This window comes from Gymnogyps californianus, chromosome 1 (assembly GCF_018139145.2).
Source record: "Gymnogyps californianus isolate 813 chromosome 1, ASM1813914v2, whole genome shotgun sequence".
Lineage (NCBI taxonomy): Eukaryota > Metazoa > Chordata > Aves > Accipitriformes > Cathartidae > Gymnogyps > Gymnogyps californianus.
In genome coordinates, this window is record NC_059471.1 from 201,426,635 (window position 1) to 201,498,723 (window position 72,089).

The 72,089-nt window shown below is 39.9% G+C and overlaps 1 protein-coding gene across 2 annotated transcripts; it reads left to right on the forward strand.

Annotated features, from left to right (window-relative positions):
* The first annotated feature begins 8,476 nt into the window (after positions 1 to 8,476).
* On the forward strand, positions 8,477 to 53,094 carry CERK (ceramide kinase). Of its 2 annotated transcripts, none has more exons than XM_050900273.1 (13): positions 8,477 to 8,638; positions 18,001 to 18,114; positions 19,316 to 19,438; positions 21,452 to 21,577; positions 22,058 to 22,121; positions 25,954 to 26,099; positions 35,858 to 35,932; positions 37,673 to 37,825; positions 38,833 to 38,938; positions 41,578 to 41,648; positions 46,724 to 46,929; positions 49,192 to 49,400; positions 50,353 to 53,094. In XM_050900273.1, exons 1-13 carry the CDS (start codon positions 8,497 to 8,499, stop codon positions 50,450 to 50,452), a joined length of 1,635 nt encoding a protein of 544 aa, XP_050756230.1. In that variant the 5' UTR covers positions 8,477 to 8,496; the 3' UTR covers positions 50,453 to 53,094. The 2 variants fall into 2 exon arrangements, with proteins under 2 accessions (XP_050756230.1, XP_050756237.1); XM_050900280.1 differs by having other exon boundaries at positions 46,727 to 46,929.
* Positions 53,095 to 72,089: the final 18,995 nt, after the last annotated feature.

The following is a 72,089-nucleotide window of genomic DNA, read 5'->3' on the forward strand; positions in this document are numbered from 1 at the left end:
CAGGAAAGTCAAATCTGTAATCTTATGCTACTTGACCTCAAAATGACAGTATTCACAAGAAAGAGAGAGTTTAATGCGTCAATTTTTTTTAGTTTAGCCAAATGTCTTTGCCCTCCAGAGCATCCTTCTTCCTCATATAGTAACTCTGCTATCTTGTAAATAGTGGCTATGTCTTAGAACATCTCTTGCTCTTGTAAGAAGATGGACCTGAAGATCTACCTTTAACTGCAATTATTCGTAGTCTTGCAGAGGTACTGAAAAAAGCATGAGCTTGTGAATATCAGGTCAAAAGCAGATGTCTTCCAAGAAGACTGGTGTGAATGTTTCTGTTTCAGGGCACATTTGACAGGTGATAAGTTCCCAAGGACAAAAATTGATTAAAGCATTGAAGAACCTTCCAAATGTCAAGAAAGGAGCAGGAGGAATTTTTGGTAACTGGTGATTAGACATTTCACTAGCTTCTGAGTGAGCTCAGTCTACCTGTGATCACAGGCACAATTATCTTTTCAGTCAGAAATGACACATCAGTGTAATTTCCTCAGTGATAAGAAAAAAAAATAATTGAAAATTATTTAGAAGAATAATACAAATGAGGTTCATGTTTCATCTGATTCAGTGTGTATCAGCTAGAGTTTTAATCCTGGCAGCTATACAGAGTCAAAAACTTTTTTAAAGAATGTAGATTCTTCACAGATACATTCTGATTTCTGTGTTGTTTATGGTTTTTCAAGTTATTGACATTGGGAGGCTACAGATATCTGATTTTTGGAAATGAAGAAGTGATTTAAGTTTCTTGGATGACATTGCTGTTCAGATAATTTCTATTTTATTTTATTTTATTTTATTTTATTTTATTTTATTTTATGTAAGATGATAAACACCATAGTTGGTGCTTACAGAGATGCTTCCATGGTTGTCTAAGTACTTTGTCTGTTTTTGTGTGCTAGGTTAATTAGTCTAACTAAGCATATCCTAGGTAATAGTTGGTCTGGAGTGTCATGATAAATAATGGGGCTGTGCTTCTCATATGTGCTTATTTGCTTGTGTTGGTAATCTGATCATTTCTATTTTTATTTAGTTCCTGTGTTGTCAGTAAGGATATCCAGAACTGAAGGAAGTAAATCATATTTTCCAGTGTAATGGTTTCTATATGGAGATTGTTTTATTTTCAGATTATTTCATTAGTCAATTACTTTAACTCTGATAAATATACTCTCCAGACTTTCCTCTTCTATTTCAGAGAATCTTGCTTCTGGTTTGGTTTATGTTCTCTTTGCAAAGGAACTGTTTCTACTGCCTCCATAGTCTGTGTGATTTTTTTCCCTATTTTTCCTATTCTTTTACCTGGAGTGTTAATTAGTAGTTTTACAGTGTGTTCTGCTAGAAGTAGCATAAAAATATGTCTCTCCATCTTAAATGGAGGAATAATCTTACTTTATTCTTTAGTTTATGAAGGCCACACTTTCTGGTATAAGTTAGAAGAGCCCTGATACGTATTAGAGCCCTGCCTGCTGAAGCAGAGCATCAGAGAAGCACTCTAGGAATAAAAAGGTCCAGTTAAAATCTCTCAACTTAGAGGTCTAAAAATGAGTTAGGAGAAAAAGTGTTGCTTTGGTGATGGTAGGAATTTTTATGTTAACAATTCTTTCATCCTGAAGCTCTTTTATTGCACAGAGTGGAGCCCACACTTGAAATTTGTCAGTAGTGTCATGCTGGTAGCACACACGTGCCCTGTAATTGTGTAAAAACCCCTCCAGGCAGAGTTATAAACCTTCAAAAAATCTTACTGTTCTTACACACAGTAAGTATAAGAGTTAGTATATATGATGGAGGTTACTATTGAACATGATACGTAGTTTGATAATAGTTTGATACCTGAACTATAAAAAATTGTCTGCCTACCCAGAGTTACCATCCTTAGAGCTCTTCTTGAGAACTGGTCCATATGCATGGTTTTACAAAAAAGCACGTGGGCGTGCTGCAGGCAAGGTCTGCATGGGCCTGGTAAAGAGCAATTTTTCTGCAGCTTTGAGGGACTGGGAATATCAGCAAAGCATAGCTTGCAGAGAGAAATATACTCTTTTGTTAGAACAACTGACATAGTTGAGGGGTGGACAGAAAAGAGAAACTTTTGAATGTTACCAGCATTTTTCAGTTCTGCCTCTTCAGTTATCCTTGCCTACAAGCACTGCAGGGAAAGACCTACTTTACCTGTTCAAGCATTCTTACCAGAGCAGAGCAAACATTTCTTATACACCCCCCTACACACTCTGTACCGCGCAAGGCCATCAAGAAGATAACAAAACTCAGATTCCTGTATTGGTCTCTTAAACTAGAAGAATAAAGGGCTGCAATCATCCTTTTTGACAAGCCTTTAAAACTGCTTTTTTCCAGATCATTTCCAATAATAACTGTAATTTAAACTTTTATGATAAAAGCATAGAAGTGCTTTAAAATAGCTCAGGTATTTTTCTAGAGAAGGTGATGTCATTCTTTCCATCAGCAGCAAGAATATTCCACTCATGCTTTAGTCTTTGTTTCCTGATAAGTAGAAAAGGAATTAGATCCTTAGTCAGTATTTTGATATTTAAAATGAATTATTTTCCTCTGTTCTGTTATCTTTGTTGGTTAGTTTCCATTTTCCAAAAGTATTTCAATTGCCAAATTTGGCCTTTGGGTTTATTTACACTAATGGGACTTGCATGTGTGTACTTGAGAACAGAATTTGACTCATTTCTAAGTACTTCAATTTGCCTGAGATGCACTGAGATAAATTTTTTTTATAATTCCCAAGCAGCTGTGTACAAACTTTCTTGGGGCATTCTCTCTGTGCAAGAAAAGAAATATTTTATAGTTATCAATGGGCAGCAAAAAATATGCAAAAAAGTAAAAACCTTTTCTTGATTTTGGTTCCAGTTTTAAATTCCTGAGCAATGAGTTTAAAGTTTCAGTTCTGCACTAGCTGTCATTTGGACAAGACCATGGCTGGCTCTCACATACGTGTTCAAGGGACATATTAGGAACATCTTCACTGATCTTGAACTTTCTTCTCTTCCCTCAGTGGGACTGAGCACCATTGCAGATGTTCCTTGGGACATGGAGGAGTCCTTGAGCCTGGAGCCATTTCCCTGGGAGCACAGGGCATAGCAGCTGAAGGGCTCCATCACATGTCTGTGACTAGCTGTGTTTTCCAGAGTTCTTGGCAAAAATCTGTGATTCCCTCCAAACTTCCAACACAGAACTGAGTAGAGTGACAAAAATATGGTGGAATATGATTCTTCTTTGGTCTCCGGTGCAATTATGTGGGTATTACCCAGCTTTCACTTTGGTTAAGATATTTTACATTTTTTCACTTTAGACTCACTCAGATAAGGTTGGATACACAGTACTTTCTACTTCTGCTAAGGTACTACAAGGGCATGCTTGATTTTCACTGTGGAAAAAATTAGTTGCAGGATCCTAATGAAGAAGTACACCTCCAAAAGATTTGGAGGAGAAATAGCTCAAGTTTGTAACGATTTAAATCAATATTTTGGTAATGCAGGTCATGCTGAAGAATACCTGTCTGCTCCTGTTGATTAAAAAGATGTACCTGCTTAGAAGTGTTCCTTAATTGATTGCTTACATTCTCATGTAATGATCCTGTTCAGTACAACATAAAGTTGCTAGGAGTAAGTACTTTTTATGGAGATCATAAACTCATAGAATGGTTTGGGTTGGAAGGGACCTTAAAGATCATTGTATTGGGTTTGCGTGGCAAGGTTTTGGTAGCAGGGGGGGTACAGAGGTGGCTTCTGTGAGAAGCTGCTAGAAGCTTCCCCTATGTCCAATAAAGTTAATGCCAGCAGGTTCCAGGACGGACCTGCTGCTGGCCAAGGCCGAGCCCATCAGCAACAGTGGTAGCGCCTCTGGGATAACATATTTAAGAAAGGGAAAAGAATTTACAGGGGAGTAGCAGTTGCAGCGAGAGAGAGGAGTGAGAATATGTGAGAGGAACAACTCTGCAGACACCAAGGTCAGTGAAGAAGGAGGGGCAGGAGGTGCTCCAGGCGCCGGAGCAGAGATTCCCCTGCAGCCCGTGGGGAAGACCATGGTGAGGCAGGCTGTCCCCCTGCAGCCCATGGAGGTCCACGGTGGAGCAGATATCCACCTGCAGCCCATGGAGGACCCCACGCCAGAGCAGGTGGATGCCCAAAGGACACTGTGACCCCGTGGGAAGCCCATGCTGGAGCAGGCTCCTGGCAGGACCTGTGGCCCCATGGAGAGAGGAGCCCATGCTGGAGCAGGTTTGCTGGTAGGGCTTGTGACCCCATGGGGGACCCACGCTGGAGCAGTCTGTTCCTGAAGGACTGCACCCTGTGGAAGGGACCCATGCTGGAGCAGTTTGTGAAGAACTGCAGCCCATGGGAAGGACTCACATTGGAGAAGTTCGTGGAGGACTGTCTCTCCCATGGGAGGGACCCCACACTGGAGCAGGGGAAGAGTGTGAGGAGTCCTCCCCCTGAGGAGGAAGGAGCAGCAGAAACAACATGTGATGAACTGACCGCAACCCCCATTCCCCATCCCCCTGCGCCACTGAGGGGGGAGGAGGTAGAGGAAATCGGGAGTAAAGTTAAGCCCAGGAAGAAGGGAGGGGTGGAGGGAAGGTGTTTTTAAGATTTGGTTTTATTTCTCATTGCCCAACTCTGATTTGACTAGTAATAAATTAAACCAATTTTTCCCCAAGTCGAGCCTGTTTTGCGTGTGACGGTAATTGGTGAGTGATCTCCCTGTCCTTATCTCGACCCACGAGCCTTTCGTTTTATTTTGTCTCCCCTGTCCAGCTGAGGAGGGGGAGTGATAGAGCGGCTTTGGTGGGCACCTGGCATCCAGCCAGGGTCAACCCACTACAATCATCTAGTTCCAACCCTCCTGCCATGGGCAGGGACACCTTCCACTAGACCAGGTTGCTCAAAGCCCCATCCAACCTGGCGTTGAACACTTCCAGGGATGGGGCATCCACAGCCTCTCTGGGCAACCTGTTCCAGTGCCTCACCACCCTCACTGTAAAAAATTTCTTCCTTATGTCCAATCTAAATCTACTCTCTTTTAGTTTGAAACCATCACCCCTTCTCCTATCGCAGCAGGCCCCACTAAAAAGTCTGTCCCCATCTTTCTTATAAGCCCCCTTTAAGTATTGAAAGGCTGCAATAAGGTCTCCCTGGAGCCTTCTCTTCTCCAGGCTGAACAACCCCAGCTCTCTCAGCCTGTCCTCATAGGAGAGGTGTTCCATCCCTCTGATCATTTTCATGGCCCTCCTCTGGACCCACTCCAACAGGTCCATGTATTTCTTGTACTGGGGGCCCCAGAGCTGGATGCAGTGCTCCAGGTGGAGTCTCACAAGAGCAGAGTAGAGAGGGAGAACTGTCTCTCTCGACCTGCTGGCCACCCTTCTTTTGACGCAGCCCAGGATATGGTTGGCTTTCTGGGCTGTGTGCACACATTGCTGGCTCATGTCCAGCTTTTCATCCACCAGTAGCCCCAAGTCCTCCTCCACAGGGCCGCTCTCAATCCATTCATCCCCCAGCCTGTAGTGATGCTGGTGATTGCCCTGACCCAGGTGTGGGACCTTGCACTTGGCCTTGTTGGACTTCATGAGGTTTGCATGGGCCCACTCCCCAAGCCTGTCAAGGTCCCTCTGGATGGCATCCCATCCCTCAAGAGTATCAACTGCACCACTTGGCTTGGTGCCAGTCAAGACGAATGACCTATTATAAAATCAGAGACTGAAGAGAGAAAGTTGGCTTTAAAAGTTATGTTGTTTGCTAGATAGGTAGCAAATGGGTCATAGAGATGAACGTAAGTTGTGTTACCTTCCTGCATTCTTCCCATTTGGCATTGTGAATTGTACTTGTTACACAACGTATTATTGTTCCCAAGTTAACTACAATTGCAACCCTTCCTGTGGCCTCTGTGGACCTGTGAGCAAAGTGAGGTGCTTTTACAACCATGCCATTTCTCAGGGTGGAGCCCTGTGATTAGCTGTCTTTAGCACCAAGATTTTAGGCTATAAATCCTGCAGTTTACTGGCATTGCTGCATCTGCAGTTCTGTCCCCTCAGTGGTAATTAAAGGCTTATGTAAGAAGCAGTAAAACAATAATTGACATGTGTGTGCTTTAGCCTACCAAGTCAGTCATCGTTTAGCAATTCTTTCTCTGTTAGAGTCAGGGAAGAAGATCATAAAGTACTAAAACTGATTGAAAAAAATATTGTCTTGGCTCAAATTTGACCTTCACTTTCTAGGGACAGAAGCACAGGTTGGTATTCCGGGGACTACCAGAGAGTGCCAAAGCAGACCAAACGCAGCACTGGTAAGAATTCCTGCAAGACATTCCTGTAGTAGCATGGAGGGTCCCCAATCATGGACCAAAACACTGTTATGCTAAAATGGTGTGCAAGGAAGAAATAAGTGTTTTCTCCTTATCTAAACAAATAAGAAATGTGGATGGGGAATGCCATTCCTGCTAGTGGTGCTAGTACACCTTTGTAGGCTTCTAACAGACCAGAGAGTATTTTATCAATTCTGTATTTTACAGTTGAAGGCTTTAGCCTTAGCTAAGCCAAAAAGAGTTGTCAAATTAATAAGAATAAAAGGAAATAATCATAGGCAAGAGTGGTAAAAAGAATGAACTTTTTACTTCTTCAGCTAGCATGGATCACAATGTAAGAGTATTGATTCAGGTGACTGTAGATTATAAAAGATTAGATCTAATTTGCCCAGTGGAGAAATGATAAATAAGTACCCTTGTGTAATATTTTTAAGAATACAGCTTAATATCACTAATATAAGTGATCCATTAGCTCCTGGAGCATGTCTGAGGGGGTCAACAGCAAAAGTCCCTGTTGCGTTGTGAGTATCAGCTTTAGGCTGTGGTTTCCACACAGCTGTTCTGGCTTGCAGAAGTGGTTACAAATGATGGAAATGAAATGTGCTAGGTATGGTACAACCCGAAACACAAAGGACGTTCCTGGCCCAGAGATCTTATCACCCGAGTGTAAGAGGGATGATAACAGATGATGTAGCTGGCAAAATGCAAAGAACCAGTGAGACACTAATGACTGCTCAGCAGTGGATTTGGCAGACTAATGTTCACAACAGACTTTTGCAACAAACTTACTTTACTTTAAGCCTCAACATAAAGAGCTTTACAGGTGTTTGTGGAGGGAAGGATTCAAAAATGTAAAGGGCAATACAACTGACAGAAACAACGTGTTCCTTGGAAGTGTGGAAGTGTGGCATACCTAGGTATTTTCAACAACAAAGGTGGCAATATCATGTCTTTCAAGGCCAGAGGAAAGGATGCTGCAATAATTGAGACAGATAGAAGATGACAAGTATTCATGGCACAGGAAGACTATCTTGAACACATAACTTGGATGACAGTGCCTAGCTCATTTGTTTTCAGAAAATGAAATGTGAGTACCTTGCAAGGTTCAGAGCAGAGCTCAAGTGCAGAAGCTTTTTAGCCCTGCACTGGCTCTGAGCAAAGCCAGCTGGTGTGTCTGTATCATCCTCATGAGGCAGAGAACTGGCCCCGGGCTGGACCCACGTAAGAACAGACCAGTGACATTTTTCTCTAACCTCTACAGGAAATATTCAGAACCAGTAGGTTTGAAGTAAGGTCAGAGGTGGAGCAGCTGCTGCTCACTCTGGCCTGTATTTTGGGTAGGATGCCGATGGTTATAGTGATAAGGTTCAAGAACACCATGGAGGACCTGAAAGGCAGCAAAGAATTAAGAGTTTAATCATAGTGAATTATTGTCAGCATCTTTAGGGCAAACCCAAAATGATTTTTATGGAAAAGAAGGCAAGGTTAGATCGAGAGGTTTGTGGTACCAGATGTTTGTGGTAGATGTATTCATTACATTTTCACTGTCTTGATAAGGGGAAGAGTTTTTCGCCACTGTGATGGGTGCTTGATCCTCCCGCAAGAGCACGAAAACAATCCGCCCACGTTATGGTGTACACCCCGGTTTCTCTGCACTGAGCCATGCCCGTGGCGCGGGTGTTTCCCCCGTGCTGGCCGGTCCCGGGCGGCCTGGGCGAGCCTCCGCCGCGGGTCGCAGAGCACGTGGCTCTCGCCAGCGGGGTGAGGGGGGGAAGCGGGTGGCGGGGAAGCGGGCCCTCCGCCTCCTCTGCGCCTCGAAGCCCCGGGCACCCTGCCCGCGGCGGCCGGCAAGGGCGCTCGCCGCCCGTCCTCGCTGCCCCGGCCCGGGCCCTCGGCCGCGCCCCGCCCCGCGGAGCCGGGCGCCGTGCCGGGGAGCCGCGGCCCCCGCAGGCCCCGCCCCGGCGGCGCTGGCGTAGCCGGTGACGCCGCGCCCCGCCCCGCCCGGGGGACAGGCCGGCTAGCGGCGGGCGAGGGGCGCCGTTAGCTGCCGGGCTCGCCCCGCGGCGGCCGCCCGCTCCGCTGGGCCATGCGGTAGCGGGCTGCGGCGGGCCCGGGCTCTCGGCGGCCATGGAGCAGCTCCCGGGTGGCCGGCGGCCCCGCCGGCTGGTTTCCTCGCTGGGGCTGGGGCAGCGCTCCTGGGAGGTCACCTTAGACGAGGAGCGGGGGCGGCTGGCCTGGCGTGACCCCCGCCCGCCGCGCCGCGGCGGCGGTGAGTGGAGCGGCGGGGCGGGCTGTGGCGGGCGGGCCGGGCGGCCGTTAGCGCACCTGCCGCGGCCTCGCGGCGGGCCGGGGCCGCCTGAGGGGCCGCCTCTCCTCGGCGGGGGGGGAAGGGCGTTCGCGACGTCCCTGGCGGCGTGGGGCAGGGCGGCTTCGGGCGTGGGTGCCGGCGGGGACGGCCTGCAGCCCGGCCCTGCGCCCGCTGGGGCGCTGCTGGAGCCGGTCTCACGGCGGCGGCGTGCGGTTGTTGTCGGCTCGGAGTACGTTGAGCGTTCAGAGCGTTCTGTGGGCGCTGAGTGTTTCCTGTGCTTGGGCGCCTTTTCGCCCCAGAAGGGAAGGGCGGCAGTCGGCGTCACCCGGTGTCCGCAGCAGCAGCAGCCGCCGCGGGGGTTCAGAGTCCGACGGTGAAAGACGGAGGGGTGGTATAATCACGCCCGGGCCGGGCGGTGCGGGAGCGGGGGAAGATGAAGCCGGGGACAAAGCGGTGCCAGGACTGTGGCCGGCAGACAGCTCGCTGTGCTGAGCGTACCAGCCGGTTAATCGACTTGTGCGTTTTGAAACAAAGCTGAAAGCTGCTCACGGTGAGCCGCAGGCACGGCGTGCGAGTGCAGAAAGTTCCCCGTTTTACGGAGAAGGCAATTTAGGTATCTGTTCTGAGAGTGTGCGTCTGGTAACAAAGGGAGGAAACCTGTCCCTGCAGCTGGATGAGGAAAGCACAGATATGTTTAGCTGAACCCCGTCGTTTCTTGGCACTGTGAGTAGATAGCTGCATGTAGTTTGTAAAGTATTCACATTAATCGTAGCAGGACATAATAGACTTACAGAACTTCAAAACCAACTTTTTTATTTTTAGTTACATGACTTAGTTGTGGTTAAAAAAACTTTCATACTGAGACAGTGTTTCAGGCAATTATTGGGTGGTGTGGTTTTTTTTAAATGAGGGTTTTTTTTAAAGCCCTTTGCTTTCTGAAGGGCTCCATGGACATTTCCAAAGAAAGTTTAACTTTTGTGGGTTATTGTATTGGAAATATTTGATGTAGGCCAATAGTTTGTAATGGGGTAACAGAGCTGTTTATAGTTCCCCTTTTGTGCAATTAGAATAGTGCTGACTTAAGAAAGTACAAGTGGGAGAGGTTACTGCTGAAAATAGCTGACAAAATGTCAGGATAACTTCTGAAAACGTCTGTACATACAGTATATCAAGCTTTCTGCTACACTTTAGGTGGTATTTTATCAGAGTCTTTGACCTTGGGTTTTTTATGTAGTAATTATTCCTATTATTAGTATAGCCCTATTAGCATGGTATGTGAACATCTGAAAATGTGTAATGTCCTTCTTTTCACAGCAGCTGTTGTAGAGTGGAAGACTGCTGTCATCCTCATTTTAGATGTTGGAGGAACTGAGACAGAGAGAAACTAATAATAGAAAGGTTGACTAGAAGTTTATATGAGAAAGGTTTGAATAGAGATGTCTCCAGTCCCAGGCAAGTTCCCAAACTTAAATAGCTCAATAGTTCTTCCCTTCTTACCATATACCTTTCTTAAATATTTTCCTGATTTTATCATAATATCTTATTGGCCTGAGACCTTTTGAAAAAAGGTGAGGGAAAAGGGAGAAGGAGGACTCAGAAAGAATTGTAAGAATTTGATGTTGTAGTTTATATAACTGAGAGCTGGTTATGTTTGAAATATATCTCCTCTTATTCATGATGACATAGGAACAGAGTTTGTTATCCTTCCTCTGCTATTATGTGAATGCAATTTGACATAATCTAGTTTTTTATCAGCAGTACTGCTGAAAAAAGTATTTGAAAATTCCTGAACTTACTTCAGATGTGCAGCTAAATGAACTTAAGATTTTGAAGACAAATTAGTTCTTTAATTCTGCCAACTTAATATATTGGTGTGAAAAATAAGCTGTATACTTTTCAAAATGAAATAAAATGGGTCTAGAGAAAGGTAACCGGATCTTAAATTTAAAATACAAAGTTTCAAAGCCTTTTGGGACAGTTGCTCCCACTGGGTAAAGTAGCTCCTGCTTTGGAGAGAGTTTTGTTGAATTGTGTAAAATCCTTCTAAAAATGCCTTTGCAAAGTTACCAGTTGACTGATCTGTAGGCTAGAGCAGGTTCAATGGGAGCTCCATTCTACTGTGTGATGACTTCCTTCCGTGCAAGAGTGCCACAAAAATCACACTAGCTCTCTTATTAGCACTCTGAAGTTTACAACTACTTACAGTTGTAAGTTTTTACAGCTTTTTAAGTTGTAAGTTTTCTTGACTTACTCCTGGTGGGCCAAACAGAGTATGAACCTGTCCTGAAGCCTGTTCCAAAGTGGATGCCAGAATGCTGGGAATGGTGGAAGGAGGGTGGGATGTAGTAAACTAGACTCTTCTTGAGGCAGTTTCTGAAGCAGTACCCAGTTGGAGATTCCTTAGGAGGCAAGTCTGGTTACTGAGTATGGCCACTGTCCTGTAGCATAGCTATTTACAAGATTTTGGAAACTATTAGGTGGAATCAGAAGAGAAAAGGGAGGATGGGAGAAGAAAAAGAAATGCCTAAGTGTTCTGGAGGCACAGGTATAATTCATGTAGAGAGCAATACAATAGATGATGTACCTCCTCTTCTTAACACTCTGATGAATTCATGTGTTTCCTGCACTTGTGCTTTAATACCATCACAGTTTTATATTATTGCTGCCCTGTTGTCTTTAAGCTCTTTTAAGACCTGGGATGGCTCATTGTGTTCTCTACAATTATTTTGGAAATATGAGCAGCATACATGACAGTATATAAATAAACTTTATAATATGGAAGGTGGTTAGTTAGAAGCATATAATTTCAGAGGATTGCTTGACCAAGATTGGTATCTTTCTACCATTTAGCCTGTGACTACGTGACTACTGTGCATTATGCCTAAATACAGACTTAATTATGCAGTATGAAAATGCTATATTTTTTAATAGGTAGTTATTACAGTGAAACAGTTGTCTTCAAACTGAAAAAACTCAGCAAGGCTGCTTTTTCTCTGAGTATTTAGAATATTTTTCTTGGATTTAGCTACATAAGTAAAAATGGTTTGGTATGTATTTTGTCAAGGTTTTCAGACTTTGACAGATAAGGAAGTTAAGTGTATTGTAGAAGTGTTGAAATACATACCTCTCCCTGTTCCATCCAAATTCAGGAACAGATAGGAAACAACACCGACTTTGTCCTATTGTCCAGGAAAATATAGGTTTACAGAATATGGGGAGATTCTTGTCTTTTCTCATCTTTGTACAATGATATTAAAATACATATATATTTTTAAACCCCATTCTGTCAAAATGCATTTTGTGAAGAAAGAAGTATTAATTCAGGAGAATTATTTTTTAATACTATCATTGAGAAGATACCAACAATAACAAAAACATAAAATGTTTGTTCAAGTCATGGTATGTTTTTAAAACCTTAAATCTTAAATGCTGTTTACTTTCCTTCCTACTGTTAGACCTTGTTTAACAGCATCATATTTTCAAATTCTGTCTTCAGTGTCATGAGGTTCCAATTTCCCATTCTTTGGTTGGTTAGACTTGTTTGAACTTACAGGGAAAAGTTTTATCTGAAATTTTTCATGTGTTTCTCTGTTACTTTTAGCTATGCACCTTTTTTTCCTAGGCATGCCTTCATCTTCAAATGTTTTGAAGAACTTTATTTTTCAACTTTGTAACATTTCTCCATGAGATTTAGTTGTTAACCATAAATAGCGTATGCAAAGCTGGGCAGATCAATTGTTTTAGTATTTCCTCATGTTGATGGCACAATCAGGTTTTTCTCAAGTAACACATAATAAAACTTTTTGTACTAATTTTCATAGCAGATTATGTATTGTACATATGTACTTATAGGTATTTTAGAAGCATTGGCTAAGATTGTATCATGCCTGGTACTAAGGCATTACAAACACAGAATGAGATTCTCTTGTCTTTTTTCTGTTTTTTTTTTTAATTTGTAAAGTACAAGCGTGAAGGGGATGGTCAAACTAGACACTGAACTGTATGCTTTCACTTATTGTGTGCACTTTCTTTTAACCCTTCTATTTCTCCCTTCAGAATTCTCCTCCCTCAGTGTGTCTTTTCCAGCTTTCCCCCCAAAACAACCACTTGAGGAAGCCTCAGTACTAGTGTTCAGAAGACTGATGCCATTCTGATGTGGATTCTAAAGAATGCTCAGTTTGATAAACACCGTACCGAGACAGCAGAGGTGGGCCTGCTTGGAAACAAGGTCTGTCCAGCACCTGTAGTGTGTTGGCATATCCTTAGTCAAGGTCATTTTTCATCAGTCGTTCCCAGTTGTCAATGGGTATGTGTAGAAATCTGAACCATGTTTTTCTCTAGGCAGTTCCACTGACTACGTTGAACCGGTAGGATGTGGGGAATAATAGCTCTAGAAGGCATTGTTTTGTGGAATGTGTCATCTTCTGGAAGATACATTATTCAAATATAGATGTACACTACATTAAACAATACATGTTTTTCAGTATACGCCTCTGGTGGGTTTTTTTTTTCCCCCGTAAGGTGAAGAAGTGCATTTTATTTCTTGCTTTACCACTGAAATATTAATAGTTGAGTTGAAAAGATTTAATTTGGAAATTAAAAAAAAAATCAATGGGAAAACATGCAGCAGTACGATTTAAATATGCAAATTGATCCAAGTTCAAATGGCTGTGATTTGATTCAAATTCAGATACATGATGTGAAGTAGCAACTGTGTGTCTGATCATAGTAGGAACTGATCTATTGTCTATTGGTTTACAAAGTACTTGAAGATTTACTTTAAAAAAAAAAGCCAGTTTCCATATACATGGCTGTATATTGTGAGATCATGGCCTTCAAATGTTTCTGTGACTCTTCCACAGTTTTGAATTAAATCATTTAGTCATGATGCCTTGTTTCTTCCCCCTCCCCCAGGATGTGAATTCTCTCTAATTCTGCTCTATGTCCCTATCCACTATCTTCTCTTTCTGGTCTTTATTAGACACAGCTTTCTGTAGTGCGTGATCAATGTAATGCAGTGTACCTTCTGATAGACAATGTTCTTGTCTTCTTACTTCTAGGTGAAGGCAAAGCTTAAACTTAGGACAAGATAACTTACCGTTCATGTGGTCTGTAACAGTAAATTATTTTTCAAAGTGACTGAAAAAAACTTTTTCTTTAAATCTGCGCCCCAGATTTTTAGTCGTTAATATTTTTAAGTCACAAGAGTATACTAATAATTTAGATTAATTCTGAATGCCACTGCATCCATGGGCCTGAGCTGAATTTTAAGAATAAACCAAATGCTGTGATCAGTGACGTTTTTAGGCTTTTGGACATGTTCATGTTGCTTTGAGCCAACACATTTCTGAGGGAGGAATTTGGCCTGTAGGATACGTAGCTGGCAGTGATGAATGAAAAAATCTTGACTGAGATTCTGAGTGAGTTTGCTTATAAACTCAGGAAGTGTTCTGTGGGAGTGGCAGACAGTGATGATGCACCAAAAAGCCTTTCTTAACACAGAACAACACAGTTCACAACTGTCAGCTACATTTTTTGCAAAGAAAGCCCACTGTTAGTGTGCTTACCTTGGGTTTTTTTTTTTTCCTCCCACTTGCTTAATGTGGGGGAAAGTCGTATGCATCTAATGCAGTATTTTGCTGATTTGTCAGTTTGCACTTCAAGAAGAGTGTCTGTTAAGACTGTAAGAGCACTGTGACCCGGAGTGAGTGATGACTGGCAGAGCCAGTGTGCTGGGAAGACTGTCACCTGTCCATTGCGTGTTTTGTTTGGCTTTTTAATTTTTTTTTTTGCCATGCCCTTTCATCCAGCCGCTCTGGATGGACAACTCGTTGTCTTTAGTGTGTCATGTACGCTAGACATTGAACAAGGTGAGACATGAAAACATAAATATGTGAAGGTCTTTGAAATTAAGCTTAAGAAAATTGATATGTACTTCAGTATTTCTGAACTTGAAATTCAGTCTCTTGAGTCTAGATGTGTATGTTGAAAAAGTCACGGTATTTTGCCTGGAATTTTGTTTAGGAACTGTTGTGTGCTACTTGGTTGAGTATATTGTACTGAGCCAAGTGAAATTCTTTGTTTGGTATGGTCTGAGCCCATAGTTCAACTTTTTTCATTAATGTTGATCTAGTAGTGCTGGTGTAAGTATCCATTTTTTTTGTTAATGTGGCAGTAAGATTTTCCATATTTTGGGAGAAACTCATAAAGGTGAAGGCCTTTATGAGTGAACACCTTTATGCTAAATCAGTGAAAAAAAAGTCTCATGCTACTTGATAATAGGGTAAATGCTACAAAAGTAGGTGTGGGAAAGAACTATAATTAGTACATATGTGAACCTTGTTGACCTCTCAAAAGAGGGCAGGATAGACCTACTTATTTTTATGGGGCGGGTTTTGGTGATTAAAAGGCAGATGAGGGCATTGTGTTTATAGAACAGGATTGTGCTGCTTGTATTGAAGGTCTCCATTTGATTTATTTGCATTGGAAACTTCTCCCTTCTGGGGAAAAGCGGGGAGGGTGGGACTAAGTAGTTGATTTGCTTTCTGATTAAACAATATACTGTATAACACTAAGTTAAATAGTGATAGAGTCATATTTGGACTGATAGAAATTCTTGAGCTCTATTCAAACACAAATACTACTGCATTCAGATTTGTTTTTATAAGCTGTAGGGAATGTTCTGAATAACATGTTTGTATTTGGGACAGCTTTGCATCTTTCTGGCCCTCTGCAATTACTGCATTAGATAGTGTGTGGTTTTGACTGCCTTAAGATTGGAGTATACTATCAGGGCAGTGGAGTTGCTTGATGCTTGTACAGTGCCAAGTAGTACTGAGGGCCACAGTCGGCATAGCTGGTGTTCATAGAACAGAAGCTTCTCAGACTTTTACCAAACCCAGAGATTTACAGGGGGAAGGTGGGATCACTCTGTTCTTTGCTTTTGTTCCTTTTTTTTTCTTTTTTTTCTCCTTCAGGAATCTGTTTTTTCAGCTATGTAACTCTTGTGGCTTAAGATAAAAAAATGCACATACGTAGCTAAAACATTTACTCTTTGCTTTTTTGCCACATCTGGGAAGAGATTTGGTGGAAGAGCTGAACTTCAGTCATGTGACTGTCAGAGGGAGAACACATCTCAAGAATTAGGAGAGCTTAGGAGAAGTGGTTTCAAGGTCTAGGGCTGTTAATATAAGCTGTGTAATATGTGCTAAAATATATACTCCAAAGAAATGCTTTCAGTGATGCAGATTTGGAAGTGCTTTTTAATCTATTTGCTATCTGTACAGTTGGACAGCTTTTTCTGTTACATAGAAAATGCCTAATAAAACTGACCTCTTTTGTTGCTCCTAGTGTACATGCTAATAAGTGTCCAATATGTAGAACTATTTCTCAAAATGTTCATTAGCGCATTGTCATTTAAATTTTGATCTAAATGTAGTTTGTCGGGTTTGTAACATATCTGTGAGCAACAACAAAATGAGTTACCACTTAAGTGCAATCTTTATAAATGCAACAAGTTTTCTTTCATATTCTGACATATGGATAGGTGGCATAGCCAGTAGAAAAATGAGAACTAAAAGCAGTTCTGGGAAAGAAAGGTTAAAGAACATGCTCCCTTCCCTTAATTTATTGTTCCATCTCTGTTCTGTATTTTTTTCCTTGGATAAATGAACAGGTGGATAATCATATTGAGATCCCATAGGATATCTTTTCTCTGAATGTTAGGAAGACCAATTAACTGTTAGTATCCAATATTAAATACTTGATACAGTCTTACATGTGTATATGTATCATATCTATATCTGTATAAAAGTAAAGTGTTTTTAGTGAGTTCATCTCTGCTGTTGGATCTTTATAAAGACATTCTGACTGCTGCATTTCCCCATCATACCTTAAATATAGTAAATGCAATTATTATAAGCCAAAATTTGTTTTGTAAGTAGTTAAAACATTCTAATACAGCCAGATTCCTAGAAGACCTCAGTGTGAAGTTTGGAGGCTACATTTCTTTGGAATCAAGCTAAAAAACCTCTGGAAAGGGAAAATCCCTAAAGGAATATAAATCAAGTCAAATACTAAAACATCTGTAAAGGGAAAAAACCTTGTGTGTGTAGTCCACGACACATCAATACACATGACAATAGGTAACAACTCTGACTAAAATGAATAAATAGGACAGGGGAAAAAAAAATTAGTGGCAGATGAATTGTAATCACCACTGTGAAGAGCTCAGGAAAATATTTTGCTTATTTTACATTCCTCACCATGGTACTTCTGCAAAATGGTGAGGAAGATGAAATGTAGGCTAAAACCCAGTAACAACAGTACTAGTGTTTGTATTTTATGTGTTTAATATCTCTTTATATCTCTACATCTCTCTATATATCTATCTATATATGAGAGAAACAAGTATATTGTGCTTGTTATTATATAAGAGGTTGTATTATTACAATAATATAATCTTACATAATTAAATGTTTTGTATGTGTGTATATATACACAGAGTGCTTGCTTGTACATAAATACAAAGCATGCATTTTCAGTTCCGCTTTTTTTTTTGAGATAAGGTAAAAGCAGAGAAATCTTGAAATCAGTAATGAAAATGAGACAAAATCCTCAATTTGACAGGAGTTAAGAAGACTGAGAAGGTGTTGAAGGGACTATAAGATAAAAAAGAGTGAGGGTGGAGGAAATTCATAGTGTAAGAGCAAGAGGCCTTTAATTCTGAAAAACAATAGTTTTGAAGTTGATACAAGGGAAATATATTTAACAGTACATAAACATAAGATCTAGAATTTGCTTCTTAGGAGATCCTGAAATTTAAAAGCTTAGTGGGATTTAAAGTCTTAAGAATTCATATGAATGCCCTTCTTTCATAAGCTAACTACTTACTTGAGAATAACAAATAGCCTCTGTAGTCTCTCTGTACTAGATTTAGTTGCACATTCTTTGAAATAGCTTGTGCTATTCACTGTCAAATATCTGGACTAGGCGTCATTGAAGGGGCAGTTTCATTACTCTGAAATCAATGTTGCTGGATTTTGGCTTCGTGCAAAACTGTTTCTATATTCAGAATACCTAATTTTCTGAGAAATCATAGATATTTAAAATATTATTTGGAGTAGTTCATAGGTGGTTATGGATTATGTGCTTTCACTAAAGGCAAAAGGAAATTGAAAATATTCAGCAGATTTCTACTTATCCTCTTGGTTATGCTTATTGAGCAGCTACTCTAATTGTATGTCTGTATCACATTATGTGTAGGAATAATCATTCTGGTGCTGTTTTAAGATGTTAATGTGTATGATCTTGTGTTCATACAGAAAACTGTTTTGTACCAACCTCCGAGATCATTGCTGTAGAAGAAACGGAACTTAACAAGAAACAGCATAATACTGGCAAGTGGCAAAAAATGGCAAAGCCACATGCTTTCACAGGTAAGGCAAATACAGTCTCAGGATGCTTGTGCTAATTACTTTGTTGGAGGTACTTTAGAACAGATTCAAAAGGAATCTTCAGAATTTTTTTTAACAGAAATTGTGTTTAAAAAACCCAAAACAACCCTCCCTAAAAAAACCCCCCAAAACCAACAAAAAAAAAAACCCCAACCAAAAAACCCACAAAACCCAACCCCCACCAAAAATCTTCCAGTTTACATTTAAAGATCCTTATTTTGGAAAATAAACCCCTTCCTTTAAGAACACATGGTGTGTTTAGTTATTTAATGAAATCCTAACTAATGTCTTATGTTTCTGCTGCTGAGTGACTCTGCAGCAGGACACTTGCTTTCTACTGCTTGACTAGAAAATCAAGAGAGAGGCTGGAAAAATGAGTCCTAAATGTTTACGTTTTTTAAAATTATCCCTAACGATCAGAATGTGTGCACATAAAGGTTCTTCGTATTATTGATTGCATTCTTAAAACAAAGTGCCAGAAATAAATTTCTGTTTGTTTTGGGCAAAGAGTGGTGACTTCTGTGCTGCAAAGCTGGGCAAATGTGATTGCTCCAATGCCAAAACTTTATGTTGTGGAGTACTTTCCTCACATTTAGTGCTTCAGTAACAATGATTGGTGATACTGTAGACGGAAAGGTAAGGGTGCTTCTTGTCTCACCAGCCTGGTTCTTAATGCACAAGAAAATTCTAAATCTGTTTTCTCAAATTTCAGCTTTATGAAATTAAATTTGCCATGTTGGTTACGTGGGAGCTGATGTGAGGGTTTGGCTTATCCTCTTAAGCTTATGGCATTTTATATTATGTAGACATGGCAGACTTTAATACGGATAAAAAAAATACATAAGCTCAGTGAACTTTTGTATAAGTGTGTCTATAATCAGTTTATGGAAAATGGATTGTATTTGGTTTAAAAAGGAGTTTGTTTGGGTATCTGCTATAAGGTGATGACCTAGAGCAAGTGTTTTCATTTATGTTTTCATTTTGACTTTTTACAAATGTCCTGTTCACACTTTGAATGCTTCTGTCATTTGCAGAAATGTGTAGTGGGGGTTAATTACCACTTTTTTCCAAAGGTAGATATTTTGGAGATCTCTCTGAAATGCATTTGTCATTTCACAGAACTGTCTCATTGTGCCTCTTTTCTTTTTTTTCCTTTTTTTTTTTTTTTTTTAAATTTAAATAGTGTATTATGTGAAGAAAGCCCGAAATCACCGCTGGCGGTGCAGTGATGTGACGTTTTGGTGTGTTGATGAGCGCTTGTGTAATCAGTGGATACAGGCACTGAAAGAATTACTTGAAATGCAGAGTAAGTTTGACTAAACTACTGACACTTGCAGCATCGTTTTACAGGCTTGTACGTCAATATTATTTTGATGTATCTGCTTTTTTGAACTCTTGAGAGCAGCTTATGCTCAAAAGTTGAGGGAGCTGAGGGTTGAAGTGTCTCATTCTTATCACTACTTTTGTATCTCACATATTCGCTAAGTTGTACTGAGTGTTTTACTCAGGAATATAGGTGTCTTACAATTTTGCCCAGATGTAAATTATTTTCACAAAATAATTTAGAAGCTTAGCACACATTAGAAGCTTAGCAGAGGTTTTAAATGACTGTAGCTTTGGAGAAAGTAAGGGGCAGATGTAAGCTCGGAGATTTGAGATACCCTAGAGATCTGAGAACAAGGAGTGTAGCAAGTGGAAGATTTATGGGTGGCTTTTTGTGTGTCTGTCTCGCCTTTCTGGTCTCTCTCGTCAACAATGTGCCTTATGTAGTAAGAGTTCCCATTTATCATTTCTGGGACTCTTGGACATCTCCTTCTTGGAAGGCTAAAAGTAGTTTTGCAGGAGTTCTTCCTAAGAGAGATACCTTGATAGACGTCAGGGGGTGGCAGGAGCAGAGCAACTTCATGACAGAGGGGAGGTCAAGGATGACCATAGCACAGGCAGTGCCCTCACGGGCCAGGGTGCAGTCCTACTGTATCTGAGCAGGGTGGGCAGAGCAGGGATGGGGATAGCAGCAGGTCCCATTTACAGCCCAGATGAGATAAAGTAGTCAGGTCCGTCTAGGGAGGCCAGACAGGAGCAGCAGGAGATGGAGCTGGAGGCAGGACTGGAGATAAGCTACCTACAGCATAGGTCTGAGGTCCATCTGAGACACAGCTGGAGAAGGGACTGGATACAAATACACCTACGATGTGACTCAAGCAAGTACTTAAGGCTCACAGAATAAAAATGGATGTTTAACAAAAAACATTCTTCTGAACAGGCATTGGAAGCATGCATCTTACTAATGTTTTTGTTTTGCATACGTTACACGAAGTATCTGGTGTCCAATAAAATATTTCAAAAAAAGGGGTTTGTGCACCCATTCAGTACACCTGTGTGGGATGTGGCCTCTGTGATTTGGTAACAAACTATTTCAGAAAAGGTAACAGGTTCTTAGAGAGGGTGAATGGTGCTTTGGGTGTGTGGCAGCTTTTAACCATTCAAACAGTCTAGCTTGGGTGGATTTATTATGCAAGTGTGGCGATCTAATACCTCTGTTTATTCTTTCCTTTTAAAATAACAATTTAGAATGCCATCTGAGGAAGTGGAAATGTTGTAACAGGTCTTTGTTCTATACAAAAAAAGAAGGCTCTCTAGGTGCAGCAAGCATTACCGTTTTGTATATCTGTTAGTACAGAGGTGTAATAATTGTTTTCATTGCCATCACCAATGTAAATCCATAACTATTTGAACAAACTTGAGGTAGTAATATCAAAGGTGTTTTCTGGGGGGAAGGGGTTACACTATAGGGCAAGCACTTGCTGTGCGGCATGTAGTCTTGTGAGGTGGTATTCTTGTGTCTTTATCACAGAAAAGAAATGCATTTTAACTATGTTACCAAAGCAAGAACAGTGTTTAAATAAATTACTGTAGAAGTATTTCTATGTATGCTTCACTCACAAGTGCCTTTCCTATTGCTGCCCTTGGTTTGTCTTTTGTCTTGGATGCCTGTGATACTAATGTAATTTAGTGGGAAGGTACTGCAAGAATAATATGCATAAGAATGTGAGACATGGAGTCAGATGAAATGATTCTGAATTTCACCTGCTGTCTTATTACCAATTTGTTCAGTACTGTCAGTATCCTTAGCATAATAAAGAGGATAGATGAAGCAGGTTTTTATAGCTCTTTGATAAAGAGTTAGAGTTATAAGAGTTAATAAAGAGTTATAAAAGGCTTGTATGCTGTGTTCACTTTGATGTTTGCAGGTTTGTTTTTGTAGAATTTTTGTTTTGTGTACAAAAGCAGTATACTATGATATTTTTCCTTACTGCAGAGTCTAGACCAAAGCAGTTGCTTGTGTATATTAATCCCTATGGAGGAAAACGACAAGGGAAGAGGATTTATGAACAGAAAGTTGCTCCACTCTTCAGTCTGGCTTCTATCTCTACTGATGTTGTTAGTGAGTAATGAATATTTTAATTTCTGAATAAACACAGTATGAACTCTTTAAAACATCTCTGAGTAGCTTAAGTTCTTTCTGTTACTTACCTTTTCTTACTAAGGAAATGAAAGTGGTAGAGAGGGAGTGTTTTCTAATTAAAGCATAGGTAGCCAGATAAATGGTGACCGTATATCAATTTTCTGCTTACTAAACTAAAACCTCTAGTACTTCTGAGCTATTTGAGCTCTTCATTTATAAGATACTGCCATTCTTCTCTTTTTCAGTTTCACTGTTAAAGCCAATTGTTCATTTGCACAATTTTTTAGTGAAATATTTTTGCGTATGTACTGCAGTGCGTGTCTCTTTCAATTTTTTTCCTTGGCATAAAATCTTTTGAAACACATTTTATGGGCGGGCTGTTTTATAGTCACATTTTTATAATTGTATATTATATACCATTTTATAATAGTAATTTTTAATGTGTTTATTTCTTCATAGTAACTGAACATGCTAACCATGCTAAGGACAACTTATTTGAAGTTAATATTAATAAATATGATGGGTAAGTAACTTCACTTGCCTTTTTTTTTTTTCTTTTCTAGCTGATATATTCTGTAATCTGTCTGTTCTTGTCTCTAATTTAAAATAGTAGCCTTCATTGCTGATATGTTTATTGCAACAGCTGAAAGTTCTCGGGCATATTCCTTTCCACAGGAGATCCACATTTAGGAGTATCAAAGGAAAACTAAACTTTTTTGGTAAACCTGTTCAACACATGGTATATTCAAGTGTACTGTAACAATGTTTGCATGAGATTTGTGTTCAAAAGATGAACGTAAGATTAATTCTGCTTGTCCAGAAGTTGAGCATTCTGTGATAGCTCGAAGGCTACCCTGAAATGTTTTGTGTTATAGGTGATCTTGACATATACATGAGTCCAGAAACTGCATCAGTAGCATTCAGCCTGCGTGTAAAAACCATGAACTGTTTAAAAACGTTTCAGATAGTTCTTCTTGCTATATAGGACTGTTCAAATAATGGCTACATCATTTGGCTTTATTTCTGTTTGTTCTGTTGTGGAATTACTATTTTAAAAGAAGACCTAACTAAATGGTGAAATTGCATTCCATTATTAAATCTGCTGTAGAAGCAGAATATTTCAATAAATAAGCTAGTCATTCCAGTTTCCAGTTCATGACATGAAACAAGTTACATGACTGGAAAATCATGAAAATGTATGCAGAACCTATGCAGATAAACTCTCATAACTACAGTATTTTAAGATAGTATCTTGTTGTGCTTGTTGACTGGTACATTTAAACTGCTAAGTTGCAAAAATAAAACACAATCTTTTCAGAGTACTTTTTCTAGGGGAGCAGATCTGTATGCATTGTATAAATTGAGTGAGGGTATGATGTTGACAAATTGTGGTAGTAAGAAACTGCATTCACAGGTTGAGTTCCTAGACTTCACCCGCTTTAAAATGAGTTGACTTTAAGCAGTTTTGACTATACTGGGATTTTTCTTAATTTTGCAGAAGTGCAAGGAGGGAAACTGGGATCCTAGAAACACCTAGTTAGTTAAGATTTTTCCTTTTTGTTTGACTTCAGTGATTTGAAATAGATAATACTGACAGTTGGTGAAATTCCAGTACAGAGCAGAAAAGGGAAGCAAGTGAGCCCATGTCCACTCCTAGCAAATTGTTTTTTACAAGTGGCAGTGACCAATTGTAGTGGTACCTGAAGTGGTTTTGGCAGATTCAAACAGCCTCTTATTGTAGAAATTTTTTGTTTGTTTGTTTTGGTGGAGTTTTTTGGTTTTTTCTCTGTAACATGACTGAGCTAAACAATTGGCCAGAGAACTGCATCTTTTTAGAACCTCATGATTCTTCTATTCCCAGGCTGGGCCTTAATGGCAGTTAGCTTGGGAACTGCAACCTGTCTTTCCAAGCCTGATTTTTGTCCATCATGTACAAGTCTGTTTCTGTGGTGAACAGTGACGTTAGGAAGGAGTTCTTATATTAATACTACTTTTTAAATAACAGATCACATGCTTATATGGAAGATTTTAAAAATGGTTGAACCGCATAAATGCGTGTGTTTCTTCCAAGTTTGATTGACTCTTCTCACATACAGGAAAAGCTTCTTTGGATTTTGACATCTAATTGTTGTTCACCTGTCCTCTTAGATTGGTTCTAATAAGTGGCTTTCCCTTCATTCAGTGATGAGTTTCTTCGTTTAATCTCCAGATTCTCTATTTGGCAAGGCCATGCCTGTAATTTTGGAACTAGATACAGGATTCTTAATGATAACCACTTCACTGCTTTCCAAGTGTATTTACGTGAGACAGCTTATTTAAACCTCTTCTGCGTGTTTCCTGTTTGTTCTTCCTATTTCCCCTTATAAGAATTTCTTATGGTGAGTGTACTAATCTAATAGCTCAGTGATAGAACAGCTTCTCTTTAAAGACAGTTACTTAAAATATTCATTCAGTTACAATATAGCAGGTTTTTGTACATCATTGTGCAGAACAACTAGAGCGTGCTGTAATATTGTGCAGGTAATGACCATGTTTAGAATAAGTCTGACATGTATGAATCACTGTGCTTCCTTATCCATATGCCTGTTGCACAAGCCTTTGTAAAACTGTTTCAGGTTCGTTTTTTCCTAGTTCTTGAATTAGTTCACAGAATGGTTGAGATTAGAAGGGACCATAGTTCTTTTAAAACTTGTGTTGTGGACTTGCTTCTCCTGAAGTCCTTTAGCATATGTAGTTTACTGTTACCATCTGTCTAAAAAGTGAAATGCTAGTCCATTAGAAAAATAAACCCAAAATGTAAGAATCACTCTAAGATCTCTCTTACAGTAGTTCTTCACTAGGGACCTTCACATGTGTGACTCGCACACACATATGACTCGCACATTGGTCATCTGATGTTTGCAATGAATTTGCTCATGCTAATATTGTGTATGTGAACTTCTTTATATGTCAATATTTACCCTTGATAGGTATAGACTTTCATATAATTGTCATCTTTGAGCCTTGATATAATATTTGTTATAAATAGAACACTACTGAGACAACATTGACTTTGAACTGACGTGGAAATTTTTGTCCACTTAACCTCTTTCTTGGAGTCTGCGGAGAAAGATGAGACAGGCTAAGTTGAGGAATAATGTAATTAAGCTATGAGAAGAGAAATTAATTATAAAAATGGAAAACAAACATCCTTTTCTTCCTTCTCTCCTAGTCTCTTAGGTCTTGACTTAGAGTTGGACAGTATATTTTTAACACTGTCCTCTCCATTCATGAAAAAATGACTGGGTTTTTTGAGGCTTTCCTTCTGCTGAAAATACAATAAGTAAATTTAAATCATCAGTACTTAAAAATTGAATAAACTAACTTGTCTATGAAATAAGTGCTCATTCTGCAATATCTGTTGCTGACTATGTGGAAGAGTAAGTATTAGTTTATGCATTGGAAATGATTGCTATAGATAACAGTAAACTTTCCTAAACATGTATGCTGGGGACTACATGCATAACTTTGGATTTGTCATGTGTTCCTTTAAAATGTATTTAGTTTAGTTTTTCAGTTAAAGAATGTTTATGCTTTTAGAGTTCAGGGTGTGCATTTGATTATTGTGCATGAAATGTATACTGCTGTAAAATAGTCTTTTACTTCCTAGTATTTGCTTGGCTGTGGACTCTCTGCTGAGCTTTAACATATTGAGGATCTGTGTAGCTGCTGCACCAGCTCTGACCTGAATTAAGTTTGCAAAACAAAGTTTTGCATCTGGTAACATTTAGAACTCTGTGTTTCATTATGAATGGTTATGTAGATATACATGACTTCTGTCTGTTTGATGGAGTCTTGGCATGTTCAAAAGAGCATGCAAGCATGCACTTCTGTTTTTTGACTTTCATATAATGTATATCCCTATTAAATTAATAGTGTAAAATATACTTCTGTCTGAAGCCACAAAAGTTAACTTACTTTTCCCTTTTTAGTAAAGGTACCCCATTTCCATTTTGTTTACTTAGAAAGCTGTATGTACAGTCCTGTTCATTGTTTTCCTTGTATAGTGAGTTTCCACTGATATTTGTCTGTCTGCACACAGCAATAGAGGATAAAGGGGTTTTTTTAGGTTGCATTCCAGCATTTTTTTCTAACGTTACAGACATGTCTAGGTGCATTTGTAGTTGCGTAGCTTGAATTTTTTTTTTCTGCTTTTTGTTAGTTGCCAAGTTGACTGTGGGCTACTATATTCTGTAAAAATGGAGGAGGAGAATAGAACAACTGTTTTTGACGTGCCCAGTGCATGCCCTAAGTAGAACACTTGCTGTGTTGTTTATTGACTGTTAGTGTGCATTCTAATTTGTGTTTCCTGGCAGTGTTGTTTGTGTTGGTGGGGACGGCATGTTCAGTGAAGTGATGCATGGTCTCATTGGAAGAATGCAGAAGGACTCTGGCATAGACCAAAATAATCCCAAAGCACCGTTAGTCCAGTGCAATATAAGGATTGGCATAATTCCTGCTGGTAAGAAAGGGTTAACTTTCAGTTTACTTCATTTATTCTTGAAATTTCTTCTTACTCATAACTTCTTGAATTTAGGCCTAACTGTAAGATATGAGCAATGATATTCCATAAAGACACCTAGCTAAAGCTGTTTGTATCCCGGTATAATTATTGATCACATGCAATTTTATTTGGGAAGGGTACTTTGTAAAGGAAGTCAAATCTTAATGTGCAACTTTAGAATTTAATTACTTCTTTTTTTTTTTCTTTGTGGCTTCTTGTGTATTAATACAAGATAAGATATTGACAGTAATACCTTTGCCCATCTGAACACATTAATGAGTGGAATTTACTGAACAGAAACTTACCTGATAAATATTTTTCCAGTTCCAAATGCTCCACAAATTTAGTTAGAATTGTAACGAGAACCTCCCACTGGTCTGCCAAACTCCAAACAAATGCTAAGATTTCTTCTTTTCCCCTCCCACCCCCCAGTTGTCATCACAGAAAGCATAAGGCACCTACAGCTGAGGAACAGTCCTCAGGTTCCAAACCAAGCTGCAGTTTCTGCGCCTTTTTAGAGGTGCTATACCTTCACAGTTCTCGATGTCAGCCACTTTTCCAGGCAATCCTGACTACTGTCATTGAGAGGCATTTGAGAGAACTCATTCTTGGAATTCAGGTCTTTGGTGATAAACTTACTTTTTTATTGACCATAGGTACAATTTGGATCAATCTTGCTGTTAAATCTAGTGTCCCAGGTGTTACCTCACCCTGCCCAGTTGGTCCCCAAGATTTCTTCAAAAGTGGACTTGGAAGATGACTCTCTCTTCCAGTGTTGCAACTCTTTAATAGCATCTGCAATTTTGAGGACTCTGGAAAGACAAATGGACAGTTCAGTGTCTTTTCAATGCTGTTCTCTTTTTCTTGCCAGATGCTTGAATTTGAATTAAAGAATTGGGATATGAAATAAATATTATGAGCTTCTGACTAGAAATAAAACACAGAATTTATGAGAAAATTTAGCACAGGTTGTAAAAATACACCAACTGAAATAGCATATTTATACCTTCAGGCTTTAGGTGACTGATTTTGTACTCATTATATCTTTGTGAAGAATGTATCCAAACTCAAATGGTCTGAATTGTTGCTTGGAAGAAGCTTAACCCTTTCTGCTTGCAGTACAATAAGGGTTAGATATCTAAAAGTTGCAATGTGAATATCCCCTTATGGTTTTTCATACTCCTTGTTAACTAGCATATTAAGGGTTCTGTATAACAGAATTACTATATTTAAGTATATTCTGATTTTATTTGTTAAAGCTTTGTATTAAAATCATTTGTATAGTAAACTTAACAAGAATAGGATCTGAAGTGCTCTACCCTTTGTTTCCCTTATTTGGATAAATTTCTTGGACTAAAGGTTTTTGGTTACGTGGTTGGTTTCAGAAGATTTTGCCTACTGGTGATGTTAGTGGCCATAAGAAGATACAACTGAAAAAACAGAACCTCACTATTAAGAGCTGTTTCTTTGTCCTTAGGAAATTAACTGTAAGCATGTTAAAGTTGAAAGATGAACCTTGCTTTTTCAGCAGTTTCTTAATGCATTTTTTCCAATTGCAACCAAAATGTATGATCTTCACTGATATTAAAATATTGCTAACATGTATCAAGTCTCTTTCTTCTCTTAAATACTTTAGTGTTTTGTTTGTTGTGTTTTGTCCATTGTAGCTGTTTGCTGTTTGAATGTGTACTGCATGCTCTGTTCCTTGAACTAACATGAGGTACAGCCTTGTAGTCAGTGCTATGATTCAAATATTTTTTCCAAGTCATTTATTCAGATCCCTCAAAAATTATTTATAATGGCATATAAGGAAGCTGGCCTTGAAGTTCTATTAATTAAGTTTTTGGAAGTACAGAGGATAATACATGTCTTGATCTGTTTTTATATTGTACAATATTTAAAATGAGCCATTACTGAAAGTATGGGAAAAAGCTTATTTACTGAAAAATTGAGTCAAATGACTGAACAAAACTTAACCCTTTCTTAACACATCTAGCCATCACAGGGACCTTAAATTGTGTATGAAATAGCCAAACCCATGCATTGCAGTGTGGTCAGGAAGGCAGCAAGAGTTGAGGTTTGTTTGTTTGGTTTTTTTTTTCCCAGCCCTTGGTGAAGCTGTTCTCTGTTCATCTTTGCTTGATGTAATGGAGCTCCCACCATGTATTGACCCCAACAGATCCCCTAGTTCCCAGACTAGTGCAAGAAGTCTGTTCCAAAATAAGTGAGATCCTTAAAAAGACTTTTTTTTTAACTAAACTGACAGTCCTAAAATTCAGCAAGTCAAAAGGAATGATGAAATATAAATCATGCATCTAGAAAAACTTCATCCACGATGTTCTTTTTAGTTCTTTATAACCAACCTTTTTCTTAAAATCCTAAGAACTCATTAATAGGTATTGAAAACAAACACTACCCATAGTTTAGAGATTAAGTTCTAAAGCTCTGTGTATCTTCTGCTACATGGAGACAGTTTACACAATAAGGACAGGAGCCTGGGGTAAGGTGACACTGAATCAGTGTTTTTGCCTTTTTTATCATTGAGTTCCTAATGTCAGGCTGTGTTAACAGAAACATGGCAGGTTGTGGTTTGTGGTTGTGATTAAACAGTGTCTGTATTGAAACTAACACTCAATTCAGCAGACTTAATCTTTACTGAGAAACTGTCAATTTAATTGTACAAAGGTGTGAAATTACAAATGAAAGATTTAATGCTAAAACACTCATCTGTATGACCGTTTTTGAGTAATTAGCTTTATTTCATAGGCAGAATCCCATTGTGCAGGCTCATTTTTTTTAATGTTGGATGCTACTTGTAAATCATGTGTCTAACTCTCTGGAGCAAGCCCCTGCTTGGCCCCCCCCCCCCCCCCCCCTTTTTTTTTTTTTAACAGATGTGTCTGTTTCCAGACAGTCTATTTCCTTAGTGTGCCTTCTGGTTAAATACTATTTATTCTTATGCTTTACGGTACATTTTTATTAAATAAGTTGTGGTTTTATTGACATGAATAAAGGCTTCTACTCAAATGGCAGTTTTGACTTCTGAATTTCTCTTAGTTGAAGCCATTCTTCAAATCTGCCAGTGTAAATTGACTGGTTGCTGTTGTAAACAGATTTGCTGTTAAGAGTCCTTAGAGGTTGTAGCAACCTGACAAAGTTTTGCACTGTGATGTGGTAACTACGAGTCAACACACCTACGAAAACTTCTGTTTAGTTATTACTTCCTCGTAGTGCCATCTAGCCTTAAAAGCACATTCAGCCGTGGTTTATCAGTGCATTCAGAGTGGTAGTATGCCTCCATAGAACTTAAAAACAGAGAATCATTTCTCTTGGGACATGTGGCGCTGAGGTTTCATCCACATGTTTTAGTATTAAAATTATACCCTCTGGAGTAAGCCAAAGTAATTTGTTCTTCTTACTAAACCTGGCATAGAACAGGAGGACGAAGCTGTCAACTGCTGTCGGAGGACTCTTTAGTAAAAGAGAATTGATTAGATTAAATACTCTTATGATCTCAGCAGGTAGAAAAAAAATAATCCTACTTCTCTCTGTGCTGTGGCATAATATTAATGCATTAATTCTTCCAAAAACCAGGTCTGCCAGCCTGCCCTGGGGATAGGGGAAAATCTTCCAAGCACTAGGAAAGATTGAGTAAAGTGTAGATACAAAGTGTTAATTGCTATAGTGATTTAGGCTTTTAGTGTATCCAGATCCCTCTCACTTTTGTTGTGGTCAAGGTATGAACTCTGTGTCGTGGTTTAGCCCCAGCCGGCAGCTAAGCACCACGCAGCTGCTCGCTCACTGCCCCCCCACCCCTGGGATGGGGGAGAGAATCAGGAAAAAAAAAAACCTCCTGAGTTGAGATAAAGACAGTTTAATAGGACAGAAAGGAAGGAAAAACAATTATAATGATGATAATAATAATATGACAATAGCAATACTAAAAGAATTAAACTATACAAAGTAAGTGGTGCACAATGCAATTGCTCACCACTCGTTGACCGATGCCCAGTTAGTTCCCGAGCCGCGATCCCCCTCCCAGTTAACTCCCCCAGTTTATATACTGGGCATGATGTCATATGGTATGGAATAGCTCTTTGGCCAGTTTGGGTCAGCTGTCCTGATGGTGTCCCCTCCCAGCTTCTTGTGCCCCTCCAGCCTTCTTGCTGGCTGGGCATGAGAAGCTGAAAAACCCTTGACTTAGTATAAACACTACTTAGCGACAACTAAAAACATCAGTGTGTTATCAACATTCTTTTCCTACTAAATCCAAAACACAGCACTATACCAGCTACTAGGAAGAAAACTAACTCTGTCCTAGCTGAAACCAGGACATCTGTAATCTCTAGGATTGAAGCATGTAGTATGATTATAATCAGCATGTTGATGTGTAGCTGTAGAAGTTAAGACAGCACAGGCTTCTTACGTGAAGGTAGGATAGAAAAATGGTGGGGGATTCATTCACAAACTTAAACCAGATGCAAGTAAAATCATGAAGCATGACTGGACTCTTATACTACGGTCATCTAGGCTGTAAAATTTCTCTTTGAAAATGTGTTAAAGCATAGCATAAAAAGCTATCCAATTCTCTTTTTTAAATGACTCCAAGTGACGTGTCGACAGCCTTCTCTGTTACAACATTTGTAATATTTAATGATCTTTGCAGTTTAGTTAGCATCTCATTTCAAGGTTCAGTATGTCCAGTTTGAAATCTGAAGTGCAATGTTTTGTGTTCCTCCTTCAGCATTTTAAATCCATTACACTTCTGGAAATGACAGTCTTCGAGCTAAATACTGCATTTAATATGGTGGGGCTGCTATGAAGACAACTAAGTCAAGATTACCTTTCCCTGTGATGTTAATTTCATCTCTTAGATTTGCCATTATTGTATTAATCCATTTTTGTTGTACTGTGGTACTGAACTTCTGCTGAAGTGATTATCTACCAAAAAAACCCAGACCAAAGTCCTTCTGAACGGTTCCTTTTTAAGCCAGTCTGTCATTCTGCAGATGTTAAACTTGGTTTCTTGGTTTCTGGATGCAGAAAGGAAGGTGTATAAAACTTTGAGTAGGAATGTGACTGTATGCCCAGGCCGTTCATCTCTCCCTGTAACAGTAGCTTCTCCCCTTACTTTTGAATTTGTCAGATCCTTGTCATTTAAATCATTTCCCAGGAAAGTCACCATCTAAACTTTTTCAAAATACTAAATGCTGCTTGACCAAGAGTATGCAGTTACGCTGTCATTAGCATGACCCACCTGATATTTTGTCTGTGAGGTGAGTGCATGGATTGTGACTTCACAAAAATACTGCAAATGTAGGGGACCCCCACTGAAGTTGTTATTCTGCCTGTTTGCAGTACAGAATCCTGTTGCCATGCTAATTTGTTTCTGAGGATTCTGTGTGTGCTATGGGAGCTCCTGCCCCTGTCAAGGGTATCTCACATGGAGCAATGCTCATGGGCACTAAAAGCATTTCTATTTCTTTATTAAATTCACTCTTTTCTATAGGATCAACATCTAGCTGACTGTTGCTTCTGTCATCTGCTTAGTTTAGTACTTCCAGTTCTTTGGAATTTGTTTAGTTTTCCGTCAATAAAAGCACAAAAATGAATACTTATAGCCCACAGCATGTTTGTGTTTTGGTTTAAGAAAACTTAGTTGTAAATTAGTAGTCTAATAATCTTTCAGATGATTAATTCTAGCACTTTGATTTTTTTTTTTTTTTTTTTTTTTTGGTCCACAGACTCAATGGCATGAACTCTTCAATACAACCAGTAAATCATCTGGTTTTGCTTGTCACTTTGGTGGTTCTATGACCAATTTAAAGCTTGTGAGGTGGTGTCTGAGCACATGTCCACATGACTTGTCTACTTGCAAATATCTGGCAATATTTGCATGCAAAGGGGAAATCTGGTGATTTAGCTGTGCTGTATTCTATGTAGTGCAGTCCATCACTTTGGTTTCTTTAATCTTGCTTTAGCAAAAATGTTTTATGGGGAGTACATACTCTTTAAATACATATCTTGATCATTTCTCTTTGTGATTAATTAAAAGGAAGGATTTCCTTGATAATTTTTAGATCATTAGATTTATTTGTTTAAAAAATTACAGTGTTTAAATTTGTGGAGGGAAAGAACGTAGAAGAACTTGCCTATATAACAACTGTGTGGCTCTATGATACCTCCTAATAACAAACATACTTTGGGGAAAATGGGTAATGAAACAGGGCTCTAGTGTACATAATGTATGGTAAAGATTCAAAGTAATTATACTTATTTTAACAAAGACTAGTTGATGTGCTCTCTACACACTTCATATTTTTAGTAGACTCTAATATCAGGGTATCTGGGATGAGAGCTTTCTTTAGCTGGGAGATTTCAGACATTTAGTTTGGGATTCAGCTATCTACATATGGTGGTATGGTCCCACCATCGTTGAAATGTGCTAGCCCTATGCAAGACAACTGTTGTACTAGAGTAGCAGTTGGAAGCCAAGCAGAGTAATCTGCAGCACTTGAACACTGGTGGTTGGTGTCATTTTAGGTAATGGAGTTACTCGCCTTAGGGTGAGTTTCAATTTGAAATTGATACTCAAATTTTCATGCTTACATTTAGGTGTGTGCAGGTGAGATGGGCTTCTAAACTCATGTTATAGCCAGCAAGCATCCAGTCAATACAGTCACTAGAGCCTGTAGGTCTTGTGTTGCATCTGCCTGTCTTGTGCAGATGTCTTGCTTCCTAAGACCCTTCAAATGGGGCCTGTGTATGAGTACCTTGAATCAAGCTCAAGCTGCCATCAGCATTCCTGACAAGATCTCCTTGACCAGAATGGAAGCTTTGATGTTGTCTGCAGTGTTACATATACATGTGTAGCTACTTCTAAGTGTCTTAACCTGAAACTTAATCATTCCCTTGCATGCCAATTTTCTTCTCTTCTAGCACACCAATGCAAAAATTAGTTTCCACACTGAAGATCTTTCTTTTTTTTTAATGAATTAGGACTCAGTTAACAAGCAGTCCAACCACTTTCTTCACATTTGCATGTAGTTCTGTGCAACCCATAAAAACCTCTTTTATTTTCCTTCATTCAGTTGGGCTGTTGCCCTTAAAAATCCCCAAAGAAAATCTATGTAATTTTTCTGTTGGTTTAACCAGAACAAACAACATCTACCACCTAACAGTTGAGAGTCATGCTCTATGAAAGCTTCTTGCCCAAATTGAGTGCTCTGGCAATCCTAAGCTATTAATCAAGGGATATTAGTCAAGCTGTATTTACATTCTAATCCTGCTTTCCGTATCAGATTTATACTGATGAAATAAGCCAGATTTTGGTGGGGTTTGCGTGTGCATCCACTCAGAGTGCTGTTTCAGCAGCACAGTAGATTCCAAATCTATCCAAGACCCATGTAACGGTCTAGAATTCGTGTTTGGTTATGAAGTATTCAAAGAGGGTCAAATCCTTAGTCATCATGAACATTTTTGTGACCTTTAAACTAGTACTGTTAGGTTCATGCTTGGTGTGGTGTTATGACCAGTTTTATGCTCTTGGAATGTACGTAAGGAATGATACCGGTTTTGTTGCTCCATACTACCAGCTCTGAGAGAAAAAAACGACGACATTTTACTGTTTGTAGTTGGTACTCCACTGGCATGTCTGAGAGAGCAGTGATTTGGCAGTTGGTAAACACTGTTGTTGTCTTCCTCAGTTTCCCATTTTATAATCTCAGAATTGATTTCAGACTTCAGATCTAGTTTTAGCCCTCCCTTGCTAGTTAATGAATAGAAACAAAAATAAGTTCTATAAAATTGCCCAACAGATAAATCAGCTTTTAATTGACTACAGAAGAGTGTAGGGAGATAAACCTCTGGTGTTAAAATGTAGCTTGCATGAATTCCCCTCTTCTCCTCCCACCTATAGCATAAGACTACTTGGAAGCTCTGTTTACATCAAGATAAATGTGACTAAGGTAATTCTAGTAGCAGAATGCAAACAGATCTTGAAGAAATGAGAAAGGTTGGATGAAATGTTAGGCCTGTACATTCAGCAGTAGAAGTTCAGGTCAGATCTTTTAGAGGCTATTTTTAGTGGCTATTTTTTTGCTTGTTTGTTTTTCTTTTGAAAAGTAGTGAGAATTTTCTTTTCTGCCTAACTGAAATTCATGAGTGTAGGAGGCAAAATGAAACAAAAAATTGGCAGTAAAGTATAGCTTCAGTATCTGAACTCTACTTAATATTTTCTGCTATAAAATTCCAAATGTGGCGTGATAACTTCATCTGTGTACTTTGTCTGTTACGATACTGAAAGAAATTGAAGTCCCATTTCCTGTGCAACGGCATATACTTGTAATGGTACACTTGCACATCTTGAACCTCAACCTTGTAGAGAGAGATCTCTTTAGTCATACTGTTTCTTTTGTTCTGCAGTTCTGTTATATTCTCTTTAATTGGCTCCTAGAGCTGCTTCTTGTTCACTGTGGCAGGCTTCCGCATAGTGTTTACTTGATAGAAGCTTCTCTCATGCCCTTCACTGGTAGGGGAAGTGGTGTCCATTTCCTGAGAAGTGAGTTGGAGGGGAAAGGATTTTCTCTGCTCCTATTGATAGCTTTATGTGCTGACTGTTTTCAAAGTGAGAAAGAATCAAAAGTGGATTTTAAATAGTGATTGCTTATTCCTCCATTTTTAGTTTTCTATTTCAATTTGATTAGGCCTCAGAAATTATGTACTCTGTATCTGAGCTGCTCTACATCTAGTGTATCAGTAGCAAATCTGAGAACATATAGATGGACAAAGTAAGTTTTTGTTTTCAGATATCCAGTCTTGACTTTAAAAGAATTCAATTTCAGGGAAGGGATGGGAGAAACTACAAGATAAATTTGGAGTTAGATGCTGCAACAAAAACACTTTGGTATGTCTGGCCCTGACTTTCAAGTCCCTGCTGCAGAGTAGGATTCAGAACCCTACATTAGGCTCTTAGATTGTTTTTTATAGGGATCAGGGAGAATTGCCTGTCTCTGAACAACACCTAAAATACTGAGTGGACGTACTGAGTGAGGAGTGGCCTGAAGGTAGTTAGTAACAAAGACAGAATATAGGTGAAACCTGAAGCTTCCCCCCTTGTAGGTATTTTGCTCAAGACTGTCAAGGCACATCTTTGTTCACTTTGCTCCCCTATCTATAAACTAAATCTTGAAAGCAAGTGTTTACTAATTTTCAAATAATAGAACCAAGCTGGAGTTTCTGGTTTAAGATGCAGCTGGAGGAGGAGGGGCTGTTGACAGTCTGGAATTTAGATCACTCTCCCAAAAAACAGGAGACCGGTCACTTCTCTACATGAGAGCTCAATGAGTAAGAAATCTTAAGCAAAGGAGAATCAGTATATGCCTTCCTTCCCCTCCATCCTTAATTGATAGAAAAACTGTAATGTAGTCCTGAAATTTTTCATGTAAATTAACTTATTTCCCTTCACTAACTGCTATATATTTATTGCTTACATAGTGAAAATCTTTGTACTTTGTATGGAGAGAAATAAATTCTACTTATTGGGCGGGGGGGAATGTTACAATTTAAATCATAGTATTTGCATCCTTGTATTTACTTTGTTCCATAAAACAGAAGGGGGCAGGCCAAAGGAACAGAATGCTTTTATTTGGAGGACCATGCCAATAATACTTGTTTTGAAAAGATACAAATTAATCTCTAGGTTTTTTATTTTTCAGGATCAACAGATTGCATATGCTATTCAACTGTTGGCATTTCTGACCCAGTAACATCAGCTCTTCATATTATTGTAGGTGGGTGGTCACAGTTCACTGTTTTGTTATGAAAATGATTAAAATAGCCAAAAATAGTAATTCCATTTAGTTCTTTCTATATGTTTGTGAAATACAATTTGAACATAATAGCTGAGTTGAAATACTAAGTTTTTGTCTGGGATTTAAGTCTCTGATATGAAATACAGGAGGTTAAAAATTAATTGCTTTCTCTACTGTAATTCATTGTTTTCAAGGGATCATAATGCTCTGAAATTTTATATCTGATGCTTAAGTTTTCATGCATTCTGGCATGCTTTTGAAAATGGTAAAATACAATAAGCAGTGTAAGTCGTTGCACACTCTCTCTCTCTCTCTCTCTCTCAGAAAGCTATGAGAAGTGCATGTACACTTGAATAGTAGTATTTTCTACTAGTTGCCCAATTGTCCTGTGCAATTCAATGCTTCCATGCCAAGTTAGAAGTATGGTTTCTGCTTGACTGTAATTAGCTGATAATTCCCCATTTTTACCATCTGTAAGTCATGTATTTGAGGAGGAACTACAGAGGAGAACAACTACTCTCAGTAAACGCTTTTTGATATGTTGTCATCGGTAGGGATGCTGACTTGCCACTTCTCAAAGTCCTCTAGTAATGGAGTCCCTGAACTGCATGGGGGCTGAAGGAGACAGCTTGGCATATTCAGTGCATTGTGATTTGTGATGTCCATCTTATCTTGCCACATACTGAAGAATCATAGTCACCCAGTTCTTAATACTGAATTTGAAAAATTGTGCAAGATAGTCTTCAGTTATAACGATGTTGCATAAGCATAAAGGATAGAATTTCCAAGTGAGGATTATTTCATTATCACTTGTTATTAAGTGCTTAACAGTTGCAATTTTAGGAGCTGGTGTTGCAAAGGTTTACACGTGTGCTTCTTTGTTACTAACCTATGGTTAAATCTGTTCAGCATATGTAGCGTTCAGGCCATTGGACTAGGATTAGAGAGAGATATGGACTTAGTATATCATAGTATTTTAGCTGGATTATTAAATGTGCGTATATACACATGTATTTAGATTTTTAAGAGTGTTTCTCACTTACATAAAGGGTTCTTCACAGTAGTCTGTGATGGAAGGATGAGAGACAATGGGCATAAACTGAAACAGAAGAAAAAAGAAAAAAAACCCAAACCAAGGAAAACCCCAAACAAGTAAAGAAACCACACCCCACCCCTCAAAACCCCCCACCACTCCAAAGCTTACACTATGAGGACATCAGAGAGGTGGTGTACTCTCTGTTCTTAGGGATTTTCAGGACTTGACTGGATAAGCCCTGAGTAACCTGATCTGACCTCATAGCTGAACCTACTTTGGGAGATTTGATGAGAAACCTAAGGCCCCTTCCAGCTTGAATTATCCTCTGATAGTATGACATATAGGATTATGTAGTGTCCGGTAGATGTACAGATACTGCATTGATCTCTTCTATAACATCCCCTCCTACTGCTACATGGTAAATGAGTGTAAATTCTTCATTATGTATTTTTAGCATACTGACCTTTCTTCTTACTTAGTGCTTAATGCTTTTTAAATATTAAATGAAATTAACATTAAAAAATTATTTTTCCCTTACTGCATGTATAAGAAATATATATGTTATGACATAAATACAACATATTTTTTATTTTTAAAAAATCTGTAACGTTAAAGTTACTATCATGTTTGCAGCTGCAAACAAAATAAGCCTTAATAAAACCTTGCATTTCTAATCTTCATAGGTGACTGTCAGCCTCTGGATGTCTCTTCTGTACATCATAACAACACATTTTTGAAGTACTCTGTATCATTGCTGGGTTATGGTTTTTATGGAGATATATTAAAAGATAGTGAAAAGAAGCGGTGGATGGGTCCGATGAGATATGACTACTCAGGTAACTTGTGTAATTATTACATTCTTTTGTCAGCATGTAAACATATTGGAGCCGTTGATGTGCTCTTTCCAAACCAAGCTTCTCTGAAGCTTTTAAACATAAGAGGCAGACTGAACCTGATTTTAAACTCCTTGTGGTACCAAGTACATTGGATCACATTATGTAAAGCTCCGTAACTTGGGGGATAACATTAACAATGTGCCCATTAAAGTTGTGTTGACTTTGACTGTATAGCACAGTTAATAAATTAACTGATAGTTAATATTTTAAGTATTTTATGAGCTTTATAAAGAACTAAAAAGTTTATATTGAACTGTTATAAGTTATGTTGGAAGCAACCCTAATTCATATTTGTTTAACCTTTTTTTTATTAATAAAATTGCTAGTGCTGTTCTGTGTTGTTAATAGAAATGTATTGCTATATGTCACCTAGTGATAGCTGCCTAAAAAGTAGTAACTTTTCTTTGCTAGTAATTTTTACTTTGTTTTCAATCAGTTAGAGAGAGAGAGGCACTCCTCTGTTTTGGACATTAGGCTGATGGAATGAATTGTTAATTTTGTCTTTCTTCCAGCACTGATTATAGAGAGCGCTGAGTTGCTTAGCCTAGTTAGCCAATATTTGGACAAATCCTATGCTACTGGAAGGTATTGTTTGCCTTCTTTGATTTGTTTTGTGTTAGGGAGAGAAGATACAAAAGCAGAATTTAAGTGGTGTAGGCTAATTTTAAGATTCAGCAGTGATGTACAGCTAAAATTTTTAGTTGGCTCTTAAAGATGTCAAGCAAAGTAATGGTGCTATTGGCAAATGTTAAAAAGTTGGGGGGTTATTTCCTTGTCCTTTACAGTCTAAAACACCATAACACAAAGAGCTGTGAGCTTGAGGAGAGCAACTATTGTTTTGCAGTCCTTAGAGAAGGAAAAAGAGGAACAATCAAGGGATGTATGCAAAGGTGTTCACAATGTGGATTTATAATGACTTAATGCTGCTTAATACCTTTTTTATGTAGGTTTCAAGACTTTCCTTTCTCATCATTACTATGAAGGAACAATTTCTTTTCAACCAGCAAAACACACACCGGGATCTCCACGAGATAAAGATAGCTGCAGAACAGGGTAGGCTATTGTTTATCTCTGGGTATTTGACATGAACTATTGGAAAAGGCCTGTACATAAACAGAAGTCTCAGAAATGTTGTTTTTAACATCAAAACACTTACTCTGAAAGAGACAAGCTTTTAAAAAAGTTTATTAACTCGTTAAAGAGAACACCTCATTTTATCAGGTCAGTAAACAAAAATGTAATAAAATTTTGTTAGCTGGTCGCACCATCCCCCAATTTTAAATGAAGCAAAGTATAACAGCACAGTACCCAGTTACAAGATGCTGAGGGTACTATGCTGTGTTACTGCTAATAAATGAAAAGTTTGGATGCCTCATAGCTTCTACAAATAGAAATAATTATCAGATGTTCACACTGTAATTGGATCTAGCAATTTTAGTGATTGTTTTAGTGCCGTGACAGCAGCTGGCATGGCTTGTCCTGAGGATAGGTCCTCTCAGAAATCAGCCTATTTAGCCTTTTTTTATAGACTACTACTATACTGTATAAATTCTATGTAATATTCTTCACTTGTTTCTCCAATCAGGGAGTCTACCTGTGTTCCTTCATTTCTCTTTGCTTTCACCTGCTTGAAGTTATGCACTAGTATTTATTATTCTTCTTCATATATGAATGTAGCTATCAGAGAGATAGTAGTCGTCACAGCAGCATACAGAGGAGCCAGAAACTACATGGAACTTGTTGAAACTGCTGTAATAATAGTGCTGTGACATGCTACAGATCATGGTGTCCAGTACTAGCTGGAGCAACTATCCTGATCAATCAGGTGCCTTGATGCAGGGGAAGCTCCATAGGGAGAAAGCTGTCATCCTGGTCTCAGTCAGGGAGTAAAGAGTGCCTGTTGCCTCACGGGGGATTTTATGCATCCTGATAATTGCTGGAAGGGCAATAGGGCTGGGCACAAGCAATTCAGGAGAATCCTGGAGTGTGGTGATGGCAGTGATCATGCAGGTGATTGACAAGCTGACTAGGAGAAATGCTCTGCTGGTCTTGTTACAGAAAAGGAAAGGGGTTGTGACAGTTGAGGGCAGTCTTGGCAGCAGTGGCTGTGAGATTATGGAGTTTAAAATCCTGAGAGAAGTAAGCAAGACAAAAAGTTGAATTGCAACCCTGAAATTTAGGAGAGCAGATTTTGGTTTATTCAGGAATCTTGGCAAGTTTCCATGGGAGACTGCCCTGGAGGATAGAGGCCCAGGAGAGTTGGTTGGTACCTCCTCAAAGCACAAGAACAGTCCATTCTGGTACACAGAAACTTGAGTAAGCATGATAGAAGACCAATGTGGATGAGCAACGATCTGAGAAGTAGAGAAGGTGGAAGTGGAATGGGTTACTTTGGAAGAACACAGAGACATTGCCTAAACATGCAGGAATGGAACTGAGAAAGCCAAAGCTCAGGTGGAGTTGAAATCAGTGAGGGATGTGAAGGGTGTTACTTATTACAAAGGGATTATATAAGTATACCAATCATAACAAAAGGCTAAAGGAACTGTGGGCCTGCTGCTTGGTGGTATGGGGAACCTAGTGATAAAAGATACAGAAAAGGCTGGAAAATGACTCTTTTGTCCCAGTTTTCACTGATGCAGTCTGCCCCCAGGCCTTAAGGTCCCCAGGCCCGTGGAAGAGGGGTAAACAGTGGGTGTTACATACCCTGACTTTAGCAAGGCCTTTGGTACTGTTTCCTGTAGTATTCTTAAAACCAAATTGATGAGATGTGGACTGGACTGGATAAGTGGATGGGTAGAAAACTGGCTAGACTACCTAGAAGGGTTGTGAGTACCAAGTCCAGCTGGCAGCCAATTACTAACAGTGTCCCTCGGACATCAATACTGGAGCTAATGCTGTGCAACATCTTTATTAATGACTGGGACGATGGCAGAGTGCACTATCAGCAGTTTTATGGATGATACCAGATTGGGAGGAGTGGTTTACATGTTGAAAGTCAGGGCTGCTATTCAGAGGGACCTTGGTGGGCTGAAGAAATGGCTGATAGGAACCTTCTGAAGTTCAGGAGAGGCAAACGTCCTGTATCTGGGATGGAATAGTCCCATGCAACGGTACTGACTGGCTGGAAGGCAGCTCTGCCGAAAAGAACTTCGGGATCCTGGTGGACAACAGCTGTACCTGAGTCAGCAGTGTGTCCTTGCAGCAAGGAAGGCCAACAGGTCAGGAGAAGTGATTCTTTCCCTGTACTCCACACTTGTGAGATGAAGGACTGGCTCCAGCATGTCAATGTCTTTCACTGTTATAGCAGTCACATATTGGAACAGGTTGCCCAGAGGTCTTGTGGACTCTACCCTTGCAGATATTCAAAACTTGATTGAACAAGACACTGAACATCCTGATCCTGTAAGACCTGCTTTGAGCAGAGATTTGGACCACATCAGAGGTCCCTTCCAACCTATGTGATCTTACAGGTCTGTGATGCTGTTATTTCTGACATCCAGTAATCTTCAGCACTGTACTTAAGTACCTATGCTGCCTGCAGGGCTATCATGATTCATGCCACATCAGGGTTGTCAGTGCCATGCTGCATCTTGTGGTGGGAGAAGGTCTTGTAATGATTGGGTAAAACAAAAAAGTTGAACTGAATAATAGTTTTGTTTTCAGGAACTGAATGGTATTTCTGTTTTCAGATGTTACATTTGCAAGAAAAGTGAGCAACAGCTGGCAGAACAGCACAAGGAATGTGGATTAAAACATGCAGGTAATTTGTCATAAAAAGTAAGATGGTGTAGTATTATACAAATTACTGTTTTTCAGAATGTTGCAGTTCAAGTGTGTGTGTGTGTTGGGGATGGTTTTTTGTTTGGTGGGTTTTTTTAACATTGTGAGTTACTTAGATAATCCATTGTTTCTTTAAGGAAAATACATGTAAATATGTGAAAAATATGTAAGGTGTCTCCTCCACCCAAACCTCAGAAAATTCTGATAAAATTGTAATAATTACTTGTATATCTCAATGTGTTGAGTTTCTTTTCTTTAGGGAAGATAGATTCTGTGAGCTAGGACTTCGTGTTCTTTTTGTGAGGACTTAACTGATAAACTGTAAGGTAGTATAGAAGGAAGCGGTTCATTAAGATAACTTCTAGAATAGATCGGGACTAAAAATTTGTGTTTGTTAGCACAAAAGTCACCCTATGTAAAGCTGTTTATTAAATAAATATGAGGCAGTGAACTTGGACAACTAATAACCAATGTAGTGGACTTAAGTATTTCCGTACAATACCCCACCAATACTCAGTATAAATGATAAATGAGATTTTTCTCCTCTTTCTCAAGTTATGCTATCCTTATTCTCTTCCCCACCCCGTTCCAACCCCTGTGTACACTTCCATGGATTTTTTAATGGGCATAACTTCCTTCCTTTTGTTGAAACAACTGTTAATATACTGGATTCTGTGCAGTCATCCTCCTAGTTGTATCTCTTATGTCTGACTACTACATCCTAATGGGAAGGAAGCACTGATATTGATACACTTGTGACCTTGCTGGAGTAAGATATGCAGATTCAGTTGGCCGAGTTTCGCCTCTGGTCTCAGTTCATTGTCTTGGATAAACCCCTCTTAAACAGCAGGCAGCCTTCCCATGGGTGCTTGCTTCTGCTTGCTGCTTCTGCTTGCTGCTTCTGCTTGCTGCTTCTGCTTTTACTCTTTTTTTTTTTTTTGTCCCTTGTTGAGCCCAGTGCATAAAACCATAATTTTCTTGACACAAACGTTGGTCCTTATGACCTAGATTATCTTATAATTACAGTTATTTTGCACAGTTGCTGTGCCAGGTTCTAGACATTTGTTAGCAAAAAGAGTATCATCATAGTATAAGAGATTCATTGGTAGCATAAAGACTGTATATAGATTTCTATGCCAACTTGAATTCCTGTTACACATGCTTATATATAGTGCTTTCATCCCCGCTACTGCTTTCAGACCTTTGATATAGTCAACAGATGGCCAGATTGGAGTATTTCTTGAGTTGTTTTAATTTATGCCCTGATTCAGCTAAAGAAATTGCTTTACCTAATGTTTTCTTAGGAGCTAAATCTGATAGTAGGTTTTTTGGTAAGAAAAAAAAAAATCTGTCTTTTTGAGAAATAACTGTAGTTGGAAATTGCCAACTTCTTGTTTGTGGGGCTTTTTTGTTTGGTGTTTTTTTTGTTTTGGGGGTTTTTTGTGTTTGGGGGGGGTGGGGGGTTGGTTTTGTGGTGGTCTTTTTGGTTTGGCTTTGGGTTTTTTTGGTTTGGTGGGTTTTTTTTGTTTGTTTGGTTTTTTAAATCTGCCATTTTGTTAGCTTTGATCCAGCAAAGGAGCAAAGGCAGAAGACAGCTACAGGTTAGTGAGCAATCAAGACTGCTTTAGCCAGCATTACACAAGACATTAAGCAGCTGATTATGTAGGATATAGTTTACTTAAATCCATTTTACTTCTGGTAGCTGACTTTCTTTGCAGTCCAGTCTCTTCTTCATGCAGTACTGGTAGGCAAACAATAACAATCAGCTACTCTTGATTTGCAATAAAAAGGATTTTAAATCGCCACCTCAGATAAGCTTTTTACTCACCAGGGTGTAGTGGCTGCCACTTTCATTGTGCCTACTTGGTTTGTGTACAATTCGGATACGTTTAGAAGGATGCTTGCATTGGCTGTCACTGAACATATTTCTTGGTATTGTGCAGAGGTCTATGTGCATGTGCTGAGTAAACTTTGAGCATTAGTACTGTACGCTGATTTCAGCAACTTGCAGTATATATACACAGTAGACAGTTGAAATGAGTGCCCTTTATGCTCTCCCTGCTTATGATTGCTCTGTTGTATGAAAGATATTTTGGGCAAATAATTTGTGCTATTACAGTGATGCACCCTGCAGAATGGTTATGAAAACAGTTGGTCATTTAAAATGTGATAAATATCCCGACTTTGTTCTTACTTGAGCAGTGAAGCTTTTTTTGAGTAACATGCTGAAATTTATACTGAATGTTACTTTTCCACCAGGTGAAAACAATCTATTACAGTAACATATATAAGCATTCTACCTTAAGTAATTTGAGACTTATTTATTACAATGAGCATACTTCAAAAGTTAACACATATCTAGACATACTATAGACTAAATTATTAATGCTTCTCAGATAAACGACAAAAGGATTTATCAGTAAAGGGTGTTGTTTTCATTTTGTTTGTATATCAGAAAATGCCTGGCTTTCTTGTAAATAAGCACTTGTATAGTTCTGGACACAGATGTTTCCAGTTTGAGTAGTTTCTTATGTTCTGTTCAGTTACCTTCATCTCAGAGCAGGGCCTTGTCATTTGCCTGCAGCCTGAACAAAGTCATTCTGTAGTCTGACATTTAAGTCTTTTCCATCTCTCAAGATACACATTTTGAATCTGATTTAAATTATTTCTTTCTGTAATGTCCAGTTTGAAAGCAACATAAAAAGATCAGCAGTAAAACAAGCAATACTAAAACCACTCTGGCACATGATGTGAAAATGTTGAATTCAAGAGCTTCATTTTTTCTTGTTATTACTGATTTGTTTATCAGGAGATAGAAAGGATAGTCTAGATGGAAAAAGAATAAAGTTTTTAGTTTCCTTTAAGTCTTTTGTCACTTTATAATCCTACTCTATTTTTCCTGGAATTCTGTTTTTCTTGGTTCTGTTACTAAAGAGTGGATAGTAAGAAGTTCCAATGAATAAAAACTCAAGGAAGCGAGAAGAGTTCAAAGAGCAAAGAACAACTACAGAATACTTTACAAACATTTTTTTTTCTTATTTTTTTCTTCTTTTTCTGATGTATAAAGCTTGGAAGAGGTCAAGTCAAAATGAATGCATCATAGACTTTAGGTCCAAAATTACCTAGACAATTGTAATAATGGTTCTCTAAAGTAAATGTGAAGTTCCTAAAACTGAGACAATAAAGAATATCAGAATTTCAGGACATGAAATGTGTAGCATAAACGTCATCTATAGTCCCATCAAAGAAGCACCTTGAAAATAACTATAGTTTAACCCAAATGTGAGGAACTGAATAATGTTAGATTTCTAAGTCCGTACCAGTTAATGTGCCTCAAAACCTCTACCTTGCCATGGTTTGATGATCAAACTTTAACAAGCTTATATAAACAAATGTTATCATTTTTTGTTCATTCCTTTATTTTTATCCCCATCATCAACAATGGCACTTCACTCCCGAACTCGTCTTAGAACCACATGTATCTCCGTAGACTGTTCTGCAGCCGTTACTTCTGTGGAGTTGTTCATTTGAAATAATCTGAGTCCACTTACATTGGGAGGAGGAGTGTTATGGTTGCTTTATGGCTTTTTCTTATTGTAGTGAGTAAGGCGATTATGTGTAATCTAAAAATGCAAAGGCATTTTTTAATCTATCCATATTCAAGAAAATACAGTTTGGATGGCAGCTCTGTGCAGCGCCTGCCAGTGTTTCTTTGTTCCAGAAAATTCCTCTGCCTCTTGCTAGTATTGATGTCATCACACCTTTAAGCTCAGTCTAGGTCTAATCTCTAACAGAATGGTTTCACGTTGTTGAGAAGAGACTTTTGTATTGCTTTCCAGAAATCTCTGAAGATGTATGCGCAGGAAAGTTCAACTCTGTTAATAGTATTCATCTTCAGACATCTGGGGTTGGGGTGGAAACAGACCTCTGATCTGCTGCCTGCTGATCCTTGCTGAACCCTGAGTCATCTCTTCCCTTTTTGTCTTTTTTTTTTAAACATAGTTTGTGGCATTGAGGCAGAAGAGGAATATTGATTTAGAAACCAAATACTAAACCACTCTCTTTGCATCATTGTTTATTTAAGATTAACTTGAAGAGCAAGAATAAAATTTTTAAAAAGTTAAAAATCCCCCTGAACTTTCACACTACAGGAGTTGTAACTTGCCTCTGTCTTTTCCCTGCCTAAGGCTTTGTGGGTTTACCCAAATAGCATTGATCTTGAATTTGACATGAACATGTGTCCTGGTTTGGGCTGGGATAGAGTTAATTTCCTTCCTAGTAGCTGGTATAGTGCTGTGTTTTGGATTGAGTAGGAAAATAATGTTGAAAACACACTTATGTTTTTAGTTGTTGCTAAGTAGTGCTTATCCTAAGCTAAGGATTTTTCAGTTTCCCATGCTCTGCCAGCAAGCAGGTGCACAAGAAGTTGCGAGGGAGCAGAGCCAGGACAGCTGACCCAAACTGGCCAAAGGAATATTCCATACCATGGAACGTCATGCCCAGTATAGAAACTGGGGGGAGTTGGCCGGGAGGGGTGGATCGCTGCTTGGGCATTGGTCAGCGGGTGGTGAGCAATTGCATTGTGCATCACTTGTTTTGTCTATTCTAATTCTTTTAGTATTATTATTGTCATTTTATTATTATTATTATTATCATAATTATTTTCCTTCCTTTCTGTCCTATTAAACTGTCTTTATCTCAACCCACGAGGTTTTTCTTTTCTGATTCTTTCCCCCATCCCACTGGGTGGGGTGAGTGAGCGAGCGGCTGCGTAGTGCTTAGTTGCCAGCTGGGGTTAAACCACGACAATGTGTCAGAAATGGTGAGCAGTTTTAGTAGATAATCACAGGCTGTGAAGGCAGAAAGCAACTTTCTCTGTTAGTATATGAAAAATAGATTTTTTTTTTTTAAATGCAGTTTATTTTAGATATCTATTGACAGTGCATGAATATGCCCAGGAAAAACTTTTAAATTGCCAAGAATGATTGGGTTTTAGTGTTCTTGTGAGTAAATGAAATAATAACCTATCTCCATGCCTTTATTGATGTGTTTCAGAAGATGAAGAAGAATGGAAGGTTATTAAAGGGAAATTTCTAGCCATCAATGCAGTAAATATGAGCTGTGCCTGTCCACGAAGTCCAAAAGGTCTTTCACCAGCAGCTCATTTGGCAGATGGTTCAGCTGACCTCATTCTAGTTCGTAAATGCTCCAGATTTGATTTTCTACGGTATCTTGTCAGACATACAAACCAAGATGATCAGGTGTGTATTCCCTTTGACAATGAATTCTCCAGAGTCAGTCTAAGTTGTAAATATCAATACTCTTATATGACAAAAAGAACATCTACAAAGCAGGTTGTTTTTGTTTTAAAAAAAAAGTTTATACATTTTGGGTGACATAATCTCAGGATGTGTGCCATTAAAAAAAAAAAAATTATTTTAGCTAAGTCAAGTCTTTGGCCATAGCATTCTAACAAAATTCCGCTTTTGCTAGTTGAATTCTGTTTCATGTTTTCCATATATTTGCTGTTTGAACAATATTTAAAGTGATTTTGTATGACTGTGCCTCCATGTATTTGTCATGAAAAACTGCTCACAGCACTACAACATAGCTGAGGTAGAAGATGTAGTGAAGAATAATAAATCACTTTTTGTAAACTGTATAAAAATGTGGTTTAGAAGAAAGTTACCAGAACTGCAGTTTGATTGTAAACTGCAGGCTTTTAGTAGAATTTTACTACATATATGTGACCAGGATATGAGCTTTATGCATTCAGCTTCAGAATTCTTCCTTGCATATGTTGTAGCTGTCAGGATAAACTACAAGGGAAGATTCATCACTGCTTTGGATTGTAGTATCTGTTGAAACCAGAGCTATGGCTGTGAATACACACATTTAATATTTGTCACAACCTGATATTAACAACATGTTCTGGAAATTATCTGAACAATGGACTAATGTCATATCTAGTTATAAAAGCAATAATAAATCTCACTTGTTTATGATGCTATTCTTCCTCCTCTGTAGAAGAATTAGTATAGATTCTCTTTCCTGTATTTCCTCATTACCATTCCCTGGGACATTGTGTGTGTGCCTGTATTCTTCCTTCCTGCTATCCATCCTACTCACTCTCACTGTTCCCTTGATGTTTTTGATTATTTGAAGCCTTCCCTGACTGCCTTTCAAAGTGGCTTCACCATTTAGCAGGAGACTACATTCTGCTTAGACATCAGAGCATTTATGGGTGGCTCTGTGCAGCCTTAGATACCAGTTTTTGCAACAAAGCTGTTTGGACTAGAACACTGCTTAGTGAGCCTCGTTGTATCCATGAGCCAGTGCTTCCAAGTGTGGAGTTTGACACCTTCACAGTTGTTTATGGTTAAAAGCTGAGGGAACCTAAGACCTGGGAGGTCCCTTCAACTCTGATGCTTTTTGTGATTGCCACTGTGGCCATTCCCCTTCCAGTGCTTCCCAACTGTTTCTCTCTGGGATATGTTGGTTTTGCAGTGTAGATTAAATGCAGGGTTGTACATATGTCCTCACCTCAGGTTAGTGTCTACCATAATAGTGGGAAACCCTGTTTGAAAACTGAAGAAAATGTGAAAAGAAAAAGGAAGAAAAGGGTTGACTCTACATTAATACAAACTGGTTTATGGGTAAACTGTTTCTTTGTTCACTTTGGCTTCCTTGCCATCCCCTTCCCATAGACGCACACAGACATACTCCATTGCATTTGCTAAATGACATGTCTGTATTTATTACAGCTTGCTAAATGTTTAAGTCCCTATCAGTTAAGTTGCTTTCAGGGTAGGTGGGGGCACCCTCTAATTTGATTGTTCCTTTAATTTACAAAACCTGTTTTAAAGCATTTGTACAATATTGTAGTGTAAATCTGCAACCTGTGTTATAAGAGCAATCTCTTAATTGTCCTACCTTTTCCTAGCTGAATTAACTAGTTAAAATTATTTTTATTTTCTTGGAATGTAATAATATTGCCCTATATTCTTATTTTCGTGTACACCCAGCTCTGTAATGTGATCACACTGCCATGGAATTCTCAACTTCAGGGCATTGTTGCAAATGCAGAACCAGAAGGCTTTCAGAAAAGCTCATATGTTTTAAGGACTGTAGTTGAACAGGTCCTGAGGATGGTACAAAGATCCAATCCAAACCTTTTAAACTTTGTTTCCATGTTATAATAGTTTTTATAGGGTATTTTTAATAGTTTTTATACCCCATTTGCTCATAATCTCAGAACCTGTTACCTGATTATCTATAAAGTGGCAGTATTGCAGCCACTTGAAGAGGACCACTGAAAAGTAAGGTTCCGTGTTGGCTTTATTGTTTCTGACTTGTGCAGTTTTTTAAAACAAAAATCACTCTATGCCTCAGGTAAGCTTTTCTAGAAAATTGGAGTGGACAGACTTTCTTGAACACAAAATGCTGCATGCTGAGTTGCTTTTCACATCAAATGTATTTAACTAATTGTAATTGCCTGTTTTGATTTATTTTTTTCTTTGTAGTTTGACTTCTCATTTGTAGATGTTTATCGGGTGAAGAGTTTTCAATTTACATCAAAGCTTTCAGAAGACAACGAAAGCAATGTCACGGACATAGGAAAGAAACGTTTTGGCCAGTTCTGCAGAGATCATCCAGCCTGTTGCTGTAATATTGCTAATAGCACCTGGAATTGTGATGGAGAAACTCTGGACAGTTCAGCAATTGAAGTGAGGTAAGCATTGATTTTTCTCTCCATATACCAGAAAACATTAAGCCTTTTCATTGATTTTAAAGATGCTTGTAAAGACATCCCAAAAAGGTGCCTCTGCATAGCAAATTTGAGTCTTCTGATAATAAACTTAAATTTTTTTGTTAGTTTTTTTGAGTCCTTTCCAGAGAATACTCCAACCATGTATATTGTAAATTATCACTCTGAGATAGATGGGTAGCCCTACCTTTGAAGTCATACTTACTTCTTAGGAACTGATATTATGTGCTTGAAGTGCTGAAAGTGAAGGTGATGTTTGGAGGATTCTTTTTAAATGAGTGGAGTACCTCATTACTCTGAGCAATAGCTTTTCCTATTAAGCTTAAGTAAGCATCTTTGTCTTACAGAAATACTGAGTATGTCCCATACTTTGTGTTTTTTGACGCACAGCACAGAGTCTTATCTCCAGCATTGGCACATGGAGAAAGAAGTTTGCAGTTGTGCAAATAATCAAATTAGAAGGGAATGAGGTTTTTGAAATTTGAAGGACTTTTTTCTTTTTTGTTTGGGGTTTTTTTGGTTGATTGTATTTGTTTGTTGTTTTTAGAACAAAGGGAACCAAAAACACAATACAAAATAATTACATGCAATTGTGTTCCATTAAAACATAATCACTGAGCAGTCCAAAGTGATTTTTATATATATTGTATAAGATCAGCTCATCTAAGTGCCCCATAGAACTTTTTGTGTGGAAAAGACGAGTAACGGGAGTGATGGATACATGAAAGCATCCAGCCTTCTTTGCAGGGGAGGATTGTATCAAGAATGAGCACGCGGTTTCTGTAGTCTGGAGCAAGGAACTTTGTCCAACTGGACATGGATTATTGAAATTGATGATTATTGAAATTCATGGATTATTAGAATTAAATATGTAGTACCCATTTATTTCTTATTAATTGATTTCTATGTTTTTCAGGGTTCACTGCCAGTTAATGAAACTATTTGCAAGGGGAATCGAGAAAAACTGTAAAGATGAAGCTGCCTACAGCCAGAGTAGCATTGAACAGTTACTATAGACATTGTTCCTCCAATGGGGAGAAGAAAAAATAAAAGCTCAAGGAAATTGAGTAAATATGCATTTTAGTCAAATTGACAAGTATTTTAAAATTTTAGTGGGGTTTTTTTTGAGGCTTCAGTATAATTTTAGACATCTTATTGCATTGTGTCATATTTTAAAAAACACTGTAATCATTAAAATATATCTCAGAGCAATGTAATCTAAGTTATGTTAGAAAAGAGAGGATTGGCGTGTATATATGTATTCATGATAACTGATAAATTCTCTGTGCTTTTCTAGAGAGCTGATTTAGCAGTTGTGTTGCAATAATATCTAAATGTTATAAAACATTGGACTTTCCATTGTAATCAAACCAAGATACCAAGACAAGATATTTTCAGTGTCTGAGAAGACGTTTTCTGCTGGGAGTGTTATGTAGTTGCATGTGGCTTAAATGCTGGACAACAGTGTTGTCATCCGCATCTTTTTTGTAGTGAAATCTTTCATTTTGTAATTCTGACTATACCTTGCAACTTATCAATGCAATTCAAACACACATTCCTGGCTTTAAGTAATAACAATAAGGGTTTAGAAATACTTTGAAAAATAAAAGCACATCTGTATACAAATCATACCTTATCCTATATATTCTATTTATAAAGGCTTCCTTGCATGATGCTTTTTGGGATTATAAAGGGTTTTATAACTGTTTGGATGATACCAAATACCACACTGCAACTGAAATGTCTTGCAAGCAACTCGCAGGGATACTTATATAATACCAGGAAGGCACAGGCAAAGGAAAATATAAATATTTGCTGAAACACCAGCAAGTTTTAATTTTTTAAAAATATCTAAAATTAACATATGAAAAGCTTCCCTCTTCAGTACACAATTCTTTGGAGATTCTACTACATACGTTAAAATGTATTTGCAAAATAAGATGTTGGAATGTTAAGTTTAAAAATATGATTTGATGATTGAAAGTTTTTTAAATGATGTTTATTTAACTATGAAACAAAATAATTTGTTTTGTGAAGTCAAGGGAAGAAACTGGCATCTGATAAATCATGAATTCACTGTGCTGATTTGTTTTTATAGCAAAAAACATTAGACTATCATATATAGCTATGGAGTGATTATTTAAGTTGTGTATGGATTTGTGTATTGTGGCACATATGTGTTCTGTGTTTAGGTTTGGGGCTAAATTTTGCTGCTCTTATACAGATTTATTCCTGTTTTGAGGATCAGAAGTTAGCCCCTGCTCTCTTCTGTCTTTTCTTAAGTGTGTAGTTCTCTATACAACTTATTGCATCTGAGGTTTTTTTGCATCTGAACAGCTAATGATTTTCTATTCATGTATCTTTATTGGCACTTCTGTCATTCAGCTTGTGTTAGTTTCATATGTCTCATGTACTTGGTCTGTGTAAGCCATGGTGATTGGTCATTTTATTACTGAAGCACTTGAAAGTTGTTATAAATGGCAGATTTTTTTCTGTTGAAGTTACTTACATTCCAGTTTTGTGTAATATCAAAATGGTGTGCTATATCTTTGCTACAAAGTATTATTCATACTGCTCTATATGACAAAAAGCACTTGCAAATGATATTTGCTTAAAGTATAGTCATACAAAGTTTAGGATCTGTTTTGTGTTATGTAGTATTTCAGGGAAATACTTGAATACTTTTCCAAAAGTACTGCTGTTTACTTTCCTTATTAATGCAATGAGTTGAAATGTTGATTGATCCAATGTTTTTCAGACATTTGTAACACACGTGTTATGTATACTGTATTTCTAAAGCCATGTTTAATAAGTGGATTACTACTTTTGAACTAAGAACCCCATTGAAAATGAGATTATGCAGTTCTACAAATGCAAATATTTTTTGAAAGTGTCGTTTGTTTAAAAAGTTCTACAGTTGTTGTGGCCTATCCATGAATATTGTGAGAGAACCCAGACTTGAAGTGACTGTAATTCTTGTGCAGGATATGATGGTGCACACTCAGCTTACCAACAGATGAGGGCATTTATGAGGCATTGCAGCTATCCAGATCGTGTTCTCATAAATGAGAACAGGAGTAAATACTAACCAGCTCTTTCCATTAGTTTACTAGCAAGTCATGAGACCCTTACTTGAAAAATGGAGGCTTAATCTCATTGTGAATGTATATTGAAATGCTTTGAATATTTTTGATATCTGAAACTGAGTGCTTGGTGTTTCCAAAGAAAGTGACAGTAAAGGCCCCCTTTCTGAGAAACAAGCAATCAGAAAAGGAGAAAAGATCATTCTGTAGTATGGTAATGAACTGTGAAGTAAATAATAAAGGTGTTGCAACATAATAAAATGAAAAGGTCTTAGGTAATAGAAAAGCTGCATAGTTGCATTTGAATAATTCTATTTGTAGCGTATTATACTAGCAAAGCACCATATGCGAGTTGTATGACATGTCCAGTTTATTTTTGCGAGCTGTGTAAGTAATGTCTGCTTACATTTTAATTCTAGGTGTTTTTTCTCTGAATGTAGTCTCAGTATGGAAATCATGTATGGGAAAACCAAGTTTGATTTTTCTTTTTTCCCAATCTTGCTGGCTTCAAGATTAGAAAATGTGTTGTTTTATGACGTTAGGGCATTTCATTGAAAAAATAAAATTACATAGTACAGCAATACAGTGGTTTTCTTCTTTTCACAACTTGATTTGAAAAAATATCTACCTTTGTTTGGCAGAAATCTGGCAGTAGTAGTGTGCTCAGTGTAACCAATGTGGGCAGATTGAACCAGGTGGCAAAGCAATTCATAAGCTCCCATGTGGGTTGACCACAGCTTTGTAGCAGGTATGAGTGTGGACAAATGCCGAGAGTGAAGGAAAGTGACTAGTGGAGCTGGACTTACGCTAAAACTAAGCAACTCTACCAAGGTAAACTAAAGATTGAAGGGGGAGAAGAAACTTAGTTATAATGCAAGTATTTAGAGTTATTTATTATGGAAAAATCTAAACTACAAAAAGTGAAAGAAAACTGCCATTCTAAGAAGCATGAAATATGTATTATACTATAAAATAGTATATAGTAAATAGATGGAGATCTTTAGAATTTCATTGCAATAATTATTACAGATGCAGTACATATTCTAATAAGTAAAACACGTTTGTTGTAGATGAACAATGAGCACAGAAGGAGAACATGGTTTTCAGCACTGTAGAGACTTCTGCTTTCATAGAATCATAGAATGATTTGGGTTGGAAGGGACCTTAAAGATCATCTAGTCCCCAACCCTCCTGCCACGGGCAGGGACACCTTCCGCTAGACCAGGTTGCTCAAAGCCCCATCCAGCCTGGCCTTGAACACTTCCGGGGATGGGGCATCCACAACCTCTCTGGGCAACCTGTTCCAGTGCCTCACCACCCTCACAATGAAGAACTTCTTCCTTACATCTAATCTAAATCTACCCTCTTTCAGTTTAAAGCCATTACCCCTTGTCCTATCACTTCATGCCCTTGTAAGAAGTCCCTCTCCAGCTTTCTTGCAGGCCTCCTTTAGGTACTGGAAGGCTGCTATAAGGTCTCCCTGGAGCCTTCTCTTCTCCAGGCTGAACAACCCAACTCTCTCAGCCTGTATTCAGACATAGGAGAACCTCTCCTAGGAAGTGTTTTGAAATGTATTTGGTTTACGTGGTAAGGTTTTGGTAGCAGGGGGGCTGTGTGGGTGGCTTCTCCGAGAAGACACCAGAAGCTGCCCCGATGTTGGACGGAGTCTGTTCCAGCCACCTCCAGGATGGACCTGCCACTGGCGAAAGCTGAGCTGATTGGCGATGTTGGTAGCACTTCTGTGATAGTGTATTTAAGAAAGGGTAAAAAACGCTGCACAGCAGCTGTGAAAGAAGTGAGGGGAAAATAAAGAAACATCCATGCAGACACCAAGGTCAGTGAAGAAGGAGGGGGAGGAGGTGCTCCAGGTGCTGGAGCAGAGATTCCCCTGCAGCCCGTGGTGAAGACCATGGTGAGGCAGGCTGTCCCCCTGCAGCCCGTGGAGGTTAACGGTGGAGCAGATACCCGCCTGCGGAGGACCCCACACCAGAGCAGGTGGATGTGCCCTGAAGCAAGCTGCAGCCCATGGAGAGCCCATGCTGGAGCAAGTTTCCTGGCAGGAGCTGCAGATGTGGAGAGGAGCACATGCATGAGCAGGTTTTCTGGCAGGAGCTGTGGCCCATGGGGGACCGAAGTGGGAGAAGTTCATGAAGGAGGAAGGAGTGGGAAAGAGAAAGCGGTGTGCTGCTCAAGGTGGGGGGAGGAGGTAGAAGAGTCAGGAGTGAAGTTGGGCCTGGGAAGAAGGCGGGGAGGGAGGAGGGGAGAAGGTGGGTTTAGTTTTGTTTTTATTTCTGACTATCTTACTCTGTTATTAATTGGCAACAAATTAAATTAATCTTCCCCCAGTCGAGTCTGTTTTGCTCCTGATTGCAATTGCTGAGTGATCTCCCTGTCCGTATCTCGATCCATGAGCTTTTCATTGTATTTTCTCACCCTGTCCTGCTGAGGAGGGAGAGGGACAGAGCGGCTGGGTGGGCACATGACTGGCAGCCAAGGTCAGCCCACTACACACAGTAATGCAACAAGGCAATGTTTGCAGGGATGTCTCAAGGCATGAATGGGAAGATGGCATGCAGAATCAGAAATTTCTCTGAACACCTCTGTCTTGCAATTCAAGTATTATTTCCCTAGAACTCCTGCCCTAATCCCTATGAAGTAAATGAGTAATAGGAATTCATCATTTTTATTCTCATTAGTCACATTGCTCTTATTTCAATTTTTCAACAAGCTAGTTAAGTAAATTTAATAGATTCTAACTGGTGTTTAAGTTGCAGTAAATGAATTCTGTCCATAATGAAGCGACAGTCTCCCCAGACTTCTGTCTTACCCACTGACATGCACATGATGTACATCTTGCAAAGGCTTATGCATGTTCTTAATTAATGTGTGACTAGTCCCATTAATTAGAAGGAGGTGGGGCATTTGTTCTGCAATCAGTCATGCCTTTCAAATACTCTGCAATGAAAGAATTAACAATTTTTTTTATTCCATTTCCTACTGTTTAGAAATGATTCTAATGTGTACCTACCAAAATTGCTGTCAAGAGGTTGCCTTCAAAAGTTGTTTGCTCCTTTAAGACTCTTACATGTCTGAAGGGTGACTTGCTCTTGTTGGTAGCTATTTCACATAAAGTTCAATTTTGTGCCTTATTTCATAGGAATCCTCCAGCAATAAATAAAATGAATAGGTTTTTTCCTCTTTTTTTTGCATGTAGAGAAGACTTCAATAGTGTAGAACAGGAAAAAAATAGAAGGGGAAAAGTAATTCTTCATAAAGGAAAAATACTGCAAGAATAATGGAAGTGATGCAAATTAAAAAATCTATGTAGGCCAAATTCTGGAAAGGATGAAAGAGAACAACTGCAAAACAAATTTTAAGAAGAAGAAAAATAAAATATAGGAAAACAAAATACAGCTTTTTTTTTTAAATTTATTTTGCTGGAAAGCATTGCCCAGGCATGTGTACTTTAACTGCACACTAAAGTTAGCACTAAAAATTTGACTAGATTGCTAGGAGTTTGACTATTTACAAGTGGTAGACAGAATAAAAGCTTCATCACTGTTGCAAAGACATATTTTAAACAAAATCTTAGGTCATGCTCTATATCTCCACTCACAAACTTCAGCAAAATAGCAGCATCACTAGAAGAGGTGTTAAAGGAGAACTGTAAAAGCAACTTCTTGTAGCAATGTGTGGTATTCTGAAATGGCTGTTGAATTTAATCTGCGGAATATTTATTTTTTATGTTAATATTTAGCAACTGTATTTTAGGAAAGGGGAGACTGAGCAGCAAAAAGAAATGCTGGGTTAGTACTTCACTGCTGCTGAGGTTAAGGTGGTGGGATATTAACTCCCACCAGCTAAGTGTCTGCCCCATAGACCTTGTCACGTCAGGGAAAGTTCCCGCAGAAAATTATTGCATACAGAAATACCTATGCAGTTCCTGGTAGATGTTTGTGTAACCTGTTCTTCTGAGCTTTCAGTGATGTATATTCTGCAAAGCAGTTTAGCCGTCGGAACAGACTGCTTGAAGATTTTTATAGTTAGAAAACTTTGGTTACTTGTTTAGCTGAATCTCTCCTGCTGTATTTAAGCGTGCTTGCTCTGTCCTCAGTGGGCACAGAGAACGGCTCATTCCATTCAGGGAAATTCCCTACCTATGCTACTGTGTTCCCTCTCAGTCTTCTGTTCTTTGCCTAAACAGCATTAATATTCAGACAGAGAAGGAAAAAAAACCAATATTTGAGCACATATCAATATCAAGAAAAACTGCTTGAAGCCGATTTCTGTTTACCACCAAAGAAGGGACTCAATAGAAAGCAAGCTGGTATTGACAGGGTTGCTCAGAAAAAGGAAGCGTATCTGCATAAAGTCTTCAATCAAATCAGATACTGTTAGTTCCTAGATATCATGTTTTCACAGAATGCTGTCTAAAGCTCTGATGGATGCATTTAGAGGAGAGATCTCCCCTCAGCAATACCTATCAGATAAATAACTACTCTGAGGGTTACACTGCTGGTAGATGCTGCCATGCCCCTAGCCTAAGAAGAATCAACCCAATAAGTAGCTCTCAGGTGGTTGGAGCCTCCCATTTCCATTTCGTCTCATGATGCTGGAATTTTCTAGGGAAAACAGGCAAAACCTGAACACCCTAGTGTTGTTGTTGTTGCAATTTCCTAGTAAAGGTTTTCAGAAAATCCCCAACACATTGCTAGCAGGATCAGGAAAGAGTAAACATAGGCGTATTCTCTCACCAGAACAGCAGATTGTGGTGTTTGTTCTCCTCTGTGCGTAGGCAAAGCTTTGAGCTAACAGAAGAATTTTTATTTTTTCCTGCATAAAAGAGTTTACAGACTCGGTGGAGGAAGGTGCGGCGGGGAGGAGGCACAGGCCTGCTGCCGTCTGTGCTCAGAGGAGTCCACCCTGAGGCTGTTATGGTGGAAACAGCAGGCAGTAATGCTTCCTCTGGATGGACTAGTGCAGAAGAGGGATGAGGTGAGCAGGAATATCAAAAGATCAGTGGCTGTGCAGACTCAGCAGTCCAAACTCACCCTCCCAGTCAACAAAGTGTTGCACTGCACCTGTGTAAATTGCTCAAGTTTTGGGACTGAAGGCCATTGCTGTCTGCCCTGCCTTCATTTGTTGGGGGAAGTTTCACTGGTCTGGGATAAATCTGTCCTGTAACACTGCTGTGAAAAAGCACAGCAGGAATTTATTAGCAAAGTAGACTGTGTTCAGTTTCTTCACTGGAGCTAAAAGAGAGGAAAAAGGAGGTGATGAAAAGGTTGTTGCTTCACCCTGTCCCTTACTGAAGGAACCTGACACAGTGCATCTTACATTACACGTGCAAGGGGAGTGGGAGGCTACTGCTGCTTGTATTGATTTCTACCAGGGTTTCTGATTTCTACCTTCCAACAAAGGCTACTGAGACACCAGAACTCCTTTCTCCACTTGGCATGGGTGTGGGCTGAGGAAATGAATGCTATACCCATTCAAAAGGACAAATAGCTGTATTTAAATTCCCTTCAGTCTCAGGACACAGCATACATCCCCCAGTGGTGACAGCCAGAGCTTCCTGTGGAGTGGAAAACGCCTCCCTATGCTCTTAGTGCAAGGCAGCGGTGAAAGGAACTACAGTTACAGTGGTTTTAACGTTTCTCCTAAAGCCACTCGGGTGGGAATGAATCTCTGCTGTCTTCATAAAGACTGGGAAATGCCCATCAAGTCACGATGACCCCTGCAGTGCCCTTTCTACGGACATCAACTGATGTCTTAGTGCCAACACGCTGTGGGCCATGTGAAGGTGCAATCAGAAGACATCCATCAGGAAACGAGGTTGCCATTATCTTTGAGCTAAGGCCACAGACATTTTAGCAGAAGAGGAGGTGTTGTTGATGACCATGCAGTTGTTGTCTCTCATACATGTTGAAACGTGTGCTGGGAAACCTTGGTATGTACCAGGAGAAAGATGTGGGTATCCTCCATGGCTGTGCAGCCAATACTGATGCAGGAGTGGCCTGTAGTCATCAGGAGCACTGATGTGGAGTATGCCTCGCCAAGGACCTTAGGTTAGGATGTGTGTCTCATTGATCTCTCTGACACAAGTCACGCTCTGCCTCCAGAACGCAGATGTGACACTGGGAGGAACAACCAACTGGGAGCAGACAAAACAGGTTATACAAAATAGAGGAGATGACAGAGATTGTGTTAATGATGTCTATAATGGACTTGCTGACTGTGAACTGCTGTGCGACAGAGTTGCAGGGGCTGAGCACAGCCAGCTCACTGAAGGCAATGCCTACTCACCTAGTTGAGGGTGAGGGCCTGGAAACAAGTGCTCTGGCACTCCAGATCTTATGACAGCTCTTGGCCAAAGATCTAAAAATTAACCACTTGCAGGTGGTTATGTTGTGCCAGGAAGGTTGAAAGGTCCTGATGCAAGTCCCAGATCTCTAAGACATAGCAAGCCTGATCTCATGAGTGGTGGCCTCCAGCAGCTTAGCCATCCTCCCTTGTTTGAATAATGGCTAAGGCAGCATGACTCCTGAGATGCACTGGGGCAATTAGTGTGGTGGCTCTCCTACCTACAGCTCTCTCCAGCCTCCTGTTTGCTCTTTTGCCCTTCTCTTCTCGCATGAGTATCAGCCTGTTACAACCTACTAATGAGCAGGAAAAATACCGACACGTAGAGGTTACTGCATCAGGACGTTATATACAGGGCAGTGGGGTCTATGTGGTACAGAAGAGTTCAGATGGAGGAGCAGAGTGTTGTCCTTTGGGTTTGTGTCACATGCCAGGTGGCATGGATGTGTCATGGCGGGGCCCACTGCCATGAAGCAGCCTTCAGGAGTGACTGAAGACCAGCCTTACTGCTGCTGCCCCAGTGTTACACCATATTTGTGACTGTGGGTATTTGGGAGCAATTTGATATGACGAAATAATTGTGACAAAGATGTATTTTCAAGGCCTCTTCATGCGGGTCCACTGGAGGAGATGCTCAACTCTAAGTAAAAATCTCAGGCACATTCTTGGATGTAGTCCGAGACCTTTAAATAACATCGGACATTTTGTTGTAACCTCATTTTCCTCTGTTCAGGCACCTGTCAAGGTCTTGTTTTTCAGTCTTGGCTGACACTGCTGACACAGTGGTGTCAGTGCAGAGAAGGCTCACTAACACTGAGCGATGCTAAACATCTGTAAACGACACAGTGTTTCAAATGTCGCTAACTGGCCTACATTGGTAGAGCAGTGTCGAGAGAAAAAAGGCTCACTACACGTAGAGTCTGAAGGATAATGCTTGAAAATGACACATCTAGGAAAATTGCACACACAAGATTTGCCTTTGGGTAGAAGCAGATTATTTTGCATACAAATACGAGGGGATGGAGACAGCACAGATAACTCTGCCTATTGCTCTCTGATGTGCACGTTGATTGAATCTCTGAACCTGCAGTCTACAGCTACCATATTGGAAATATTGCCACTAACTTTCAATATGGAAGGAAATATAGCTTTGTTTTGGTTTTGGAGTCTTTGTATTTTTTTTACATTTTTACAAAGCACTACACTTTTACAAATCAGTGCCTATAATCCAGGAAAAGAGAGGATTATGTTTCAGTAAAACGTCAAACAATGCCTTTACATGCAGTTATATATGTCACTTGTTTTCTCCACACCCTAAGCTGCAGTGGAGAGTTCTAAAGTTTAAATCATTTTATGATAATAAACTCTCTGGTACACTGTTTAATAATTCTGCATGTTAATGTAAATACTTTTTTATCTACCTTACTGCAGTGACTGCTATTCAGTGTTTTAAGTCTGACTTGGTCCTGCAGCTCCCTCTACTGAAAATGATTTCTCTTGAAAATAACTCTGCATTTCAAAATACAGCAGTCATTTTTAAGGTAGTCTGACAAATCCATTTCCTATGATTCCCTATGGATGAGATCTGCAGTAACATGCTTCAGTTCAAATTATGTGTTACTTCACACTGGTAATTTCTACTTTTAATTTTCTTCACAGGATTCAATGTGATCAAACAGTGATAGGTGCTGCACAGTTGTTTTTTATCCCAAACAACTGAATGATTTGAACAATGTCTTCATTAAAAAAGGACAGAAACATAGTCCAAATAGGGGAAAAGTATAATTGTAAATTTTAGCATCTGGGACCCTTAGATTCTTGTTCATGTACCAACTTTCTCAGCTCAGGAGAATTTGCCTGTGCTGCAAGTGTGTTGGGCACACTGTTAAAGGTGGCTTAAATATTTGTTTCCACCAGGTCTCAGGTAGTTCTAGTACTCAGCGAACGAGAGTTCACTGTGCTCTGCCCTAAGCAAGCGTGGAAGAATGTCATAAATAAAGAAAATAAGCTTCCATATCTGTTAAGCTGATAGCCTGCAAGGACAGACCATATCATGTATCATTTCCAGTCAGTGCCACGTGGCCTGTGGGCGGCTGGGGCAAACCTGACGAGATCTGGCGTTGCTTTTCCTCTCCCTGCCAGTTCCTGGCTCTCGGGCTCAGCCCCGTTTGCTCCTGTTACGGCCATAGCAGCATTTCTGAGTGTTCCTGGTCTCCCCCAGCTTTTCGCCTTCCTCACTGCTATTCTGTCCTTTGACTATTCCTATTGCTTTCTTTTACCAGCTCCTTCTGAAGTTCAAGTGTGGTACCTGTACTACCGGCCTGATGACACTTCTCTCTGTTCCTTTGATGTCCTTTGCTCCACCGTTGGTACTCCCTTGGTCTGGCTGCCTACTGCTCCAGCACACGGGCTATCAAGCTCTTCTCTATGTTATTTCTCTTCCGGAACTTTTCTGCTTCATTTTGTGATGCAGACTTACATCTGCATCCAGGGACTTACTTGTACATCTCTGAGAAGAGATGTTTGGCATCTGGACATGTCCTTGGGCACCCAAGTATTTTACGTTACGGTATATCCAAGCCATACTGATCAGCTTTGGGTTTGTGGCTTTGTGAGTGTTTTTCTACCTGAGTATTTGAAAATTCTCCAACAATCTTTTTATCAAGGGAGAATATTGTTGTATAATAAATGAATGACAATAGCAATAGGAAATTGTTATTTGTTACATGGAATTCAATTACGAATAAGTGCATATTCTCCAAGGGAGCATTTAAAAGCCGAGTATCACTGACATGAGGCTATGTAATGTCACCATTGGGGTAAGGCACTGCCATATTCATATTTCTTTTCTGTCTAAAAGACTGGGTTAAAAAAAGCACGTCGCTGTGAACAGTGAGCTTTTCTTACTTATTTCTACATTAAAAGGAATCTCCAAGGAAACAGAAGTACTGTGTGGCACTGCTAAGATGTTTGTTCCCTCTCTTAACCTTCCAACAGCCACCTTTATTGAAAGCCTTTAAAAAAATAATGATTTCTTTAGCATGTACAAGTATGGACAATATAAATGTCAGTATTTATGCTCTACATATTTTCTCCTGTATAGCAGAGCAACGATATATGTGTAAAAGCAATTTTGCAGAAAATAGGATAGAGTGATTTCAGTGCAAATATTCCTAGCGTTTCTTGCTATGAGCTGGCTTGTTTACAATGGGATCCATAATCCACACAACACTTGATTGAAGTGCATCCTAATGTTTGTAACTGGATTTCATCAGAAACCATAAGCTGTAAAAAGGAAAATGGCTGTTCCTACGGCCAAAAGGGCTGTGTAGTCTGTGCTGCATGTGGACGTCTTTTAAATTCAGAAGTTAAGATCCCTGGGGCCTGTAGTGGAAAATGATGAGAGAGAACACAACACTATCAAAAAGGTAGCAGAAGTACCAATCCCTCTGCCCCGGGGGGAGCAGTAGGGGAATGATACATAGCAGAGAAAAGCACAAACCAAAGCCAGACCTCTGCATGTTTGTGTATCCCAGGTCGTGGTGAAGGCTCAGCCAGTGGCATGTTGAGTACAAAATCCAAACTGACTGCACTTCGGAGCCTTTGGCACGTGACCGTTCCTCTTCAACAGCCTTACATAAATATTCTGAAATTCAGCTGCTCCTCAACAGAGCCTTTGGAGGTACGTACCATGCTGAACACCAGAGGGTTTCCTCCCCTTCTGAAGGGCAAAGGGACGAGACATGGGTGGCAGGTCAGCTACATCCTCAGCTGATGGAAATCAGCTCCTTTGATTTTTGATAGAGCCACATCAGTTTAGCATAGGTGAAGATCTGCTGCTCTGCTTAGCTGATATACGTGCTTAATCCAAGCACATATCAGGAAGTATTGCACCAAAACTATGAACAGATTTTGCATCCATGGTGTGACCTCTGGAATTGTGTTCTGTCAGCTCTAGCAAAGAAGTAACTTTTTATTCTACTTTGGTATACTCTGGACCGGAGGAACTAGACTAATAGGAGTGTTAGGTTCATTTCCAGCTGGGTCTCGAGTAAGGCAAATTTGCATTTTCTATTGAATACACAAGCCCATCTAAACAGAGGCGAGGAGAAGACGGGCTATTGACATTATGTAAAGGCGACATATCAGTTTAAAGGATTCTGTTTGCCTAGAAGAGTGTGAAGGAGACTATTTAATTACCTGTCTAGGGTTGACAAAGATAAACACCCTGTTGTTATTCTATGTATTTGCTTGTAACTCAATTAAGGATGTGTACTTAATTGTATCACCGATATGAAGAAATAAGTGTTAAGGTGTTTGAAAGCTAGAGGAAATGAGATGTCCCTCAAGAAACATGAAAGGTCAGGGAGTAGAGAAAGCGAGGAAGCATAAAATTATGGCATTGGTATTCAACTAAGATCAGAAGTGAGGGGCTGTGTTACCTGAATTCCCAATTGTAAGGTTGAATTGAGGAGTTAACAGAAAAAGTGCAGACCTACAAAGCAGAGCGACACAACACAGCAGCATGAACTAAATTAAACACGTCTAGCTATTCTGTCAGTGGTGAAGGAGAGCTTATGTTCTCGACTTATTTCAGCTACATTGAATCATCCCTGACATATCTACAATATTTGCTGTCTTCTGTGTACAACACTCTTGAATGATAACATTTAATGCATGGCACTAAGTGATCAGCCTATTTCATTTTTCTGTTTCCCCATATTAATTTTGCCATTAAAAATACAGAAACAACAAAGGAATGATTTACTATTTTTTTTTAAATTTAAGATTAATGCACAGGGCTGTCTGATCATCTCCCTACCTGTCCCTTTTAATGTGTTAGTCTTTAGCATGGATTATGATTGCATATATCATATAAACCAAATTGGTTAGTCCCACCTTCACCCGATGCACATTAGCCTTAATGTTTTGCATAGCAAACACAGAGGAACAGAATGTATTTCCCTGCGGAGGTGCGCTCTCCTTAATCCTGCCCCTCGGACACCGGCTGTTCCTGCCAGCATCAGCACAGTGAGGTGACCCTAGCCCACCAGCACCGAGGCGGTGAGAGGAGGAGCGATACGACACAACAGCAACGCATAGCCGCACGTTGCCCCTGTCACACAGCCCTGCAGCAGGACAGCCAGTGCCGGCCGATGTCCGTAATCGTACCCAGAGCTGTTGTTTTAGGAGCAGGCTCAGAAGAGTAAGTCATTAGGTGACTTCTTACTGTTTCTGACTATTTTCCCTCTTTCTGCAGAATCAAGCGTTCTCATCGGTGCAAGTCTGAGGGGGGCAGAAAGCAGGCAGGGGACGTCACTTGGCCACGTCGGGTGGGAGATGGCACTTCTGGGATGCTAGAGAACTGAGGGAAAGGACCTTCCCTTCTTCTCCCCTGCCATTACAATGTCTCCATCTAATCTTCCTTTTGATACACCTGACAATATAAATATGTTCTTTGCAACCCCAGGAAACTTCCCCAGCTGCAATTTATCATTGAAATAGTTTGATTAAATTTAATTTTGCTCTTTATAATTTTTTTCTTAAATTACTTCAGCACTTTCAGAGGAAACTGGTGGGGTTTTTTTAATCCATCTGACAGCTGATTTTTTGGGTTTTTTTTTACAGCACCTGACACAGCTGACACCACTGTTCTTATCATAAATATCTGCCACATTAGTTTAAAGCTGTGATTAAAGCTGCTCCGCATTCTGCTGGCAAGGCAGCTGGACCTGCACGAATTACGATAATAACCACAGAAGCTCCTTCCTGAGAAGAGTGCTGTTTCTGTAGCCTTGTCAGACAAGTGCTGCCTTTTAAAAATGATTGCTCAGCTCTAAATGACATTTTTGGCTTTCTTTTAGAAAAGTAAGTTATTTATTTTCCTGTGATTTTAACTAAAGAACACTATCATCCCTAGAGAACAATTTTGTTTTTCAGCACCGGAGCAATTACTTTCAGCTGTATCAAGCGCCTGAAGTTTAAAAGTCTGTGTGGTTTCATGGGTTTGAAAAACACCTTCTCTTAAGGACTCCTAAGCAAGTTTCTCTGTGGCTCTCACCAGTCCCGCAATCTCAGAAGCAGATAGCTGCGTATCACCTGGCCAACACTCCCTTACCATTCACCATTTGTGAGAAAATACCTATTTAACCGGCAGATGGTTATACTCAAAGTTGAAACAGGAGATGAATGTATATGGTTATGATGCCATCATTAAGACAGCAGAACTGTGTCTGGAAAAGCTGTTCTCGTACAGGACAGTAATCACAGAGTCATAGAACAGCCCAGGTTGGAAGGGACCTTGAAAAGTCATCTGATCCAACCTTTTGTGGGAAAAGGAGCCTAGATGATATTATCTAGCATCCTGTCCAGTTGCGTCTTGGGGGACTCTACCACTTCCCTGGGGAGGTTGTTCCAGTGAATGGTTGTTCTCACCATAAAAAAATTCTTTCTTATGTTGAGATGAAACCTCCTCTGGTGCAACTTGTACCTGTTGCCCCTTGTCTTCTCCTTGTGAAGAGAGTGACTCCTGTGGCTCCTTGTGAAGAGAGAGGAGAACCTCTGTCCTCTTTGTAGCCACCCTTTAAGTACTGGAATACTGTGATGAGGTCCACCCTGAGCCTTCTATTCTCTGGGGACTAAAAACCTAACTCCTTCAGTCGGCCCTCAAAGGGCAGGTTCTCCAGCCTTTGATCATCTTTATGGCCCTTCTTGGGACCCTCTCCAGTCTGTCCACATCTTTTTTGACTTGTGGGAACCAGAAGTGGATGCAGTACTCCAGGTGTGGCCTGACAAGTGCTGGGGGGAGTCACAGAGCCCGCAGGAGGCCAGCAGATGGAGAAATTACAAATTCAGCAGGAACTGAAGAACTCCTGCTTTGCACAGGGGCAAGTGTACCACTGACTGACAGCAGCTTGTCTCTCTGAGAGGCAACATCTCCCATCTCCCACCTCTGCCAAATTTCTACCAGCCAGCTTCCCCTGCACTTGGGTAGGCTGCTAGGGGACCACCATGCTGGCAGGACTCTGGCATGTCTGGGAAAGCCCCCGCACCTTCTAAGCAGAGAGTGATGGCACCAGCTCCCCTCCCAGTAGTTGGCACAAAGCATGAGCTTTAGTGCTGCACTGCCCAGGGCAAGGAGGTAAGCAATGAGACCTTCGGTGGCCATGTCGTGTGGCCATGGCCACTGTATAGGTAGCACATATATTCCTGAATAGGGCTAGTCCCTGATGCTGGAGCGAGGAGCAGGACCACAGAGCTGAAGGCAAGATGCCCTGTCAACAACAGAGCATGCACCTGCACTGACAGTTGATTACTGACATGAATCAGGATCCTATTGACGAACAATCCACTGAGGGAAAGTCTTAAAAGCACAACTCATAAGAACAGAACATGTATATATCCAGCTTAATCTATAATTCATAGTTACCAGAGGCATTTTGACACTCAATTCTTGCCACACTGAATAATTAATACATTCTTTGTGCTAGAAGTAAATAATGTACATGAAACATATCATCCACAAAATGGTATTAAATGCATAAGACCATGCTATTGCCATCTTCTCATGTCAACATCTAAAAAAAACCAACCCCCAAAACCAGAATGGTAAAAAATGACAAAGCAAAAAATAATGATACTTGTAATCTGGGTCATTCTTAGGTTCTTACAGGTTTTCAGACAAAACACATAGTCACCACCAATATTCATGGCTTGCATTCTGTTGCAAATCAACTTGTTGCCATGTCTTCCCATCCTTTAGTGCTATCGCACTTCAGTGTAAGTCTCCCAGTGCTACAGAGCCCGGTCACTCAGGCCCAGATGGCTCACCCAGGCGCAGTCCACAGCTCTTGCCATGGCGGCTGCTTTGTTTAAGTCTTGTGCTCAGGTAAAATCTCAGTCGTCATTGCCCTGGTCTGTTTAGATCACTTGGATTAGAAAGTATTGGAGAAAAAAATAGCAACAAATGTTTTGAGCAAATAAAATCAATTAGATGATTGGTGTAAATAAGCTGGTTGCATGTGCTGACAGAGATTCATTGCATTGGGGAGAGCACTAAGGCTGTGGGACAGGGCAATGGTGTATGGTCTACGTGGGGCTGACCAGGGAAGGGTGGTGACCTGGGCTGGGGAGCAGGAGGGGGTTGTACCTGGGGACGCACACAGCAGGATACAGAAGACAGGTCCTGAATGCAAGTTGCCATACTTGGCCTGGTGCATTTATCACTAGTTACCGCTCAGAGGATCTAAAGGAGAAAGCTTGGGCCTGGCAGGAGACTGTCTGGTTGCTAAATCCTCTGACTTTCATCTGCAATGCAGCTTTCAGGTCTCATGGACAAGGCCTGCATCAAAAACCTCAGGCCAAGCAGGGCATATGCATTATGCAGTGTCTTTGCAATGGCCTTTAGACAGGCTGTCAGCAGAATTACTGCCACCACCTCTCCTGAGATGTCTGTGAAACCCACTGTAAGTATTCTGGCCGCTGGCTCTTTTCCGTGCATGCCCAGGCTGATGACTAGTATCAGTTAGTGCGTGGTCTCTGAGGAAATTTGTGAACATGCTCTGCAAGTACATCAAGCAATTAATTTGTTAACATACCTTTTAATATGAGGCCAAAATTAGACCATGAGTTCCTTCTCATCCCATTAACCTGAGGCAGAGGGATGGAAAGGACTGGTGAGCCAGCCCCATGATGCTGTTTCCACCTTTAGACACCGTGACAGCAATGGCCAGTTGCTGTGAGCAGTGGTACTGCACACACGCACTTAGGCCAAATTCCTGCTGATGCCTCCTGTCCTTCTGCAGCAGTCAGTCCCAACCTCCTGTCACTAAGTCAGTCCAAGCGACAGCCATGACTTCTTTTTCTTCTCCTCCATTAGCTCCTTCCGCATGTACCCTCTCCATCCTTGGCTCCTCACCTCCTCCAAGCTCTTTGACATGGTGTCCACTGCTTGCTGGGGACATGGGCAGGCTGGCTTGCGTGCGGGTGCATGTCTGAGCACAGGGCAAGCCGAGCTGACCATCTGCCATGAATTCTGGTCTGGAGAGATCCACAGGCTGTGCAGGTGGCTTGTTTGTGTGCCTGGGAAGCCAAATGCATGGGAGCTTCTGCCAAAAGGGGAAAAAGATCCAGTGTGGTCTGTGATGACAGAATATTTCATGACATGGCATAGGTGGGGAAAGGCTTGCTAAAGATGCAACTAGGTTTGGGTATGAAGCTCCTGTGTGACTCAGTGATGCATCTGGGGATGCTGCTGAGGAGGACCTCTGCCTTCCTGAGCTCTTCTATGGGCAGTGCCTGTGAGGAGTGGGGAGCTGAGTATGGGAAACTCTTTATTTCCTCCATATCTCCTTCTCCTGGCCCCGACTTACTCCAGGAGGGTTAAAGCCCACAGCCTGGGCATGTTCCCATCTCTTTCCAGTGGTAGCATGAAAACACTGAAATTGCAACATGGACAAAGCATGGGGTCCCAGTAACCCAAGCTGGAATGTGCAGTGGTGACTGCTCACCTCTCCAGAGACTGGTGCTGGAGTAGCACTTGTGGCTGGGGAAGGTGACTTGCCAGGCAGCCCTGGGCTCCATTAGGATTTCCAACAGAAGGATAACTGTGGCACACCTTTCAGGTCTGTGGCCAAGCCCCTTTTCCGTCCATGCTGTGCCCCTTTACTGCCTGCTGGGCACTGGTGATACGAAGGAGCAGGTCTGTGCGTCAAGCTGGGGAAAGGCAGGGGATGAGACTGCCAGGTGATGGACGGCACGTCTTGCAATCACCTCTCAGGCATGAGGGTGCTAGCTAGCAAATGAGCGTAAATGGGGCTGAGCTGCTTGAAATGAGTGCCTAGACATCTGGGGTGTTATTAGCAATCCAGGGGAATTAGATCTGTAGTCTGGGGCAATTGCATCGTAACTAAATGTAAGCTCATACCCAGAGGGAGAAGTTTACTCTACTTTGGGAGCCTAAACTAGGGCAGATGAAACTCAGTCACTGGTTCGATATACAATTAATAATATTCTCAATACATTTAGGCCATTTTTCTCTTTGTCTTTTATTCCAGAACAGACACTCTTTATTATTGTATTAATTTTCTTATATTACTTAAGAAAGTAATTCATGTACAGAGTAGATTGCTTGTGATATTTTTTCACTGCCAATACGGCTTGATGAAATGGCTTTGAAAGCTTGCCCATAGCTCGAAGAGCAGCATGAGGCCAAACGATGCAGCTCAGAGGTGCTGCCTGCCCCAGCTGTACCGTAGGAATGTATCGGCGTCAGCCTGGCACGTACCGAGCCTGGGGCTAAAGTCTGCCCTTAGGAGGAACACAGCAGAATTATATTCTCTCAAAAATATTACAGGTATCACAGGCTTTTATTGATTCTGTGAATTCTTACAAATCGGGCAAATAATTCTATTTCTAATACAGCCTACAATGTCTTGAGGGGACCGGGCCATTTAAAGGCAAAAGGGTCAGGATTTTACTCCTTGTTGTAGGGTATATTATGTCATTTCAGCTCATCAATTTTCACCACTTTGTTCCTGTTCTTAAAAAACATTTCATGTGGGTGTTTTGACCTCACAAACCTGATGTTGGTATTACTCCCTGCAGCTTCATGGGGGGATGGAGGGCTGCTGTTTTCCGTGATTATTATGAGAGTTTATTACTTGAGTACAGTTCGTGTCTGGCTAATGCACATTTTCTCCACAGCCATCACTTTCAAAGCATCTTTTTAATTTGTTCCCCTTCCTTAAACCTTGTGCTCAAAGGTTTCTATTTATGCTTTCTGTCTCCCACCAGCTGTCAGGCCAGTTCTCAGAATGAAGACAAGCACCTCACTGGACATAGGCTGCACTGGACATACAGGTGTCCAGCTGTGGGCTGTGTTGTGTAAGAACCATCATTTAAATTAGTCAAGAAAACAGGAAAATGCATCATCATTCCTTTTTTTTTTTTTTTTTTTGTTCTTTCTAAATACTTTCAAGTGATAGGTCATGGAACAAGGCAATAATTACAAGATGACCCATTATTATAATAACAAAGGAACAAATATTTGTAATTAATTAAAAGTAACAAAGGAAGGATTAAAATATAGCAGTCCTCTAAAACAACAGCAGAGATGCTGTTTGCAGCAGCTGGACGTGGTGCACTGCTCCTCTCCCAGCGTGAGATCTTCAGAGAGTGCCGGGGTGTGGATTGCGAGGGCCCCTCTGTGCTGCGCTCTAGGAGGGGGAAATTAAATATGTTGCCAGACACAATTAAAAACAACAGTTTGTCCTTCTCAATTAGACTGTAGAACACTTATCGCCAACCTCCTCCAATGCTTGCTGTTGAAAGCAAATTAATCTGAGAGCATTTTTAATGTAATTTTTTGCAACTTGCTGAAATCCTTACCTCTTCTTTAGTAAGGCTGGTGGCTTGAGACTGACAAATAGACCCCAGCAATGGAAGAAGGCTCACATAGGGTATAAAAACTAGACAACTAGCAAAAGTATTTCAAAGAGAGCAATGGCCTTGAGCTGGCTTCAACCCACACATTCCTTCTCAGTGATTGGGAACATCCTCCATCGTGACAGTGAGCATATTATAGAGACTGGTAATGGGAATCACATTGGTATTATGATTGAACTGTGTTCTGGTTTCGGCTAGGACAGAGTTAATTTTCTTCCTAGTAGCTGGTATAGTGCAGTGTTTTGGATTTAGTAGGAAAATAATGTTGATAACACACTGAGGTTTTTAGTTGTTGCTAAGTAGTGTTTATACTAAGTCAAGGGTTTTTCAGCTTCTCACGCCCAGCCAGCAAGAAGGCTGGAGGGGCACAAGAAGCTGGGAGGGGACACTGCCAGGACAGCTGACCCAAACTGGCCAAAGGGATATTCCATACCATATGACATCATGCCCAGTATATAAACTGGAGGGAGTTGGCTGGGAGGGGCCGATCGCTGCTCGGAACTAACTGGGCATCGGTCGGCGAGTGGTGAGCAATTGCATTGTGCATCACTTGCTTTGAATAGTCTAATTCTTTTAGTATTACTATTGTCATATTATTATTATTATTATCATTATCATTATTTTTCATTCCTTTCTGTCCTATTAAACTGTCTTTATCTCAACCCACAAGGTTTGGTTGGTTTTTTTTTTGATTCTCTCCCCCATCCCACTGGGTGGGGGGAGTGAGCGAGCGGCTGCGTGGTGCTTAGTTGCTGGCTGGGGTTAAACCACGACAAACTGTATATAGTAATTGCTATATTTTGCTAAATGCAATTTACATTTGTATTGTGATTTCAGTATATTTTGTATCACTCTGCTAAGTCAGAGATCCCATGTAACATCTTCAAATAAGTAACTTTGACATTAAGCATTACACCATCCACCTGTGGCATATCCAAAAGAAGCTGGTCAGAAAGTATTGGACTCCAACATGGCTGTTCAATAATAAGACTATTTTGTAATTATGTTGTTCATAAGTTTACATGGCTTTGACTTTTGTCAGATAGTCTCTCATCAGAGAAACTTATTTAACTAAATGCTAGCAGCAATGACAACTGGCAACTCTAATTACACTTGACAGAGTACAAGACAGTCTTTTTTCTTCCTACCAGATGCTTGCACTGCTGTGGGCTCCCTCATCTACTAATTCCTGCCCGCGGTAGAACTTATTAAGACACGCACCTGTCATTTGGGACATGACAAATATCTGGCAAGACAAGTAAAGTGTAGCAATGTGCAGCAGAAGTGCCAGCGTAAACAGCCTCTCTCTGTCACAGAAGACTACCTTCAGAAGTGAGGAGTTACATGGGGCAGACGCTTGTCACTTAGGTGAAGTGATGGTTCTACAGCGGAGGCAGTCAGGGGGTTGCATCCGAAAAGGTATCAGGGTGCATCCATGTCCAAGTGCTTTAGGGCTGATGTGTTCCTCTGATCTTCACACAGTCATTTCTGAGCCTTAACCGCCCAAGTGGTCTCGCAGACTCATGCTTGATTAAGTAGCAGAGGCAGACAGGATGATGTGACGATTGCTGTGGTATGATACCGCAAGGTAGACTGGCTCAATGTTTCTATTCCAGATAAATCGCAACATAACAATCTGTCAGCACGCACAGATACATTTTCCCATTTTTCTTTGGTGTATGAATTTTTGTGTAATATCACATTAGTTTGCCTTCACCGTATAGAAGGAACTGACCTAATTTTTGCTGCCGGGCACAGGGAA

Excerpts from the sequence above, each read along its gene's own strand:
- CERK (XM_050900273.1), top strand. The coding sequence starts at position 8,497 with ATGGAGCAGCTCCCGGGTGGCCGGCGGCCCCGCCGGCTGGTTTCCTCG. Across the intron at positions 19,439-21,451 it reads AGAATTACTTGAAATGCAGA|AGTCTAGACCAAAGCAGTTG; the intron begins GTAAGTTTGACT and ends TCCTTACTGCAG. Across the intron at positions 46,930-49,191 it reads ATACAAACCAAGATGATCAG|TTTGACTTCTCATTTGTAGA; the intron begins GTGTGTATTCCC and ends TTTTCTTTGTAG.